The 72,089-nt window shown below is 35.4% G+C and overlaps 5 protein-coding genes across 6 annotated transcripts; 2 read left to right on the top strand and 3 right to left on the bottom strand.

The window, feature by feature from the left end:
• Positions 1-36,732: 36,732 nt before the first annotated feature.
• Positions 36,733-37,587, bottom strand: LOC141674207 (uncharacterized). Its single transcript, XM_074480930.1, has one exon. It carries the CDS (start codon positions 37,585-37,587, stop codon positions 36,733-36,735), a length of 855 nt encoding a protein of 284 aa, XP_074337031.1.
• LOC141672390 (uncharacterized) lies at positions 37,319-43,267 on the bottom strand. The gene is made up of 9 exons (XM_074478980.1): positions 43,111-43,267; positions 42,900-43,016; positions 42,712-42,813; positions 41,518-41,670; positions 41,363-41,443; positions 40,266-41,288; positions 39,734-40,192; positions 39,387-39,639; positions 37,319-39,296 (listed from the first exon to the last, which is right to left on the bottom strand). Exons 1-9 carry the CDS (start codon positions 43,265-43,267, stop codon positions 38,951-38,953), a joined length of 2,691 nt encoding a protein of 896 aa, XP_074335081.1. The 3' UTR covers positions 37,319-38,950.
• On the bottom strand, positions 37,663-38,698 carry LOC141674206 (uncharacterized). The gene is made up of 2 exons (XM_074480929.1): positions 38,453-38,698; positions 37,663-38,154 (listed from the first exon to the last, which is right to left on the bottom strand). The coding sequence occupies exons 1-2, from the start codon at positions 38,696-38,698 to the stop codon at positions 37,663-37,665; spliced, it is 738 nt and encodes a 245-aa protein (XP_074337030.1).
• Positions 43,268-43,990: 723 nt separating the features above from the next.
• On the top strand, positions 43,991-45,289 carry LOC141671745 (F-box protein PP2-B10-like). The gene has a single exon (XM_074478074.1). The coding sequence runs from the start codon at positions 44,273-44,275 to the stop codon at positions 45,128-45,130; it is 858 nt and encodes a 285-aa protein (XP_074334175.1). The 5' UTR covers positions 43,991-44,272; the 3' UTR covers positions 45,131-45,289.
• Positions 45,290-46,719: 1,430 nt separating this feature from the next.
• LOC141671744 (uncharacterized) lies at positions 46,720-50,562 on the top strand. 2 transcript variants are annotated; one of them, XM_074478073.1, is made up of 5 exons: positions 46,720-46,899; positions 47,026-47,099; positions 48,133-48,268; positions 48,374-48,688; positions 50,082-50,562. In XM_074478073.1, exons 1-5 carry the CDS (start codon positions 46,789-46,791, stop codon positions 50,352-50,354), a joined length of 909 nt encoding a protein of 302 aa, XP_074334174.1. In that variant the 5' UTR covers positions 46,720-46,788; the 3' UTR covers positions 50,355-50,562. The 2 variants fall into 2 exon arrangements, with proteins under 2 accessions (XP_074334174.1, XP_074334173.1); XM_074478072.1 differs by having other exon boundaries at positions 46,721-46,899; positions 48,124-48,268.
• The last annotated feature ends 21,527 nt before the right edge of the window (positions 50,563-72,089 follow it).

Genomic DNA, 72,089 nt, shown 5'->3' with positions numbered 1-72,089 from the left:
ACAATCTCCCCCTATTTATGTCTATAAGAATTGTCGACATAAATTCAAGGTTAACTTGATGATAACAAAACACTTAACAAATATATGAACTGAAACTAAGTAGAAATTTAAAAGTGCTGCAAAAGTGTATGTACTAGAAGGTAATTGAAGATTTACAGTATTTCCAAGGGTGCTCCTCTAGCCTGAGCAAATCATCTTTTTCTTCTTTGTTCCCTGGTTTTCTTTCCTAGCCCTTTGTCATTTTCCTCAATTTGGAGTTGGAGTTGTCTGAAGAATTCAGCTTCATCTTCATCACTGATATCCAACTTAGATTGCATTTCTTTGAGAGTTTCATTGCTGGCAATCTTGAGTTGGTCTTCAAGTCTGAAATATCTTCTGACTCCTTTATCATCTCTGAATTTCATCAACCAATGAGGTGATTTGTGAATTGTAGTTCCCCTTTCTTGAATGAGTAAGGTTCTGGGCAAAGCATTGGGCTCCCTCCAAGTTTTCCTTATGTTGGCAATCTTGTTGAGAATTTCAGTCTTGGCAGTTCTGGTAAAGCCAGAATCCTTTTGTATGGCTGAAAAGACTCTGATCAAGGTAGAGTATCCTTTATTCATAATCCTGTAGAGAGGCCATGTTCTTTCCCCAGCTCCTTTGTATCTGAACACCAATCTCTCTGGTAGCTGTCTGTAGGCAGCAATTCCCCTTACATCCTCCAGCTCATCCAGATAGAGTTCAATGTCTAAAATTTCTTTTATGTCACAGATGTGAACATAATCATCTTTAGAAATGGGTGGCTTAGGGTTAGGTTTATGTTTTTGAGTGAATTTCTTAGAGTTTAGGGGAGGTGTAGATTTGGATTTTCTTTTCTGTTTCTTTGGTAGTGGAAGAGTGGTTAAAAAAGTAGGCAACTTGATGGTGTCCCAATCAATAGGTTCCTCTTTTGGGATGATTGGTTCACCATGGATGTTTATAGTGGGATCAGCAACAAAGGGTTCAGGTATGGAAGGTAGAGATTTAGTTTCTTCAGTGTTGTCTTCACTCCTTCTATGTGCCTTGGCCTTTCTTCTGTTTCCCTTCTGCCATTCCTCTTTTTCCTCCATACTTTCACCAAATATACTCCCAAAAACCTCATCTAAGTTTGCAATCTTGTCTTCACCCCTGACTTCAATTCCTTTCTCATTTTCAACTAGACTTGACTTTAGCTTTTGTTCAAGCTTTGCTTGTGCTCTTTTGTCAGCCTTGAGTTTTTCAGCTTCTTTCTTTAACCTTTTGGTTTCTTCCCTCTTGGCTATTGAGAATTTGGGATGTCCTTGCATCACACATATGCTCTTTCCCTCTCTAAAGATAATAGCCATGTTTCTCCTTACTGCCTCATCCATGGTCTCCTTGTGTTTTATGATGCTAGCACCCAAAACTTTGTCTTCATCAGGCTTTGGAAGAGGAAAGTCCACTTCTTTCATCTGAGCAAAGTCTAGAGGGTTCTTTGTGGAGTCCTTGCTGGATCTAGTGTTGGGCTTGAGAACCATAGATTTTAGATTCTTGAAAGAAGTCTCTCCAACCTTATTTCTCCTTTCTGGCTTGTGCTCCATATTGATTGGTTCAACCTTTGTGCTATGTTTCACAGATATTGATTTATCTTGTGTAGAGCCAAACAACTGTTGCATCCTTTCATCAATTCTCCTCCTTTGCTCTTTCACTTGAATTTCAGCTGCTGCTAGCTGAATTAAATCAATTCCATCAAGCTTTCCTTTGATTTGAATGATTGGAGAAGTAGTGATGGCAGGAACTAGCACTTTAGATATTTGGATTTTTGTAGATGGCTCTCCTTCCCCTTCCCTTTTACTCTCCCCCTTTTTGTTAGCATCAAGGAGAGGGGTCAAGCCCTGTGCTTTTGCCAGCTGCATAAGTAGATTTGTTTGAGATTGTTGGTTGTGAAGAATGGTGGCCACAGAATCTTCAATAACTTGAACTCTATCTTCCAATTTGGCCAGCCTCTTTTCAGTATGGGATTCCTTTTTCAATCTCAACAAAATGTCCTGCAATGTACCATAGGGCATGACTGAATCCAATTTTTCAGAATTGTAGGATTTCAAGTCAGCAATATCCTTTCTGAGTTCATCCACACTCAGATTCTGTCTTACTTGCTGCAACTTCATGAGATGCAGTGAGTCCAAGTGAGCTGTAAGGATAGCCTTTGTACCTGCATGAGAAGTTTTCTGAATGGCCTGTTGGATAGTACTGATTTGTTTGACTAATGAGACATTAAATTGCCCTGTTGTAGACTCATTTGTTAAGGCCCATTCAGGTAGAATTGGAATAGAACTAGGGCCTTCATCTCCCCCTAAGTTCATGCTTCCATCAGAAGAAACAAAGTCATCATCATCAGAATTTACTCCAAATTCTTCAAATGACTCACCAGCTGTTGAAGGCATCTTGTTAATAGCAGCTTTGTCCCTTTAAAGAGATGCTGTTGTATGTACTAGATGTAGTGTCTTTTCTGCCTCCACATTGCCCTGTGCAGCCAATAATTGATAGGCTGAAACAGGATGAGTAAAAGTGTCAGCATCCAAGGAAATGTTATCAATTACAGCTTTGTAATGTTGCTGAAATTGTCTTTCCTTTTCAGCATCATTCACAATCATTGACTCACTAGCAATGGCTGGTTCCATCCTTATATCTGCTGTACCTGCCTTTCTCTCATTTTCTCTATGTTCTTGCATCAGGGGCTCCCCCTGGCTCACACAACTCACTCCCTCACCTTCACCTACTAAGGTGGTACTCCTCTCACTTACTTTTGCCATGCTGGAAAAAATAGCATGCATGTTTGAGCTCTCAATCTCTCCTTTTGCCTGGGAGCAACCCAGCCTCTCACTCAAATTGTCACTCCCTTCCCTCAGTCCTAGAAGTGATTGTACAGTAATCAAGTCTTCTACACTTGGAATTGTTTCAGTTGTGTGTGTAGAGACTATCAACGGATGAGGAATAGCCGTTGAAGGTGAAACTGATGGTATCAACGGATAACTGCTGTTAAGCTTATCCGTTGAAGAACAACCACTTGTCAATGGATGAGTGATATCCGTTGAAGAAGGAAAAGAAGTCGAAATTGAAAGTGATATAACTGTTGAATCTGTGTAGATTGATATGAGTTTTGGTGACACAGATCCTTCAATTACATCTGAAAGAATTTGCGGGTGATCCAACAAATCATCTAAAAGATGATGATCACCTGTATTTGAGTGGGGCTCCTCCCTGAGTTGTAAAGAGGGAGAATCAGGAATTGATGGGAATAACATATCCACATCTGGAGATGGTGATGAAGTGTGTGGTGATTGATGTGTGTTAATTGTGAGAGAATGGGGCTGTGACTCCACATTTGTTGGAGCCACATCAAACTGAGTTTGAGAAGGCATAGATACAGATGGATGTATCTGTGCAGTGTGTGCACCCTGTGTAGAAGATTGGGTTCTGGCTCTCTTTCTTCTAATAAAGGCTTTTGTTGGTGAGTGTTTGGCTTTATTGTCCCTCCCTCGTTTGTTCTGTGTTCCTGGTTGGGAACTATTTTCAATAGTTACATCCTTTTGGGAGGATGCAGCTAGGGATATGCTAGTAACCCTTTCAACCACCACAGCTTTTTGAGAAACTGTGGCTTGGCTAGCTTGGGAAGCACTTATCTCTCCTTCCTTATCCTGGGGGTTTCTTTGATGTTCACCCCTCCCCTCACCACTCACACCCTGTTCACTCCCCTCAGGGTTAATGGTAGATGTTACAACTGTTGTCTTTTGAGAAACAACAGAGGTAGTTTTCTTTGTCTTTAATTTTGAAAGTTTAGTTTTGGTGACCTTGGTAGGAATCTGTTGGGGCATTGTCACAGATTCCATGGCCACACTAGAAGATAAAGAAATAGAGGGGTTGGAAGAAGTAGGAGTTGTAGAAGCAATTACCTCACTTACCTGTGGTGCATTCATGATTGGTAAATATACCAATGGCACACTGCTGTTGAGATCCATTCTCAATAAATCTGCAAGAACTCTTTTCTCTTGTGCCCAGCACTTGAGTTTATTATTCTCATTGGTTATGACCAAACCTTCAGCAACATGGTTAGCCAATAACATAAAGAATCTAGCATAATAGATGTTATTAGATCTATTAGCTTTGTTACCTAATCTAGTACCCAATTCTAGCATAACATAGTTGCTAAAATTAAAATACCTATCAGAAATAAGCATATAGAGCATATTAACAAGAGATGAAGTTATGGCATCAAAAATGCTAATTTTCCCAGAGAAAACCTTGATAAAGGCATCCCCAAGAAAACTCCATTCTTTCCTAAGGCCTTTTCTTTTAATACTCCCTAAACTAGCAGAGTTAAGAGAATAACCTATGGAATCTAACATGCTGGATACATCATTATCAGTGTGTGGTGTCATGGCATTGTTCTCAGGTAATTTAAAACATGCTAGTAAATCATCACAGTTAACACAGTGATTTTTACCTTTGAGGGTGAAGGAGATAGTCATATCTATTGAGTTGAACTCAGCAGTTGTCCAAAGCTCCTCAACTACTTCACAGTAAATCGTTGGGGCTTCCAGCATTGCATAGCTAAGTTTACAGTTTTTGATGAAGTCCATCATTTTGTGATAATCGGAGTGGGCTTCATTCTTTTCTACCAAAGCTATGAAATTGTTCTTCTCATAGATGAACCCGGATTGAGACATAATCTTTACTACTGGTGCCATTGTTGTGAGTAGAATTTGCAGAGAATAACTTGAAGGTTTTGCAGAGAGAAAATGGTAAAAGCTTTGAAATTTCAAGAAAGCGTAAAGTAAAAATGAAAAATCAGAAGGGCTTATATACTTTCTCAAATTAAAAAGCATAAATAAAAGATTAAACAATAAATATATGTAAGTGAATTTCAGCCGTTTAAGAATAAACTGTAAGTATTCTAAAAACTACCTTTAAAACAAATACATACAGCTTTATGTATGAGTATCAACGGTTAAGACAATAGAATCAACGGCTGTGAAACACCTGAATCGACTGATGTGATATTTCAACGGATAAAGTAAACTGTCATCCGTTGAAGAGCACTTCAGTTTTATCCGTTGACGGATAAAAATTTCCAGAAATGTATATGTCTTTCAACGGATAATGAACATCCGTTGACAGAACAATTTTGACTTTCAACGGATAGGGAATATCCGTTGATGGAATAATCTGTGTTAAAAATAAAATTTGTTCTAGCAGCTAATACATTTCAGGCTTCAATTCAAATTACAATAAGGACATGAATTTTAAGAGTAATTAAGCATACCTAGCTCACTTACCAATCTTGTGAATGTTGATTCATCAAGTGGCTTGGTAAATATGTCTGCAATTTGTTGTTCACTTGGAACAAAATGAAGTTCCACTGTACCTTTCATCACATGTTCCCTAATGAAGTGGTACTTGATATCAATGTGCTTGGTTCTTGAGTGCTGCACTGGATTTTCAGTAATGGCAATGGCACTTGTGTTGTCACAAAATATTGGAATTTTGTCAACAGTCATACCATAGTCAAATAACTGGTTCCTCATCCATAGTATTTGTGCACAGCAACTACCAGCTGCAATGTACTCAGCTTCAGCTGTTGATGTGGAAACAGAATTCTGCTTCTTGCTGAACCATGATACAAGCTTGTTCCCTAGAAATTGACAGGTGCCTGTTGTGCTTTTCCTGTCTATTTTGCAACCTGCATAATCTGCATCTGAGTAGCCAATTAGATCAAAACCAGACTCTCTAGGGTACCAAATTCCTAGATTTGGAGTCCCCTTGAGATATCTGAAAATTCTTTTAATAGCCACTAAGTGAGATTCTTTAGGGTCAGCTTGAAATCTAGCACAGAGACATGTAGAAAACATTATATCAGGTCTACTAGCAGTTAAATATAAAAGTGAGCCAACCATGCCTCTATAACTTGTAATATCCACAGACTTTTCAGCCTTGTTTAATTCAAGCTTTGTGGCAGTGGCCATGGGAGTTTTTGCAGGTGAACAATCCATTAGGTCAAACTTCTTTAAAAGATCATAAATATATTTAGTTTGACTAATGAAAATTCCACCACTAACTTGTTTAACTTGTAACCCAAGAAAGTAAGTTAGCTCTCCCATCATGCTCATTTCATATTTACTTTGCATTAATTTAGCAAACTTTTTACAAAGCTTATCATCTGTAGATCCAAATATAATATCATCTACATAAATTTGTACAAGTATCTTAGAGCCATTAACATTTCTAAAGAAGAGAGTTTTGTCAACAGTACCTCTTTTGAAATGATTATCTAGAAGGAACTTTGACAAAGTCTCATACCAGGCTCTAGGTGCTTGCTTTAGTCCATAGAGTGTTTTCAACAGATAATACACATGGTCTGGAAAATTTTGATCTTCAAAACCTGGAGGTTGGCTTACATAAACTTCTTCCTCCAATTCCCCATTTAGAAATGCACTCTTGACATCCATCTGATAGACTTTGAAATTGGCATTAGCTGCATAGGCTAGAAAGATTCTGATGGCTTCAAGTCTTGCAACTGGAGCAAATGTTTCATCAAAATCTATTCCCTCTTGTTGAGAATAGCCTTTAGCAACCAATCTGGCTTTATTCCTTATAACAATGCCATTTTCATCCATCTTGTTTCTAAATACCCATTTTGTGTCAATGGAACTCTTATTCTTTGGCTTGGGTACCAGCTTCCAAACTTTGTTTCTCTCAAATTGGTTCAGCTCTTCCTACATAGCTAATATCCAATCTGGATCCATTAAGGCTTCTTCCACTTTCTTAGGTTCCTCCTGAGATAGAAAACTACTATACAGGCATTCATTTTGAGTAGTTTTTCTTGTTTGCACTTTAGATGATGTATCACCAATGATCAGTTCAAAGGGATGATTCTTGGTCCATTTCCTTTGAGGTGGAAGATGTGCTCTAGATGAGGTGGCCTCAGTATTGTCGTGATGTGAGACAGAGTGTTGATCAGTTGAAACTCCCCCTGAGTTGATGGTCCTTCGCAGGGAACTTGGAGTTCTATCAACTGATGATGTAAATCGATTATCCGTTGATGAACTATGATCAACGGATGCTTCATTATGTACTTCAACGGATGATGCACTATGTCTTTCAACGGATACTGCATTGCTAACGGATGCAGAATTCTGAGTTTCAACGGATGCAGTATTTTGTGCATTATCCAAGGGCATATCTTAAATTCCTTTTGAAGTGTCATCTTCATCAATCTCCTCTTCACTATCATCACAATATATCTCAATGTTGTCAAATTTGAGTCTTTCATGGCGTCCCTCATCTGTTAGTCCATCAATCTTTTTATCATCAAACACAACATGCACAGATTCCATAACAATGTTGGTTCTTAGATTGTAGACCCTATAAGATTTTCCAGCTGAGTAACCAACAAAAATCCCTTCATCAGCCTTTGCATCAAACTTCCCTTTATGGTCAGATTGATTTCTCAGTATAAAGCATTTACATCCAAAGACATGAAGAAAGTTTAGAGTTGGTTTTCTTCTCTTGAACAACTGATAAGGAGTCATGCCTTTAGCTTGATTGATCAAAGAAATATTCTGAGTGTAGCAGGCACAATTAACAGCTTCAGCCCAAAAATATGTTGGTAACTTTGATTCTTCAAGCATTGTTCAGGCAGCCTCAATTAAAGATCTGTTCTTTCTTTCAACTACCCCATTTTGCTGAGGTGTTCTTGGAGCTGAGAACTCATGCATGATTCCATTTTCTTCACAGAACAGCCTCATTGTCAAATTCTTGAACTCAGTTCCATTGTCACTCCTGATATTCCTAACCTTCAAGTCAGGATGATTATTGACTTGCCTGATGTGATTGATAATGATTTCACTTGCTTCATCCTTTGATCCAAGAAAATAGACCCATGAAAACTTTGAGAAATCATCTACAATCACCAAGCAATATCTTTTTCTTGCAATTGACAATACATTGACTGGTCCAAACAAATCCATATGTAGCAGCTGTAATGATTCATCAATTGTTGTTTCAAGCTTCTTTTTGAATGATGATTTCCTTTGTTTGCCTTTCTGACAAGCATCACACAAACCATCCCTTGAGAATTCAACAAGAGGAATTCCTCTGACTAAGTCCTTTTTGACTAGATCATTCATTGTCTTGAAATTCAAATGGGATAGCTTCTTGTGCCATAGCCAACTTTCAACTGAACTTGCTTTGCTGAAGAGACAAGTAATAGATTCTGCATCTGTAGAGTTGAAGTCAGCTAAGTACACATTTCCTTTTCTAACTCCAGTTAGAACCACTTTGTTGTCTTTCTTACTGGTGACAACACAGGCTTCTGAATTGAAGGAAATTGTATTCCCTCTATCACATAGTTGACTAATGCTCAGTAAGTTGTGCTTGAGACCAGCAACTAAAGCAACTCCATCAATTATGACATTCCTTGTTAAAATCAAGCCATATCCCATAGTAAACCCTTTGCTGTCATCTCCAAAGGTTATGCTAGGGCCAGCTCTCTCCTTAAACTCTGTGAGCAGGGAGAAATCTCCTGTCATGTGTCTTGAACAGCCACTGTCCAAGTACCATAGATTTCTTCTTTTTCCCTGCACACCATAAAATCAATCAAGTTGATTTTGGTACCCAAGTTTCCTTGGGTCCATTCTTGTTAGCCTTTCTCCTAGACTTCATTGCTCCTGCATCTTTAGACTTAGGTAACTTTGAGTCAACCTTGATCTTAGATGTAGTTGGTTGAGGTGTAGGGTTAGTCACAGAATCATTTAGCATATTTGGAATTTGATAAGGCATGGATTGTGCAAACATGTTATTCCACATAGACATATTGCATGGCATTTGAGGCATACCAAATGCAGCAAGATAAGGATTATTAAAATATGGCATGTTTGCAAAATGTGCATAAGGATTCCGTTGAGACATAACAGGCATAGCATGCAGAGGTGATGCAGACATATTAGGCATGGAAGAGGGTACAGGAATGGGAGTTTTCTTAATAGATTTGCAATTAGCAGATAGATGATTAACACTACTACAATGCACACAGCTTTTTCTAGGAGCATACTTATCAGGTGTGTAATTGTTATATTTGTTAACCCCTACCTTCCCATTTCTATTAGATTTCCTTTTAGTTTCCTTTTTATCCTCAACCACTTTGAGCCTATTCTTTAACTGTTCTAAGGTCATGTGCCCTATATTCACCTTACTGACATCTTTGGATGTGCTTGCTTCTCCTTTGACAAAGTTCTTGGAAGTTGAACCAAACTTTTTGTTGAGTTTCTTTAGATTTTCACTTTTAGAAACATCTGCCTGTTTTAATTGAGGAACCTTCAACGGATGCTCCTTTTCTTCCTTCAACGGATAACTTTCATCATCCGTTGATTCCACATCCGTTGACAGCCCATCAATTAATTCCAGTTTCTTTTTGTTTTTATTCCAGGCAGTCTCACAGAATGATTCAATTCCTTGGACCTTGGCAATTTGAGCACTAACATCCCTAGATGTCTTCCAGGCTTTAATCACCTCTTGCTCTCTCTCTAATTGATTAGAAAGTATTTCTACTTTCTTAACAGATTCAGCTAGTTCATTTTCAACAGATATACAATGTAGCTTAGTTTTCTCTAGGTCAATCAACTTATCTTCTAACACAGCATTTCTATCACTTAAAAACAAATTGTTCTCTTTAATCCTACTATTTTCTTTAGCAAGAGATTTAAGAGACACACGCAAATGATACAGTTCAGTAGACATGTCATTAAAAGCATCATTGCACTCTTCTTTAGTAAGCTGTGTTAAATCAGTAGTGATTACCTGGTTGCTTGATGAACTAACTTCATTTTCCTCAGAATCAGCCATGAGAGCCAAGTTGACATATTCCACATTTTCATCCTCTTCTTCTCCATCAGCTGCCCAATCTTTTTCTTGAGTAATGAAAGCCCTCTCCTTTTGCTTGAGCAGATCAAAATATTTCTTTTTATAATCTACTTGGTCAAATTTCTTCTTTTCAGAAGTTGGCTTTCTGCACTCACTTGCAAAGTGTCCACTTGTACCACAATTGTAACACTTGAACTTGGATTTGTCCACCATGTTCTTATAAGGTTTAGTGGCTCTAGTGTTTTTCCTAAATTTCATCTTTGCAAATCTCCTGGACAGAAATACAAGATGCTCATCAATACCATCAGAGTCATCTTGGCTGGAGTTGTCTTCATTCTCAGCAACTTGCTCCTTACCCTTGCTTGATTCTGATTTGCTTGTGCCATCTTTGGAGTTTGATGTAGATCTCACAGTTTCTTGTCTGCATTCTTTCTCATTTTCAGCTACCAAGGCAACTGAACCTCCTTTCTTTCTTCCCTTCTCCAATACCTCATCCTGTTCTAGCTCTAGTTCATAAGTCTTCAAGATTCCATATAATCTTTCAAGAGTGAAGTCCTTATAATCTTGAGAGTTTCTCAAGGAGACAGTCATGGGTTTCCATTCCTTTGGCAAGGATCTTAAAAATTTAAGATTTGAATCCTTCACCTGGTACACTCTACCATACAGCTTCAGTCCATTCAACAGCTTTTGGAATCTATTGAATGTGTCATTTAAAGATTCATTTTCTTCAAAATGAAAATACTCATACTGTTGAATGAGAAACTGCATTTTGTTTTCTTTTACTTGTTCTGTACCTTCACACAGTAGCTGAACTGTGTCCCAAACCTCTTTGGCAGTTGTGCAATTTATCACATTATCAAACATATCCTTGTCAAGACCATTAAACAAAATGTTCATAGCCTTCTTATCCTTGTGGACTTCTTCTGTGTCTTCCATTGTCCATTCTGCTCTAGGTTTTGGAATGGATTGACCAACAACAATTGTGGCCGTAGCAACTGTGGCTACTTTGTGGGGAATGTGAGGACCATTCTCAATGCAGTTTACATAACCTTCATCTCGGGAGAGTAGATGAAGGTGCATTTTCACCTTCCAATGGTGATAACTGTCTTTGTCAAGAACTGGGATTTTTACTCCAATATCCTTCTTACTCATCTTTGTTAGTTTCCAAGATCTTTAAACTCTTTGTGTGTCAAGAGCTTGCTCTGATACCAATTGTTATTCCTAGTGGACTAACAATGAGATTTACAGAAGGGGGGTTGAATGTAAATCTCAAAACTTTTTCTAGTTTTGAGCAGTTTCAAAGGCTATGTGTTTAAGACAAACAAGTGTATGAATTGCTTTAAGCTAATACAGACAGATATATATTCAAACACTAATGTAAAGAACACAACAGACCTTAAAAACTTTTCTGGTGGATTGTTGTTCCACCAGAGATGGTATTTCAGAAAATCTGTGATTCAAGAAGTTGATCACAGCTGCGTCCTAGTACAAACTAGATAATTTTTCTCTCAAGATTTTTCTAAACAGCTCTGGAAAAATTCATATCTAATTACTAGCTGCTACTTGGTTTATATATTACCAAGTTTACAAGTGAAGACAAAGATAAAAAGTACAATAATAAAATAAGTTCTCCACTTGTTTCTTCTCCATTTTACTCCAGTGTATTGTTGACTATTGCCTCTTTATACTAGAGTAGAACGGCTGCTTTTTCTGATGTTCCTGAAATAGGCTACCACATCTCAGTTGTCTCTGTCAACCCATGTGCCTCTGTTTGTAGGTACAACTACCACTTGTCAACTGCTATCTAACAGAACATCCGTTGAAGCCTTCATCCGTTGATGGCTTCATCCGTTGATGTGTTAGCAGTTGAAGCTCTATCCGTTGATGCACTCATCCGTTGAAGGATGTTATCCGTTGAAGCTTTAGAGACATCTGTTGAAGCTTTGTTTCTCATCCGTTGAAGGTCTTTAAGTTATCCGTTGACACCATTTCATTTATACAAAATTACAAGGCATAAAATATTTACAATTGGCCTTCCTATCTGCATATCCTCTAGTAGTCAACATGACTTATAATTTCCCTCAACATTTAAGAATTATATCTCAAATTCAGAGACTGAAATGTGCTACAACACTAGACTTATTTCTAAGTAAAGCTACACCATCAACGGATAGCCAAAATGGTCTTATCCGTTGAGGTTACAAACACTAGATTTCTACTTAAGTGTTTTGTTAAACATATCTTCAAACTAATGCACATATATTCCTAACAATTCTGTAAAATCCGCATTCGTATTCGAAATAAATCGGATATTATCCGTATTCGAAACAAAGCGGATATTATCCGTATTCGAAACAAAGCGGATATTATCCGTATTCGAATCTGACGATTACGGATACGGATACGGATATAGACATATTCGTATCCGATAATATCCGAATCTGAATAAATATATTTTATATTAAAATAATTTAAAAATATATTATATGAAACTTATAATGTGTTTATATGTCTATATATACATGTATAATATATATATATATATATTAAATATTATGTTTAAACAAATTTCATAGACATATAGAAAAAAATCATTTTTGTTAAACAATTTAAAGATAACGATTATATTGAATAAATAAATAATTTTTTGAAAAATTAAAATATGATTAAATCACTTTATCTCTTATTTTAATTTTTAAAAATTAAATTTTAATTTTTACTATATTTTTTCAATTTTTTTCAATAATTTTTAATTTTTAATATAAAATAAAAAATCTGATTGAAAATCGGATTCAGATCCGGATATTATCCCTATCCGCATAGTATCCGTCGGATCCGGATTCAGATATTATTCTTTAAATATTTCCGGATTCGGATACGGATACTGATATGGATTTTCGGATTTGGATCCGGATACGGATCCGGATACGGATATTGGTAGATCTGTATCCGAATTATCCGTTTGACAGCCCTATCGACATGTACACAATGATTTACCACCAAGTGCGTAGCCAAAGTATTGCGGCTTTGGGTTAACTACGAAAAAAAACTAAAAAACCCAATGTACATACGTTACATTAACCAAACTATATGATTACGGTGAGTTAATAATATTTATTCTGTAAATAAATTATGTTTTTTTAAATTATGACATTAAATAAATATGTTTTCATTTAGAATTATGTACATACTTAAATTAATAAAATAATATATTAGGTCGTATTTTTATCGTACTCGCATATAAAGTTTTCAATATTTGTACATTTGTATTTGAATAAGGGTACAACATTACGTGAAATAAAAATTACTATTATTTTAAACACTATTTTATTGACATTAATGTCGCATTTATTGTACTTTTAAAATAAGGTATTTTATGTTTTTAAAAAAAATTCAAAATCATTAAGTAATATTTGTAATTAGTCAAATACATTGATAAATTAATAAAGTTTATTATTCTTAATTAAAAATGTCCAAATTAAAATAACAACTACTATTAAGTATTTCATTATTTATTATATGAATTTGTAAGTTTTGTTTATTTCTGCATTTTTTAAAAACGTGGGTGTCAAATTTGGCCAACCAAAAAAACGTGTGTGTCCTGTCACCATTCATTGAATAGTCACAGGTGTTACATACGGTGTATTGGTGAACGAACAGACGGTACATTGCATGTATTAGAACTGGACTATTCATCTCCCTCAATACCTCTATTAAAGCCCACTGCATCAGACTCATAACGGTTCATTCATCATCTCCTCTCACTCAAATTTCTTCTTCTCTTCCGCCACATCAATCAACAGAGCAATCAGAGCAATGGCATCCGCTTCCAACAACAGGTGAATAACTTGACTTGTGCGTCTATACACATATATAAATAAACCTGTTTCTCTGAACTGTTAGTCCATTTTTATGATTATTTAGCGTTTGCAATATGTTTTGTGATTTGGTTTCCATGTCTTCTTCTACCTTCTTTGCCTGTGTTGTACACCATTTGCCATCCTCTTCACTTATGCATGTATATACATATATAAATTGTCCAATTCCTCTGAACTTTTAGTCCATTTGTATGGTTATTTAGCGTCTCATTCATGTTTTATGATTTGGTTGCCATGTCTTCTTCTCACTTACATGTCTCTCTTCTACACCGTTTCTCCTCATTTCATTTTCTTTTGGTATATTAACATGTCCACACCAATATTACTTGTCATAACTTTAGGCACTTTTGTACTTTAATGTTTCATAGTTTGTGTAACAGATAGATTAAGTTGCCGTTGTTATTACAATTTTGATTCATGTCTTGTAAGTGCTAAATCGAATGGTAAAAGTCCGTAATTTTACATTGTTCGGTTCATTTCCAATACATGTGTCATATGCTTCCTTGCCCTATTCTTTGAAATGACTTTTCGCTTTCTAATCGTTCCATTTCCCGGTGTGACATTATTGCTGCACTTTTTTTTTTACTTTTACTCCTATGATATTGCCTAACCTAATTTCTCCTCCAGTGGTAGCAGTTCGGATGAGTGCGAAAGTGCAAGATGTCAGAACCGCAGATTCCTGAGATCGGAGAATATGGAAAAGAGCATGACCAATCTCAATGTCGACCTGGCTGTTGTGTCGAGGATGGTTGAAGCGCTAGGGGAGAGCCACATGCAGTTCAGTGGGCATATGACAGTGCAGCAGGAAGAGTTCAACAAAAGCTTTAAGGCGCAGCAGCAGCTTCTGCTTGAGGAGATTAGGCTACTGAGGATTGAGTATGGTGAGATTCGCAGGAAGATGAATGAGGGGTTCTGAATGGCTGGCAGTTGGGATGATTTAAAGTCTGTTTATGTTTAATTATATTTTAATTATGTTTTAATATATTTATGAACAATGGGGTTTTCTTTGGATGTTAACAACGTTTGGCCTAATGTAAGGAAGTTTTATGGTTATTATGCTGCTTACATTTCTGTGTTTTGCATGTGAAAGTTGTTTTTTATTTTCAATTTATCTGCTAAGTAATTCAATCATCTATTACCTCCATAAAATTCATGCTTACTTAACTTTCATTACAGTTAACGAAACTATTAAAAACTGTAAATAGAAACATAGTTTGTACAACCGTGTGTATGTAACTATCAGTACGGGGAAGTCCAACAGACTGACGTAAGAAGTAATTGTACTTGGCAGGTAAAGATACTCAAGGATCTGTTCTCTGCATGATCTATTTATTCATTAAAACTTACTACTTGTGCTAAACATACATGTGTCAAGGCAATTAATATTCTGCAGCATCGAGCCACTCAAAGGAATGATGGCTGATGTACATCCAAAGGTGTTTGACGTCTGCAGTACTCTTCTGCAACTCCTATATCTGAAACAGCGGTTGCCTTCCACTCCGAACTGTAACCTTCAATATGATGTATATATTTATTGTGTTATACATGTCCTTGTATACAGATATTTGTTAAATACTTAGTTTGGGAGTTTAAAAATAAAATTATTTTGAAATGAAATAGTAAGGTCATATTACAACTAACATTTCAGTACTCTTATTCCTCTCTATTTAGTTTCCTTGAAATATTGTTTATCAAGTACAATTGTAACATTAAATTGTAACTTTTTAAAATAAAATTGAAAGTTGTGGCATAATTGGGCTAAATTTTTCTTTTCCTTTTAAATTTCATTCTAAATTGTATTTGATTTTCTTTTTTGGTTGAACTTTTAATATTTAGCAAACTTACACAATTTATTTAGTAAATAAAATTTTAAAAAATTGAGGAAGGAACATGTATTTTATAGTGCACTATATTTAAAAAGTGACCTACTTTTGACATCGTTATTAAAAAATAGACATTTCAGTTTTTCCATGATGAATATTACATGAACAAATTAGTGGTTCTGTCACTTTATATGACAATATACTACACCTATACTACACCCACAACAATTTATATGGTTCAATTTTTTAAAATTTTATATCTTAATGTATTTAAAATGAAAGGGGTGGGTTACCGAACTAAGTTGTAGGACCAAATGCACAATATCCTATTTCGATAACTTATTACATATATGTCATCATCATATATGTTATTTTTTATAAAAATTCAAATTTAGTTTTCACCTATATATGAAACAGTTCTTTAAGAAAATTATTTTATAAATTGAAATGAATAATATGTTTGGCTAAAGATTAACATATGATGACTTCTCAAGCTGAAGAGTTGGTCAATTGCTCAAATTCCAAATTTGATAAATTAATAGATATATTTAATCATAATAAAAAATTAACTTCTCAGTACATTTATATTCTTTACATATTCTTTAATCAGTCAAATTTAGTTTTCACCTCAATATTAAACAGTTTTTGAAAACAACTATTTTCTGAGTTCAAACGAATAACATGTTCGGTTCTTTTTTAACATATGTGAGTGCTTAAATTGAAGAGCTGGTCAAAATTCGAAATGCAATTTTTTTAAAAAAAAACTTAACTTTTACTATTTCTTAATGTATTTAAAATAAAAGGGGTGGGTTACTGAACTAGGTTGTATGACCAATTGACCAAAATTAAATTTGATAACTTATTAAATATTTGTAATCATCATCAATAATATCTTCTCTTTTAATAAATATTCTTTACATTTTTTGTTGAATGTTATTATATATATGACATATTTTCTAAGAAATGAAATTTAATTTTCACCTAAATATTAAACAGTTCTTTAAGAAAATTATTTGCTAAATCCAAATGAATAATATGTCTGCCTAAAGGTTAACATATGATCTGAGTGCTCAAGTGGAAGAGCTAGTAAAAAAATAGAAGGCAACAATGGAGACACTTGAAATTACACGCATAACAATTTCTATGGTTACATTTCCTTTTATTTATGATCTTGATGTATTTAAAATAAAAGAGTGGGTTACTGAAGTAAGTTGTATGACCAATTGCCCAAAATCCAAATTTGATAAGTTAATAGAAAAAATTTAATAATTGAAAATTTTTTATCGGCTTACAATTCCAGATTCTTATAATATTATATATTGTCAGGTTTTAATTTAATATGAATAGGTAAGTGAATTAGTATCAACAAATTAAAATAACTTTTTATTAATTATCAAAAAAATAAAATATTGATATATGATTTGGGAAGTAGATTTAGACCAAATGGTTGTGATAGGTAATCTTAGACAATGTATAGTGCCTCCCTTAATTATGGTCGTTAGTCTTCACCAACCTAAATCTTGTTTATAAACAAACTTCATATTTATATATATATATATATAATTTTTTTAATATATATATATTTATATATAAATTACTTTCGAAAATTAATATTTAACGTTTAAGAGAAAAATCTATTACAAACCGTGATTTGTTTTAATTATAATTAATAATATGGTTGGTTGAAGATGCATTTGATTTAAATGCTAAAATTCAAGAGACTATGGAAATTCATATATATTATATTAATAAAAATTATTTTTTTCCTTTTTTCCTATAATGGTGTACAATATTATAATAATAGAATTTTCGAATCTAGTATTTTGGTTTAAAAATTGTATACTCCTTCAAATCGATATGATAAAGAATTGAAATAATGTTTGACCGAATATATGGGTTAGTTAAATTCAATAAATGCATAACATAATTTATAGTTATAAAAGACCTCTACATTTTAATTAAAAAAAGTTAAACTGAACCACATACAACCCAATTGTAGTTGCAAGTTGCAGTTATTAAACAGGCAGGGGGAGAGCCGAGGAAAGGGGTTGTCCAGTAACTTCCACAAACTGAGAAAGGGGTTTCTTAGGTTCTGAGCGGCTCATTGCGCATTGTTAAAGGTAAGAAGTTCTTTTCTTTAATCTTCACTATTTGTTCATGTGTGCAATATATATGATCAATTAAACTATTAGACATATATGTACTGACGCATGAGGAGTGTGTTATTCAGAATGAAAGGAATGCAATTGCTATGTACTGTGTAATAACCCCAAAATTTTTGAACTTTTAGTAACCCTTATGAATAGTGTTTTGCTGATTATGCTGAATAAGAAAACTTTCCATGTCACACTATGTAGGGGTTCTTCTATTGTTATTCTGAGATCTTATTAGTACTTTATATGGGATATAAGTGTATGTAAAGATCGTCAGAATCCAAATTCGAACACTTTGATTTTTCCCGAAAATCCACCAGATACCGAAAGAATTGAGTATAAGGGAACAAGATAAAAAGGATTTAAATTCAAGGATTATAAAAAAGGATCATAAAAGGAATATAATGTATTGAGAAAGGTTAAGGGAACCCAAGTAATAAGATCCCGGGTATGATCCCTCAAACGATAAAAGAAAACGAAAGTTAAGCGAACCGTATAACAGATCATCGGTCATTAGCCAAGTAATTAGGAGCAAATCAAAGAGGTTAGTGAGGATGATGTCATCAAACCAATAAGAATAGGACAAGCATGGGAAGATGACATAAGAATGATGACCTAAGAATGACCAAAAAGGAAGAAAGGTTGGTTGATTATAAACCACACAAAATTCACCATGGTTAAAAGATAATAAATCAAAACAAAAGTGGATCAACCAAGCCAAATAAATCAAAAAACACAAAAACAAAGTTGACTCTCATTATTCAAGAGAAGCTCTCGGCTTTTCTTATTTTTCAAAGAGGAAAATTTCAAAATCCAAGATCCAACCATTGTTAAATTGCAAGGTAATTATCCAAGGTTCCTTATGATTAGTTATGGCTATCCTAGGAGTTTAAGCTCCAAATTCCTTCACAATCTCTTTCAATAAATCATTTAAGAAGAGAGTGAATAGTGTTTTCAAGAAATTTAAATTGTTTGATCATGTGTTTTTGGTTAGATTAAGCTTTGGTAAGGACTTTCAAGGGTGATTCCAAGCTCCTTAGTTACTATTACTCACCAAGGAAGGTATAATCTCTTAACCTAGCATTGTTATTGAATATTAAGAGCTTATTATGAGTAGGATAGTTCATGAGAATCATGGTGATTGAATATGTAGAGATTAGTTGGTTTTGTGATGTTTTTGGAGTTGTAAATCTTGGTTATTAGTTAATAAACTTAAGAATAGTTTTAGTTCATGTTTGAGAATAATATAAATTGGAAAACTTGAGGTGTTGGGGCTGTTGTAGTGAGGTATGGATGGAGTTTATTTGTATGGTTGAATTGTGATTGATTTGTGGTTGATTTGGAGTAGGATAAAATTTGGTAATCGCATAAACATAGTCGTCGTAATGCCCGATTTACTTTAGACTGTTTTTGTTCTTAACATCAGGACCCATGAACTCACTGTTAGGTTTTGACCATTGCAATGATTAGAAAGTTCATGTTACGAGCTTCATTTTGATATGTGGTTCGCTTGAATCCGATGTACGGTTTAGGAGAAACGACTGTTTTAAGTAACGGCGTTTCACGACCGAACCCTTACCCCTCGCCTTACTTTGAAACCTTGGTTAAGGACTTTAAATGACTAATTGGGGTATGAAACAATTATGTTAAGTGGATTAGGCAGTTGTTAGGGTACTCGCAAAAGAATTGCCTTAAAACCCTTAATGGTTAATTTATTAAAAATGGTGGAGTCGAGGGTACTCGAGCGACTTAAGTGAATCGTTAAGCACAAAAGCGAACGTTAGGGTCTAATTGGTTAAAGTATAGATTCATAAGCGACTTTGGTTTAATTCCAACTTATATGTTGTTTATAGGTTACCAGACTCGTCCCAAGCCATTTATCACCCCCAGTCGCTCAGGCAAGTTTTCTACCCGGTATACTGTTGTTGTGATGTATACATATGTATATGCATTATCTTGTGATAGATGCATGATGGTTAATTAGCAAATCTTGGGATATATTGGAGCATGTGATATGGTATATATGCATGTATGTTTCGTAATCTTGATATATATCTGTTGATTCAAATGCTTATTAGTTGCATAATACCTATGCTAGAGATAAGCAGTAATTGCGTATACCCTTAGTATAGGGGACCCAAAGGTGAACATTTTCTAAAACCGGGAGTCGATGTTCCCGAGTATATATATATATATTTATATATATATAGATATAGTTTTCAAAACTATGAATCGAATAAGGTTTATTCGATAACTTTATTTTTATTAATGAATATTATTTTGAATATTAATTCAAGGGCTTATGACTCCGTTTATTCATATTAATGAATATTATTTTGAATATTCATTCGAGGACATATGACTCCGTTTATTTTATTTAATGAATATTATTTTTGAATATTCATTCGAGGACTTATGACTCCGCTTATTTACTAAATAATATTCTTTATTTTATTAAAGAATAATGTTTCGATAATCAAACTTATTTTCGATTATTCAAATAAAGATCATACTTTCGTATAAGTATATCTTTGGTTATTGTATTCATTTCAAGTATGAGTTTTAAAACTCCTACCTCGATTATTTTTATAAGGATCATCCTTATGGGAATATTATTTAAATAATAATATTCAGATACTTTCTAACATATCGGGACTGATTTATTTTATTAAATCAGCGTTACTCTAAACATTCTTTAAAATGTTTTCGAGTCTTCAAAATGATTTTAAAAGTTAGGGCGGATCCCAAAACTCATTTTTATATTTAAGATCCTCCTTTCGAAGGGGATTTAAATACTCGCTCAAAACCTGAGGGATCCGGCTCTGTGGTGTGTTTTATATTCGCAACAAGGTTGCTATTTTGATAAAAGAGTTTTTGATTACTTACCCAACACTCGGGAAGTAAAATTCTTGGAACAAGTTAATCCATTAACAGGCATCGCCTGGGAAATATCGATGAGTTTTCCTTTCCAACTAGATACGACTTCTTGGTGGAGCCGTATCAACAAGTTTCTACTTGGGGAAAGGGGGGACGAGCTTTACGTTTCAGAGTCATGGATTTCATCTGAACTAGGAGTGGCGTAAGTGGTTGAGTGGCGCCGGCCAAGCCTAATTATATTGGCCCAAATGGCCTGGAAGTTCCGCTAAGACTGTCCATTTCTTAGGAGTCCAGTGTTCGGTTGACAAGTAAATCCGACAGGTTCTCCTCTGCATGTAGAAAATGGTGGGGTTGCACTACTACGACTGATCATCGTAAGTGGTCTTCCTGGCGCGGTAAACTCCCGTAATGAGTTCATCATCCAGTTGGATATTTCTGCAACACTACCCAAAGAACTTCGATAGAAAGGCTGAAAGGAATATGTCCTAAGTCCAATCAGGTATTAGGATTTAGGAATAACTCTTTATGTAATCTGTTTTGATTTCATTGATATTAATAAAGACTTATTTTGTTTTTATTACGGGCTCTATCTATTTAAGTGTTTAAATAAGATATTCCATAGTTTAGAGTAAAGCTTTTTATGGATTATGATGAGATCATAATAGTGAGACCTAAAAAGATGATAACTCTAAACTTAAATAGTTCCTGGTGATAGGATTACTAACTGGTAATTAATAATCCGCAAAGATCGGTACATACTATGCTTGCTTCATTATGAAGGATGTCTGTTCTCATAGACATTTGTGTGGTGACACTATAGCTAGTATGTAGGTGCTTATTATAGAATAAGTTCACTGAACATGACTCGCCTAGCTGAACAACTGATGGAGTTCACTCACGTGTCAGCAGTTGTTCGCTTAGTGATAGTTGTACAAGTATCCTTAGACTTGAGGTCATCATAGTCATCTTGTATACACTGAACTATGCTTTGGTTTAGTTCTTAGTCTCCAGGGACAATTATTAGGGCTCTTCTGGGTATAGGAATTTGTACACGAAGATAGTGTATGATCAATAAAGGATCTACCCCTTCCAGTGAAGGAAGCGAATGTTCAAGGCTGATCCACTTATGCTAGTTCAGGAATCTCTGGCCAGAGTAAATGAAATTAGAAAGGAGTTTCTAATTTGCATAGAACTACGCATAGTAAATGGTAAGCAAGTGATTAAATTAGATAGGCTTGACACGAGATCCATGCCTTATATTTAATCGGGACATTGTAGGGTAGAAGGAGTTTATTGTACGGTAACTATTCACTGACAGGTTCTTGGTATTCTAAGCAGTGAATTCATATTATCCGGATAGTCGCGATATGTTGAAAAGCATCACTCACGATGTAGAATAAATGTGATTAATTAATTAATCATATTTAATAAATTAGAGAATTTATATAAATAATGATAAAATAGTTTTATTATTATTTATTTCTACTACCGGCTTAATATTGAACCTACAGGGTCACACCATAAAAAGAGAATGATTTTATGGTGGAGGAATTAATTAATAATGGCTAATAATTATTTATTTGTGAAATAAATAATTAATTGGCAAATTTAATAATTGATTAAATGAGATTTAATTGATTATAAATTAATTAAGAAAAGTTCTTAATATTATTAATTAAGGATTTAATTTTTGGAAATTAAATCAAGAGAGAGAATTATTTCTAAAGTGTTTAGAAAAAGGATTAATAATTAAAAGATGTTTTAATTATTAATGAGAATAATAAATGGGATAATAATAATATTATTTATGGGAAAATTTCAGCTGAAAATTTTGCCTATAAATACACTATTATAGACCCTATTTTATTCTAACCCGAGAAACCCAAAAGTTTCAGAAAACCAAATTCTCTCCACCTCCTCCTCCTAAAAGTCATTTTCTTGGTGGATACCGGTGGAGTGCTTCACACTTGAGGAGCAACTGCTAAGGATCTCTGATCGTTGTCTCCGAATTATTTTAAAAGGTTAGATTCGATCCCTCGAATTTTTATTCACGATTTATATGCTTTTATTTGGATTTTGTGTGTGTAAAAGTGTTTTTCCACGCCTCGCTGCGTTTAAAAATCCAACAAAGGCTACGGCTGGGCGATTGTTGAGTGTTGGCAGGGTCGAGTTTTCAAAATGATGTTTCCATCAAATGAAGTATCGCGTAACTTCATTTCTTTTGAATGATATTTCAAAGATTGATTTTATACAAGTTATGCCTTGTAGCTCCATATATGTGATGAACTATTTATACCTTGAACGGTGGTAGTTCAAGTAGTATTCGGAAAGGATATAAGTATATTGGAGTATCTTGTAACTTCATCCTTTCAACTTATATCTAGTAAATGATTATCTTATGCATGACAAAGATTTTTAGAAAAACGTTGAGACAAGGTTAGATATATGAGATCACCTTGCAACGATATTTTTATACAGTTATAAACTGGAACTCTGTGTATATTATACATGGCAGAGGATTTCAAAGATTTTGAAAAGTATATAAGTATATATACTGAATATTTTGCGACTTCATCTCATTAAGAGGTCAAACTTGGTTCATTTCTTCTTGACCAAGACTTTCATTAGTACTATGAGAATGCTCATATATTGTTAATTATTATGCATATTATTTCGGTGGGCTTGTTGCTCACCCTTGCTTTCTTCTCTCATCACACAACATCAGATAGAAAAGATGAACAGGACCAAGCTTCCATTCGCAGGCGGTTAGGAAACATTCCGCAGTTTTCTGGAAGCATTGATGCCGCCGTAGCTGAGGTAGGAACTACCAATAGGCTAGGCTTCAATTATTGATGAACCAGACTTATGTATATTATGAATTGTAATAATGGCAAAGAATATGTAAATTATTCAGAAACCCTTTTGAGGTGAAATGGTTTATAATTGTGGAATAAATGACTTGTGTTATTTTTGGTTTTCATCTCTGAGACTATAACTTGTGGTGTGTGTGTGTATATTGTGGGGTCACAGTAAGCAGTAGTTGGTTGATTGTTAAGGTTAAGTATTATTAAGGGAAATGGAACTCGTGACAACCCGGATCCCTGAACCTGGATCTAGGGGTGTTACAAAAATGGTATCAGGGCTAAGCGTTATAAACCTTAGAGATGATGTGACGTTAAGATAATAAGTTCACTAAGATAATAAGATCTCTTGCCAAGTTCATAGTCGGGCTACCTAACGTAGTACTGACAGTCAAAACCCTTATAAATATTATGATAGTAACATAGTTCGTTCTCGTATAGGGCAGCGGGGCACCGAACCCTGAGGTTCAGGAGCATCATCATGAGGATGTTTTATTACATATTGGAGATCAAATTGTGAATCCAATAGAGTACCTTAACGAGGGACCAGATGAGACTCATATTGAAAATGTTGTGGTTGAGGATGTTATCCCAGAAGGGATTATTGCTGAGGAGGATCTCGTGGAGGATCCTGATGAGAATGAAGAAAGGACCGCTGAGGAATTGATGACCGTAGTCAGGGCGACTACCAGAGCTAGAATGGCCGCGAGGGCGGCACAAGAGGATGAAGAATTACCAAGGGCACAAAGGATATTGAGGGCAGAAGGAGTGGGGCCTTCCACGACACCAATTATACCAGTATCAGACCCTCTTCTAGAGGTTCCTGTAGACATCCATGAGGTTCCACCAATTCCTGTTCCCTCCCATGTACAGAGCCCAGCACCTACTGAGGAAATGCCATATTTATCTCCTGCACCATTGTCACCTCATACCGTGCTTGGTTATCCATTTGGATCCCCTGGGCCTGCACCACCTGCACCCCATGGACTGCTAGATGCTACCACTCAGGCTTCTCTTATCGCCGATTATTATATGACTTTGGGTGGCCTGTCTGAGGCCCGTAATGTTAGGAGTGATCTGTTGGATCGACTTACTGCACCGAGGATTGAGGGCGGGGTACTTCCGGCAGGATTAGCTTATAGCATGGAAAGGATTGAGGCTACCACCCGTGTTACAGCTAGAGGCCATCTTGAGGGTCAGATTGATCCAGCTCTACTTGCAACTATCATAGACCTCATCACCGCTTTAATGGAGCAGGTTAGGGATGTCGTGCGTGCCCGCATTTCTTGATCCATAATAGTGTGCAGAGTCTGAGCAATCTGACAAGAATTTCATGCAGCACCGCTTTTGGAGGATTAGCCTAAGTTATGAATGATTAGTTTTAATGACTAGATGATTATCTATGGTAGTACTTTTGGGATAGAAGCGATCAGATCAAATGATGTAATTCTCTTTAATGTGTTCAGTTGTTGTACCCTCGAACAAATGGTTATGTATATATTCGTTAATTTCAGTTCAGATCAGTTTGTTTGTGATAAGTTCATATTGTTAATTGCACTATTAACACTTAAGAGAGTGTCATGAAGTTTATAGAACTTGAGAATTCATAATTTGCAATCATGCAAGGACTGAACGAGGGAAAGACTTAAGCAAAGTAAGTAAGATAAATATCCAGAGATTCTCAAAACTTTTCCAAGCATTATGCCGCACGAGGAATAAGATTAGGGGCAAACCTTGAATGTGATAATCAGGGAGGTCGCAATTAAGATATAAGGAACCCAGAACATAATGAAGTGGAAAACAAGGATTTTAACGTATAAGATAACTCCAAGTATGGGAAGTAGGAAGAAATATTTAGACTGAGAAAACAGAAGTCGAGCAAGATAGGAAGAACCAGGATGGTACTCCTGTTGGGAAATCCATGGACCTACCTAAAACAAAACTTATACTTTTACCCCTAACCACCACCTTGAGGAAACAATGTGGTGTGAAATTCTTTCAGGACCTTTAAGTCGCTAAGCTCTCAGAGTTCCAAGAAAATAGCTGACGCAGTCGAGGCAAGAGCCTGGCTAAAGGAAATACAGGAATCATTTGAGATTCTAAATGATTGACGAATCACAAAAGACTATTTCTGTCACTTACCCTCCTAAGAGAGAGACCACCCGCTGGTGAAAGACCAAGAAAGGTACGGAGCCAGAGGTTATAATAAACTGATTAAAGTTCAGTCAATTGTTTTCGAGAAAGTAATTCCCAAGGTTATAGAGATAGTGTAAAAGCTTTAGAGCCAGAACAAAGGCGGACGAGTATGATGAATTATGAATCTAAATTGTAAAAGTTGTCAAGATTCGTTCTGAGGACACGAATCCAGAATGACGGGATGGTTGAAATCAATGTTTATGTTAGGTTGGTTCATGAAATAACGATAAGAGAAAGGATAATAAAAAGAAACTGAAGTGGAAAGGAAAATAAAGGCAATAGAGTTTGAGGAATGATAAGGAAGTTGGGTATGAGAAAATCCTAAAGACTCGTAGCAATAGAAATAGAAAAGTATCTAATTGTCAGGATGAGGGTGATTCACCATGAGTTAAAATTGATGGTTGAAGGCATAAGAGATACATATATTTTATCCCCTGTAAGTTGGGAGGATTCGAGGAAACCTGGTGATAGTTCGAAGGATAAATAATGAGACGCGGATAGACTGAGGAGACAAGAAAGTAGGAAATTAGGAGAATTGGATGAAGGAAGTGACCTTCAAGAATGTGAAGTGTAAGACCGGTGGCATGATACCCAGAAAGGGAGACGCCGGGTATGAAAGACATCCCAACATTGAGATGACTGTTGAGATAAACAACAAAGGTAAATGAGGAATTATTAAGAAGAAGTTCACGTTGAACACGACCAATATCTTCCAGGACATCACTGTTGTCATTACCAAATTAGGAAAGAAAAGCGGGTAACCATTGTTATCTTTTGAAGGCCATATGTGTTGACCTCAGTTTGAATAAGGATGCTATTGTGAAATCGGTATAGACTATCTGGGTGGGAATGATTGAATAAGACACCCTTATTAGGGATATATGACTTGATTTATCCATGGAAGGATGCATGTACTTTTTTAAAGGTGGAATTAAGGATAGAACATCTGTAACTTAGAATGAATCCTAGGGGAATGCATAAAGGTTGGCATTTCACCCTTAATAGGGATAGTATGAGTTTTGACAGTATAAATTGGAAAGGATTAAGGTAACAACAACCTTTAAGGATCAGTGTAGAAATTTTTCAGAAGTATATAGACAATGGTTCTAGTATTAGTAAATGGTATTTTGATATGCCCTGTACCTAGGGTGTACATGATGAAGGATTTAAGGATAACCTTAGAAGTTTTACAAGGAGAAAGGTAATATTCAAAATTCTCAAGAATAGAAATTTTGATAAAGGAAATATGACGTAATAAAAATAATGCCAAGTGGGGCACATGTTAAACCATTAGAAAGTATAGATTGAACCCAACGAAGGTCAAGAATGGTGAAAACAAGAAGGACCCAAGATAAGAGACGTCCTAAGTATGATCGAGAGTCAGTCGTGACAATGATTAACCTCTAAAGACTGAGGCAATAACTTATGGAAAAATGGTGGGTTTTTTTATTTTACTCATCAGATTTTAAGGAAAACATTTTCACACAAGAAGTGATTGGAAATGAGGTAGAAAATTTAGTTGGAGATCGTTCAAACGACATTGATTGTAAGGAAATTTTACTATCAAGAAAGGCCAAAGAGGTGGCCGACACTTTAAGTGTAAGAGAGCAATTATAGGCGCTCGTGCCAGAGGAATACAGTGATGATGGTTGAAGCCGTAAAGGTTGTATTATGGTTTGGAAGATTGACATTCCTTCTGATGACTGTGCAATACCCAACCGTAATAGTAGCTTGGTAAAGGTTTAATTCGTATAATCGCCATAAGCGGGCTATCTATCTTAGAAGGTACTATCTTGAGATAAGCCAGGACCATGTTACGAAATGACTAAATGAACCTTTGAGATGCATGTCTCCCAATAAAGACATATGATTAAGAATGGTATTAACCTGCTATCGTTGCCTTCATTGAAACTCTTCTGCAATTTTATCTGTTTCATGTCATATGTACATCAAGTTCAGGAGTGTTCTTCATGAATCATGAACGGTGATCATGTTACCTCCTTAGAAGAATTCGATACGATATGTATGGACTCCGTATGGTTAGCTATTAAGACTTCATGGAAAACGAATGACTACAGTAGGTCAACGGTGGACCACAGTAATACAGGAATGATTCTACGAGTAATGAGCCGATTACTTACAACCGTGAGAGTTGTCTTGGAATGGATGTTGAGATTGAGTACCACTAATCGGGTCGTGGTAGTGTATAAGTTATCATTGATAGACTAATTAAGTAGAGTATCTACCTATTGAATATTTATTCCCTCTTATGAAAAGAGAGTCGTATTACTATATGAGGAAGGTTGCGGTGCAAGCATAGAATTCTAGTAACGATGATGTCTAGAATGAAATCCCAGATTCGATTTTCGATGTCGAGGGAGTTTCAAAGGTGATTGTGTATAAGCTCGAGCAAGAGCATGGGTCCATAGAATGATTGACAGAATATCAAAAATATTTAGGCATGTGAAATACGATGTTATAATACCTGATGTTGATATATATACGTATATGTTTTGTCTCCTATGATAAACCTCTATAGTTCAGAGGTAGATTCCAAGCCAGATATTTTGTGGCAGCATATTTTATATATATACAATTCTCTTCAATTCGTTCTTTTCTCTCCTTTTCATTTCATATAAGCTGAGAAGAACAACCCTTCCAGAAGGGGAGGTATTGCCGAATGACTATCTATCTGTGTGATAGAAGCCTAGTAGGATACCACATGTTGTTTAATTGCTTGTCAAGTACTAAAGGCTGGCCACCTTCTGTACTAACTATGCGATATAACAAGTGTTCATGATCATAGTGATCTCTCAATAAATTCTTTTACTTCTATATGATGGATCAAGCTTTCAAAGATAGAAGCAGCTAGAAAGGAGTAGTATCAGTGCGGTGGTATTCCGAATCTAACACGTTCGTGATACTAAGGTTGACGCAATTATTAAAAGGTTATAGAATGCTAACGAGCAAAAGTGTAACCGGTATAGTATTATGTACGAAAGATAGTAATGACTACGAAGTGGAAAAGAATGGGTATTGAGAAGCAAAAGCTATAATGCTAGAAGCTATGATGAGAGTTTGTGCAATAGACTTGAAAGAATTTGAAATGGTCACTTAACACGGATTGGGTTTTCTTACGACAATAGATCAAATGTCAGTATTGAGATATCGCCTTATGAGATCCTTGAGGGAAGACAATGTCGATCTTCCTTATGATAGGATGATGTTACAGAGCGCAAGATGCTCAGACCAGTAGTGGTCCAAAGGACCAAGGATATAATAGATCTAATCAGAGGACGGCTGGTAGTAGCCCAAGGTGGACATAAAAAGTATGTTGATTTGACACGAAAGGACAAGGAATAGGAAATAGGGGACCTAGTAATGTTAAAGGTATCCCTTGGAAATGATGGATGAGGTTCGGAAAGAAAGGAAAACTAAGCCCATGAATTGTTGGACCCTTTGAGGTAATAAGACGTATTGGGAAGTTAGCATATGAGCTAGCCCTACCCCCGAACATGTAGCAAGTTCATAACGTGTTCCACGTATCAATATTAAGGAAGTATAATTCGGATGCCTGACAAATAGGGGCATATGAGCGCATAGACATGCAACCCGACGTACCCTATATGGAGCAACCCATAAAGGGTTATAGATTGAAAAGGAACAAGTGCTTAGGAGAAGGGCTATCAAACTAGTCAGAGTTTGATGGTAGAACCACAATGTGGGAAGATTGACTTGAGAGTTAGAAAGTGCAATGCTAAGAAAGTATCCCTATTCATTTTTTCCTGATTCCGGGACGGAATCCTTTTAAGGAGGGGAGACTGTAATAACCCCAAAATTTTTGAACTTTTAGTATCCCTTATGAATAGTGTTTTGCTGATTATGCTGAATAAGAAAACTTTCCATGCCACACTATGTAGGGGTTCTTCTATTGTTATTCTGAGATCTTATTAGTACTTTATATGGGATATAAGTGTATGTAAAGATCGTCAGAATCCAAATTTGAACACTTTGATTTTTCCCGAAAATCCACCAGATACCGAAAGAATTGAGTATAAGGGAACAGGATAAAAAGGATTTAAATTCAAGGATTATAAGAAAGGATCATAAAAGGAATATAATGTATTGAGAAAGGTTAAGGGAACCCAAGTAATAAGATCCCGGGTATGATCCCTCAAACGATAAACGAAAACGAAAGTTAAGCGAACCGTATAACAGATCAGCGGTCATTAACCAAGTAATTAGGAGCTAATCAAAGAGGTTAGTAAGGATGATGTCATCAAACCAATAAGAATAGGACAAGCATGGGAAGATGACATAAGAATGATGACCTAAGCATGACCAAAAAGGAAGAAAGGTTGGTTGATTATAAACCACACAAAATTCACCATGGTTAAAAGGTAATAAATCAAAACAAAAGTGGATCAACCAAGCCAAATAAATCAAAAAACACAAAAACAAAGTTGACTCTCATTATTCAAGAGAAGCTCTCGGCTTTCTTCTTTTTCAAAGAGGAAAATTTCAAAATCCAAGATCCAACCATTGTTAAATTGCAAGGTAATTATCCAAGGTTCCTTATGATTAGTTATGGATATCTTAGGAGTTTAAGCTCCAAATTCCTTCACAATCTCTTTCAATAAATCATTTAAAAAGAGAGTGAATAGTGTTTTCAAGAAATTTAAATTATTTGATCATGTGTTTTTGGTTAGACTAAGCTTTGGTAAGGACTTTCAAGGGTGATTCCAAGCTCCTTAGTTACTCTTACTCACCAAGGAAGGTATAATCTCTTAACCTAGCATTGTTATTTAATATTAAGAGCTTATTATGAGTAGGATAGTTCATGAGAATCATGGTGATTGAATATGTAGAGATTAGTTGGTTTTGTGATGTTTTTGGAGTTGTAAATCTTGGTTATTAGTTAATGAACTTAAGAATAGTTTTAGTTCATGTTTGAGAATAATATAAATTGGAAAACTTAAGGTGTTGGGGCTGTTGTAGTGAGGTATGGATGGATTTTGTTTGTATGGTTGAATTGTGATTGATTTGTGGTTGATTTGGAGTAGGATAAAATTTGGTAATCGCGTAAACATAGTCGTCGTAATGCCCGATTTACTTTAGACTGTTTTTGTTCTTAACATCAGGACCCATGAACTCACTGTTAGGTTTTGACCATTGCCATGATTATATAGTTCATGTTACGAGCTTCATTTTGATATGTGGTTCGCTTGAATCCGATGTACGGTTTAGGAGAAACGACCGTTTTAAGTAACGTCGTTTCGCGACCGAACCCTTACCCCTCGCCTTACTTTGAAACCTTGGTTAAGGACTTTAAATGACTAATTGGGGTATGAAACAATTATGTTAAGTGGATTAGGCAGTTGTTAGGGTACTCGCAAAAGAATCGCCTTAAAATCCTTAATGGTTAATTTATTAAAAATGGTGGAGCCGAGGGTACTCGAGCGACTTAAGTGAATTGTTAAGCACAAAAGCGAACGTTAGGGTCTAATTGGTTAAAGTATAGATTCATAAGCGACTTTGGTTTAATTCCAACTTATATGTTGTTTATAGGTTACCAGACTCGTCCCAAGCCATTTATCACCCCCAGTCGCTCAGGCAAGTTTTCTACCCGTTATACTGTTATTGTGATGTATACATATGTATATGCATGATGGTTAATTAGCAAATCTTGCGATATATTGGAGCATGTGATATGGTATATATGCATGTCTGTTTCATAATCTTGATATATATCTGTTGATTCAAATGCTTATTAGTTGCATAATACCTATGCTAGAGATAAGCAGTAATTACATATACCCTTAGTATAGGGGACCCAAAGGTGAACATTTTCTAAAACCGGGAGTTGATGTTCCCGAGTATATATATATATATATAAATATATATATAGATATAGTTTTCAAAACTATGAATTGAATAAGGTTTATTTGATAACTTTATTTTTATTAATGAATATTATTTTGAATATTCATTCAAGGGCTTATGACTCCGTTTATTCATATTAATGAATATTATTTTGAATATTCATTCGAGGACATATGACTCCGTTTATTTTATTTAATGAATATTATTTTTGAATATTCATTCGAGCACTTATGACTCCGCTTATTTACTAAATAATATTCTTTATTTTATTAAAGAATAATGTTTCGATAATCAAACTTATTTTCGATTATTCAAATAAAGATCATACTTTCGTATAAGTATATCTTTGGTTATTGTATTCATTTCAAGTATGAGTTTTAAAACTCCTACCTCGATTATTTTTATAAGGATCATCCTTATGGGAATATTATTTAAATAATAATATTCAGATACTTTCTAACATATCGGGACTGATTTATTTTATTAAATCAACGTTACTCTAAACATTCTTTAAAATATTTTCGAGTCTTCAAAATGATTTTAAAAGTTAGGGCGGATCCCAAAACTCATTTTTATATTTAAGATCCTCCTTTCGAAGGGGGTTTAAATACTCGCTCAAAACCTGAGGGATCCGGCTCTGTGGTGTGTTTTATATTCGCAACAAGGTTGCTATTTTGATAAAAGAGTTTTTGATTACTTACCCAACACCCGGGAAGTAAAATTCTTGGAACAAGTTAATCCATTAACAGGCATCGCCTGGGAAATATCGGTGAGTTTTCCTTTCCAACTAGATACGACTTCTTGGTGGAGCCGTATCAACAAGTTTCTACTTGGGGAAAGGGGGGACGAGCTTTACGTTTCAGAGTCATGGATTTCATCTGAACTAGGAGTGGCGTAAGTGGTCGAGTGGTGCCGGCCCAGCCTAATTATATTGGCCCAAATGGCCTGGAAATTCCGCTAAGATGGTCCATTCCTTAGGAGTCCAGTGTTCGGTTGATAAGTAAATCCGACAGTTCTCCTCTACATGTAGAAAATGGTGGGGTTGCACTACTACGACTGATCATCGTAAGTGGTCTTCCTGGCGCGGTAAACTCCCGTAATGAGTTCATCATCCAGTTGGATATTTCTGCAACACTACCCAGAGCACTTCGATAGAAAGGCTACGGCTGGGCGATTGTTGAGTGTTGGCAGAGTCGAGTTTTCAAAATGATGTTTCCATCAAATGAAGTATCTCGTAACTTCATTTCTTTTGAATGATATTTCAAAGATTGATTCTATACAAGTTATGCCTTGTAGCTCCATATATGTGATGAAGTATTTATACCTTGAACGGTGGTAGTTCAAGTAGTATTCGGAAGGGATATAAGTATATTGGAGTATCTTGTAACTTCATCCTTTCAACTTATATCTAGTAAATGATTATCTTATGCATGACAAAGATTTTCAGAAAAACGTTGAGACAAGGTTAGATATATGATATCACCTTGCAATGATATTTTTATACAGTTATAAACTGGAACTCTGTGTATATTATACATGGCAGAGGATTTCAAAGATTTTGAAAAGTATATAAGTATATATACTGAATATTTTGCGACTTCGTCGCATTAAGAGATCAAACTTGGTTCATTTCTTCTTGACCAAGACTTTCATGAGTACTATGAGAATGCTCATATATTGTTAATTATTATGCATATTATTTCGGTGGGCTTGTTGCTCACCCTTGCTTTCTTCTCTCATCACACAACATCAGATAGAAAAGATGAACAGGACCAAGCTTCCAATTCGCAAGCGGTTAGGAAACGTTCCACAGTTTTCTGGAAGCATTGATACCGCCGTAGCTGAGGTAGGAACTACCAATAGGCTAGACTTCAACTATTGATGAACCATACTTATGTATATTATGAATTGTAATAATGGCAAAGAATATGTAAATTATTCCGAAACCCTTTTGTGGTGAAATGGTTTATAATTTCGGAATAAATGACTTGTGTTATTTTTGGTTTTCATCTCTGAGACTATAACTTGTGGTGTGTGTGTGTGTATATTATGGGGTCACAGTACGCAGTAGTTGGTTAATTGTTAAGGTTAAGTATTATTAAGGGAAATGGAACTCGTGACAACCCGGATCCCTGATCCCGGATCTGGGGGTGTTACTTACTGTTTTTGTAGAAGCATATAAGAAAGGAGAGCTGGTATGTTGTTTCCTACTTTGTGATCACAAATCCTTGTATTAAGGCTTGTACTTGTACTTCAGTTCTATTTGAATTTGCTTAGTCAGTACAATTAATCTATTTATATTTTCCCGATTCAGCCTTTTCCTGAGGAGTTTGTAAAAACTGTGGGAAATTAATTGACCAGAACAGTGTATCTCCGGGTTAGAAATGGTGATGCATGGCAATGTTCGTTGGATATTGCCAATGCATGTATAGGAAATGTTGGAAAAATTATGGATTTATATGCAATCAAACCATACAGTGTCTTCCTTCTTGATTACAAAGATCATGGACGTTTTCATGTTCAAATATTTGATGGTAATATGGTGGAGATTGATTACCCACTAAGGCCTATTCAGTATCATAAAGTGTGCGGTATAGGACGTGATCGGAAAATTTTTAGTCCGGCCGAAATTGAGAAACTGGAAGCAAGGTTCTTCTACAATGCGATGGGTGATAACCGCTTAAGTGACAGAGTTTACATTGAGGGAGAACACCTTTAACAAAACTCTTACACCCAGGTTACATTTTTCTCAATCGAATGTCATTTTGCCTTGCTACCCTTACTATTAAGTTCAATTGTAATTCTATATTGGTTAGGTGCTGCCCAATGATGTCATCGCCCGATTAAATGTACATGAACAAATGACCTGGCTTCAGTTATGCCCTGAACAAAAGTACTTGGATTATAAAATTGAAATGGGAGAATGGGAATTTGCTTTTTAACAAAGAGTGGACAAAATTCTGTGAATATGTGAACTTGAAAGAAGGGGATGTTTGTGTGTTTTCGCATACAGAGCATTCGCAGAGGTTGAATATAAGTATCATTGACAATGATAATGACAGTGAATCAAAAACTGAAGGTATATTTGCAGATCTTTATCAGACATGACAAATATTAACTGTATATGAAAAAATTGTTAACCATGTTGTATTCTTCCTGGGCACTTCATGGAAGTGGAATTTCAGCCAAAAAATGTTTTAAAATGGTTAGTCATGACATGCTGCATGACAGGAATCTGGTAACGTAATTGCATAACTTACATTTGTTGCAACAATTTTAGGGTGTGGCTAATACATTTATGTTCTTCACATCTATATTTGTACTATATAGGAATTACCATCAAAGTTTATAGACACTTATGGTTCAATGTTGGGTAAGAAAGTTAGGCTATCGTTTGGTGACGGGTGTCAATACATTGCTAAGTTCTCTGAGCTCAATAAAAGTTTGTTCGATTTGGATGAAGTTTTCTTCGATTGTGTTGGTCCATCAAGTCTATACTTAACAATATTTAGCACAAACTGTATGGATATTCTTAATTCTGCACCCGGTAAAGTGTCTTTGAAAGAGCCGGGGAAAAGACTGTGTTTTGAGGTTACTGATATGTCTACGTCAGATTCAGATTCTTCAGGTACTTTTCATTTCAGTATGTAGTATATTAGCAAAGAACCATACAGAATAACCAATTTTGTTTGCTTTATAACAGATGCTCATTTGGAGAGATAGCCAAGCCAAACAACAGGTACAACAGTACTCTGTCCATTTAAGTAGGGATGCTTGTTGGCCTGTATGCATAATTAATACTAATTATTTTTATTCCAGGATTGGTTAATCACATTTCATCAGGAGGAAGTCAATTACCTGTGATTTTGCATGATACGGATGAGGCAAATGTCAAGGAAGGTACCTTTGAATTGATGCCTTAATGACTTGTTATAGTTTCATGCGTAAGTGTATATATTGTGCGGGTGATCGTTGGGCTATATGCAATATTATAACTAATTATTTCTATTCCAGGACTGGTTAATGAGACATCATCGGGAGGAAGTCAAATACCTGGAATTTTGCATGATGCGGCTCAGGCAAATGTGGACGAAGGTACATTTCAATTGATGGGTTAATGACTTGTTATAGTTTCATAAGTAACTGTAAAATTTCATACCGCTTCAGGAGCCAACCAAGCAAATCCAGAAGTATATTTTGGTGAAGAAGAAAATACCCTTTCCTTCACAGTAACTCTGTTGTCGTCACATGTTGATCAAAGAGGACACGGAGTGGTAAGATTACCTGTACCCAGTCCTTGTAAAAATTTGATTATGCTTAATCCGTACTTGTCCTCTTAACTTTTTTTTATCTTCCATATAGTATTTCCCAAGACACATGCTCCAAGTATTTCGACCATGGACCAAATCTACTCTCATCAGACTTCTATTTGGAGATGGTACTTGGTATGTCGATGTTCAGCGAAAGAGGAAAACGTGCCGATTTGGATTGTGCTGGACCGATTTCACCTACGACAACAACTTTGTTGCAGGCAACAGACTACGTTTCATGTACCAAAATAACTACACATTTAGAGTTATTTTCCTTACTTAATTGCACTTCCAATCTGGCAGGAAGGTTATTTGTACTTTAATTCGTTACTTATTTGTACTTTTGAAGTTTGTTACGTTTGATCAACTATTCATATTTTAATTATACCTTTTCTTCACCTATTTCTACGGTCATAGGCGTAATTCTTCTTTATTATGTTACATGTAAGATGAAACAATTCAGAAGACATTTGTAGAAGAATAAACTACTACCAATCCGTAACATAATTTACAATATATAATGGTTAAGAGCAAAGTATTTAATACAGTAAAACATTTTCCCACAATCAGATTTACATAATTACTTAATCACAATAATGTATTCCTACACATTTATAAATTCAAACAAACTAAGCTTCTGGAAGGCCGTACAAAACTTCTTTGTACACAACGTTCTGGGTGATATTTGTAGCTGCACCAGACTCATCATCAACAAATATAGTGAGGCCATTGGGTGAGGTTACTCGACTAATAGCAACATAATAGTTTCCATGAGTGAACACTGACTTAGGTAAGTATAGCCCAACTGTCTTCAGGGATTGACCTTCAGATTTGTTGATTGTCATGGCATATCATATCTATAAAGGCATTTGTTTCCGTACCAATTTGAATGGCATCTTTGTATCTGAGGGAGAAAGCTCCATACGTGGAATGAAATGCTTCGAACCAACAAACGTACCACATATTACTTCACACTCCATATAGAATCTCAGGCATTTGATCACAATCATCCTTGTACCATTACACAAACCTAGGGTTTGGTTCAAATTATGCATTAGCATAAAAACAGCCCCAACCTTCAGTTTCAGATCATGAGGTGGCATCCCAGCAACATTTAAGGAGTTCAAATACTCTATTGGGAAGGCTTCATTCAGATCCTCATCTATCCCACCAAATTCCTCTGCAGCATCAACACTAAAATAGTACACAGATTCTCCGGGGAGCTTGTCTACAATAAGCGAATTGAGGTGGCCCGCAGTCTGGTTGGTAGGGGTCAAAATAGCTCTCTCGCTCAAGTACTGTGTACTGTGCCCTTCGTGAGCAAAATTAGGATACATGCTACAAATCATGTTATCAACTGTGTTTTCAGTTTGTACATCACAGAACTGAGACGGAATCAAAATTTGATTTTCAGTGACTGGCAAATTGCAGACTCGAGGTGGACTGACCTGGCCATTACCAATGTCAAGTACCCATTTTGTAAACTTTTTAAGCTCTTCACTATCACTCTCACCTTGTTTCAAGCGCATGTTTTCTGTCAACAAGAATACTTGGCAAATGGACCACAGCCGTGACCTAGTGATACAGGCAGCTACAATATCAGCACGATCTCCGTACATAATTACTGGGAGGATTTGACGGAAATCACCACCCAGAACTACGGTAATACCGCCAAACGACATGGCGTAACGTTCTGGATCAACAGCTTTCATGATATCCTTCAACGATTGGTCTAGGAATTCAAATGCGTACTTGTGCTACATAGGTGCCTCGTCCCATATTATTAGTTATGTCTGCTTAATGAGTTGCGCAATATCTGAATTATGGGCAATATTACATGTTGAACATTCATCAAGAACTATTGGAATTTTAAATCTGGAGTGCGTAGTCCGACCACCGGGCATTAATGTGGTAGCAATCCCTGAAGAAGCAACTGGAAGCACAATTTTACCTTGTGAACGTAACTTACATATAAGAGTTCTCCATAAGAATGTCTTTCCACAACCACCACTACCATAAACGAAGAAAATCCCTCCAACATTACTGTCAATAGATTGTATTACTGCATCATATATTTTCCTCTGCTCCTCTGTACAGTCCTGTAGTAGCTTGGCAGTTTCATACTCCATCTTCCTGGTGTCATAGCTTGTCTCTTCAATTATCAAATTGTTTGTTCCATTGTTCAAATAGCTGCGAGGAGGTTGAGGCAACTGATCAAATTTCTTCAAGGATTTACCAACTGACAGGAGCAACTCATCTATTTCTGCAATATTTGATATCTAAAACTATTTAACAGCATTCACCCAATTATAGAAAAAATGACGAACAATTAATGGACTGCATTTCCAGCCCACAAAAATTTTAAAATTTTTCCTACACTATAATGTAAAAAGGTGTCATATCTCCTAAAGCATAGAACTGCAGTTGCGTGTCGTTAAGAGTGAATAAGGTATTTGGACAACTTTGACGTCGTCTGAGTAAAATGTCATCAACCATGCTCTTCCAATGTGTACTCCATAAAGTCTTCAAATCAGTGACTTTACAATTGACAATAATATGGACAAAAAGCTGTCGAACCTGGGGAGGTAATCCACCTGCAGAAGCTTGAGTCAACACTTCATGCCATTCTTTATCATCGTCAAGTAAACCATACTCTTTACATGCATCGTGAAATGTTCTGTAACATACTCCATTAACGGTACGTAAAGACTCAAAAGAAGTGGCACCACGTACCTTCATAAGCAATAAATGAAGAAACCAAGGCTCACCCGTACTGTGATGCGCATAACACAATCTACCTAATTGAAACCCACGCTTCCTCATGGTCCATTTCCTCTCACCATCATTCCACACATAAAACCGTGGAATTTCATCATACGTGTACTTTCCGGCATTAACATCAACAGAGTTTAAATAAAAAAAGGCTTCCAGTTTACTGAACTTGTTCTTTTCCCTGGCAGCAACTTTCCCTAGCGCTTCATTGGCACGGAAGGTGCAGTTTTTGTCACCTAGTAAGTGAAATTGAAGCCCCTCAACAGATATACTTCTATGATGGATAGGGAAGCCAAAAATCCTTTAGGCTAATTTAGCACCACATAAATATATGCCATCAAAATATGCAATTATCTCATTTATCCCCCCCTCATCAGTGTCATTCGCTTGCCTTTTTCTCTTTCTCTGGACATAAACCGTAGCACGATCATGGCCTTTCAAACAGTATTTAAATAAATACTTAAGACTGCGTGCGTGACAACATATTTCCACATTCATATGGCATTGATACTTGACTAAAAGATCCCGGTTGTATGGTACTACCCACTGGTTGTCCAGCTTAGCCTTCCTTATTTCAACAGTAATGTTTGTCCTGCGTCGCATATACATCGGGAAGCCACTGTCATCAAAAGTAGTTCGAGCACAGTACCTGAAACCATTCAATTATCACAAAGTTTAGGTATTAGGGTAACTTACTGGATTCTGAAATGACACAAAAAAGGGTATGCCTATATCTTACTTTTTCGTAAAATGACGTATGCAACATAAATCTTTCATGCATGGAGACTTTACATTTTGCAAACCACATGGACCGTGGATCATAAATTCCTTCACGGCTGCATAACCAACCGGATCTAATAAAGGATCTGGGATTTCTTTGGATACAAAATTATCCACATTCTGCTTGAGGTTTTTTTTTGAATCAGCATCAAGCCATATTAACATATGTATATGTGGAAGGCCTCTTTTCTGAAACTTGACGACATACGTAACTGCAAAACGGGAAAATATAGATTATATTGGCAATTTTCAAAACAAATATCTAATTAGAAATTAAACAAAGAAAGTCCTGGTAAACAATCTTACCTCCAATACAAACACCAAAGTGTTTTTGGTCCTTAATATCTACCATTAACTGATCAAGTTTTAGCCTAAACACCCTTGATATGATATCGGGACAGTTTGGAGCAATACAACCAGGCACATACTCCATCATCTTCTGAATTTCATCCCAAAGAGAATTACAGGTCATAGTCAGGAATATGTCAGGATTTCCGATGTAACGGCATACGGCCAGCGCATCTTGGAAATTTTGTTGCATGTATCGCTTCGAACCAACGTAGCCAGCTGGCAGAACTATACCTTTACCGGTATTTGAACTGTCAACATCATCTCTACTAAGAGATCTACAAATATTGCTGTATAATTCATTCCGTAAAGTAGTTTGGTGAGTACGGAACCACCATAGTCGTGTCTGTTCAATGGTAGAAAAAGCATCTACCATATACTGTTGAAATAGTCTTCCACCTAGCCGATGAGTCAAACCTACAATACAACTTTCATTATTTATTTCTGGGGAACATAAACAAACATATATTAATTTCTAAATATACCTTACCATCAGACTCTCTAATTTGGAAAGTATATGAGCAGTAATTCTTCAGAGACAAAAAACCACGTGGTTTACAAGAACTATCAGTAGTCTTTTGAAATTTTATCTTTGAGTGAAATCCATCTTCTCCACGTGGAAAGAGTAAAGGGTACTGTAAAGCCATCAACTTCGGATGAATATAAGAAACACAGACTAAACCTTTACCTTTTTCATTAACAACTATATCACGGCCGCCACATATTTCTTCAGTGTCACCAACCATAATGCCAGCAACTTCATCAGTGCTAGAAATATGACATTCTCTTCCACTCTCAGATCTGATAACTTTCAGTATAATCTGCAGCTCAACAATTTCATCGCTTTCATACAAATCACGATGCTGACTAAACTCACCAACCAATTGATTTGTTCCATCTAACATTGTTATAAGACCTCGTACAACCTCTTTATCAACACTTTCTCGGTCATGAACACTAACCCACCGAAGACGATTATCAACTTTGTTAATGGTGTCATAAATGTGAAGTTGACAAAATTTGGGGGTTTTATTGTCATTCGGTATTAAAGATCCAAAAATATGGTGGTTCTGACCATTTAATATGTATACATAAGGCACCCTTCCATTGTTAATTGAATGATCTATGTTACCACTGGTAGAAGTAAAGGCAAAAATTGCATTGTAGAGCCGTATCAATCTATGAAAAGCAGGACCTCTTTTCTTGTCGTTGTATAAATCCAGAAAATACTCAGGGGTAGGAGGGATTGGAGGAAATCTCACAGCACCTTTCATGCAACAAAGAGAAAATATAGGACAACCTTTAGTCACATTTTTATTTACCCTTTCTTCCTTCCACATCCGAGCATGGCATTTCGAACATATGACAGTAGGACCACCCAAAGAAGCATACTCCTCAGGAATGACACGTCGCGGTGCACGTCTGCTCTGCATCAAATTACAATCCGAATTCATCCCATCAACAATGTCTTCATCATCACCATCAAGCGACCAACTAAGACAATCTGCATCATCTGCAATTTTTTATTTTAGTTTGACAAAATTAAATGTGGATAATTTTTTAGGAGTACATCTTTGTTTTTCTTACCACTTGATTCACAATCACTTGCTTCATAATCTGATCCTTCAGAATCATCAAACAAAAGCGAAGGAGCAACTACATTCGGACCTGCAAGATTTCCTTAAATGGTAAATCATAATTACGTAAGACATAACAAAGACGAAATATCACATATATTTCACCTTCATTAAAGTCATTACTTTCTTCCTCATCATCACTAACAATCTCATCTGCGAATAATTCTCTACCAAATCCAAAATAATTTTCCTTCCCTTTCTGGTTCAAAGGTTCGCGTCCATTTAAGGAAACATCATTAATGTTTAATCGCGTTTCCTCTGTTTCATAATTAAAACAACTATTATTTAGTTATTCCTGTTATCATAAGGATAGACAGACAAAAGCTTAACAATGCTAAAATCTAATATTTACCTCTCAACATATTTCTAGAAAATGAGGCGCTACCTGAATTTGTTACATCTGATAAAGGAGTTCTATTCTGACTACCTTCAAGAGGATTCATGTAGTTTACTCTGCTATTTGATCGGGGAGTAACAATAGGACCACTACATTCTACCAACCAAATATTAAACGCATTATTGTTAGGGGTGAGCAGAAAACCACACAAACCTCAAAACCGCCCGCACCGCACCAAACCAAACCGCACCGCAAAACGCGGTTTTTAATTTTCGTGGTGCGGTTGCGGTTTGAATTTTTAATAAACCGCGCGGTGCGGTGCGGGTTGTGGTTTTAAATTTCTGAAATGCGGTTCAAACCGTACCGCACCGCAATATTTAATATATTATAAATATAAATATATATATATATATTTACACACTTATATTCCTATCGGGTAACATAAATTACCATTTTATGTTCTTAGTTAAACTGAATTTTACCAGATGGCTATAGCTTCCTTATTGAGTTATAATTATATGTTAAATTCATTAAGGAATTCAAATGTACCACACGATCTTCTGACAAATAAAAAAGAGAATACACAATCTCTTGTTTGTATTTCTTCACTAGGAAAACCAAAATCCAAGTATTTATACTAGTGAACTAAGTTGTTGCATTCTGATTAACTAAAACTATTTTCGGAAATTTGATTAAATTTAAGTTTTGAATTTATTTAATTTTTTTGAACTTGTAAAGTATAAACCGCCGCATTTTCGTGGTGTGGTTTATGCGATTTTCGAGGGTACGCGGTGCAGTTGCGGTTTGGAATTTGAGCAAACCGCATGTGCGGTTTGGTTTGCGGTTTGAGGAAAAAACCGCACCGCCCGCACTGCTCTCACCCCTAATTATTGCTTCATAAACATAAAATAGCAGTTGCTTTGCAAGAAAAACACAGAGTAAATTAAGAAAACAAACAGTACTTGCAGCTGTTTCATTCAAGTGGCCTGACCTAGGCAAGTCACCAGGTTTCCTCCTCTTTCCCACCAACCTAACAATATTTTGCGTGGATTCCGTCAACATACCTGTATTACAGACAAAACAATGGGTAGTCAGAACATAAGCCTAAGTATGTTTGCGGTTTAAATTTTGTAAGAATTAGAATATGTACTTGTAGGTGTTTTGTTTTGGCTCCCACTACTAACTATTGTTGGGGTGAACAGAGGTGATCGGTTCGTCTTGGGGGACGGAGTATGAATGTTGGCCATTGATCCTGTTAACACGGGTGCTGAACAAACAAAAACAGAAGTCTTACTTATATTCACACATACGAAGAAAAGGTATTCAATAACAACTAACTTACCTGTGGTCGTACTCCTTACCTGTGGAAAAAGATAAAGCACAACGATCAGCAACAACAGAGTCGACAATCACATTCTCTTTGTTACGATTCAATTGTTTCGTTCTTCTGTACTTCCGATCATAATCTTCATTCAAATCTTCCAGGTTAAAGAACTTGTCACCTTTTTCACCACCCATACCTTGCACGATGAATCAACCCGTAGTCAAATTAACAACAGGAATTTGTATACACAATCTTCAAGTGGGTGAAGACACTATTCAAAAGAGGGGAAGAAGTCACTAATTAACCTAAAGAAACTAATTAGAATTTGAATTTCAAATTCAAAAGTGTATATGACACATTCTTACCTTACAAGAGAAGTTTAAGAAACTTTCAACATAAGCTTTCTTTTCATCCAATATAATCTTTATTCTTATCAATTTTAAAAAACTAATCAGTGGCAACTTCAGTAATTTTTTACAACTTGGTGGGTACAATGCTAAAAAGGGGTTGAAATTACTATTCAAAAGGGACAGTAGTAACTATTATATACATAGAAGTATATGATAATACAGTAGGCACTCTAGGAAAAGTATTACAACATTTGGATATCTATTTGCATTTGTCAACTTTTCTGTGGTTAGAGTTTTCCAATACAGTAGGTAAATGATTGGATAATTTGTTTGCTCATCACTATCGATAGTCTTAGTTTTTTGTAGCAATACATAAAAAAAAACAGAGTAAAGATTCCAGAATTTGGTTAAATTATAGAGGAGTTCTTATTACTAATGTTTCAAGGCCTAACAACCTGGTTATTAAGCCCCAAAAGTCCTAGGCACTTTTTCTTTTCAAAAAATAATACTCCCACTACTAAATAACAGCAAAAACAAAGCATGAGAGACCTGTAAAGTAAAAGGAAGTCTTGAAAAATTCTTCACTCGGTTTCTGCTAATAACCAGAAGTTCAACTTAAAACTATAAATTTATTGATTACAATATTGAAATTACCAATGGTTTCAATTGGGAAGTTGCCTGGTGATGTTCCAGAAGATGTTGAATTGTTGATGTCCTAACTACTGATATGAACAACCTTAACACTTAAGACTTGTTTTCCTTATTTCTATATAAATACCTCTTCCTCTGAACTCTAATCAACAAATACAAAGAACAAACACATTGACCTCTTTATATATCCGAAGAGAAATGAGTAACCAACTCCCAGAAGTTAGTCAGAATAGTATTGATCATTTCACCGGGTTACCTGAAGAATGTTTAGTAGATACAGTGTCTCTTACAACACCTGCTGATGCTTGTCGGTTGGCACTAGTGGCTTCAAGTTTGCGGTTAATTGTTGATTCTGATGCTGTTTGGGAACGATTTCTACCATCTGACTATCAACAATTCGTTATCAACGCTATGACACAGCGTGGACACAACCGTGATCTTTTGTCTAATTCTTCTAAGAAGGAACTCTATCAATATATGTGTGATCATCCTTTACTTACTAATGATGGTGGTATGAGCACTTCTTTGGACAAGTGGACAGGAAACTGGTGTTTTATGATTGCTGCCAGGAAGCTGAGGATACCAGGGGCGGACAACGAACAAAACTGGAGGTGGGCTCCCGATTCCAATTCAAGATTTTCAAAGGCGATTGTGCTAATCAACACCACTCGGCTTGACATACATGGTAAGATAAATACACGTTTATTGTCTCCTGGTATAACCTACATGACATACCTTGTGTACAAGTCAACATTCACAATCTTGGGATTCGAGGATCAATCCATAAGAGTTTCTGTTGGGATCATTGGCGAAGAATGTATACACGGACTTGTTTGTTTAGACCCCAGAAAGATGGTGCAACTCACAAATGTCAGCGTACCACCGAGGACTAGAAAAGATGGATGGTTGGAAATTGAGTTGGCTGAATATCATAACAAGGAGGGGGAGTATAGAGAACTAGGGATTGGTTTGAAGGAAGTAACACGTAATAAGTTGCTGCAATGTGGTCTCATCATTCAAGGCCTTGAGATCCGACCTAAGGTACTAGTGATGTAACAGTTGATTATAGGTTGCCTCATTATTCACGTAAACTTCACATTTTCCTTTTCTCTCTTTTTTCTGTCTTGTAAAAAATTCAAGCTTTATATTGTATGTGGATTAACAAACAAGGAGAAAGTATCAATACTATATCTCACATTTTCATAGTTGTCCAAACCCAAATAGTCCTTACAGAAAATAAAGCCTCATTTTCCTAATTATTACATAAAAAAGTATATATTATAGCAATCGCGCTTGAAGTGTATTGCTATACGTTACTTTTCAAAACGTTTTTCAATACTAATTTAAAACATAACTCCATAATTTTTTTTTTAATTTTTTTTTCTGAATAAAAGTTTCATCTTTAAATTTTTATTCAAAAAAAAAATTTGAAAAAAACATTATCAAACTATACTTTATAAAAGTCTCGAAATACGTGCAAATAGTAAACATATAGAATGGAACGAGATGGAGGGAGTAAGACATAACTACTCTCTGAACAACGTACTCATAATCAAACCAAAATGATTATATTACTTCTTGTAGTTTAAATTAATATTTTTATATATTTATTGAAATTTCAATCTTTGATCCATTACTTTTTTGATTGAGCTAAAACTTAGAACATATGCACCCATTATGAATATCAATTCATCAATTTATCAATTAAATCAATGAAATTTGTTAATATTCACACTAAACCAATTTTTTTCTTAATTTTTATACAACCATAAGATTCTTTGAATTCTTCAAATATACTATTTATCAAATACATAAGTACACAATATTACTCTTAAAAATAAAAAAGATAGTAGGTTGCGCAAAATAAAAATGAAACAGGTGCAAAGAAGGTAAACAGGTGACTGTGAGGCCTCAGAATTGCCAGCCATCGCCAACTCCTTTGATTATTAAAGGCCGTGTTAATGAATTAAAGGATATCAATTTTTGATGTCGTAGATTACAACCCTGCGTGTCATTTTTTTATGCCTCAATTAAAAAAACTGCTAAATCACTTCAAATAGAGCCCATGTGCATATGCTTTTACCAGTAAGAGCACCCACGATGGGGAGTGCCTCTTTTTAAATTTAGTGGACCCCTTTTAATATCCATCTAAATTAATATGTTCCTGAGAATCAAGTGGACTAATTTATTTAATAGAGGGTTAGTTTTGCCTCCTTTTAAAATCATTTTTATAATATTTTATACATCTACTTATATATATAAATGTATTAGTTCTCTTAAATTAAATTTGATCGTACTAATTTAATTATACATTCTCATTAACTTATTTATTTAATTTGCAAATATAACTCGATTGTACAAGCTTAAAAATTTTAATTAAGTAATAATTTGAAAATTATAATAATCAAATAAAAGTGATTAAAATTTTAAATATGCTAATTAAATAAGATAAAAAAACGTAATTAAAGATGCTGTGTGTGAAAAATATTATTAAAAGGATTAGGAGAGAAAGAAAAATTGGTTATTTTCAATTTTTTTTTCTTTTCGGGAAGACGGCTTAAAGATGCTGTGTGTGAAAAATATTATTTGAGTAAGGTCTTTAATTATTACTTTATAGATGTTTAAATCTACTTCTATTGGCAGTAAATAAAGTCGGTACTTTACTCAAAAGAGTGAAGTAAAGAGTAGATTAACATTCGAATCTAGAGAGAGAAATGGAAAGAACAGTGCAGAAGCCACACCAATCCACCGCCGATCTTCTCACCTGGTCGGAAACTCCTCCTCCGGCGACTAATACTCCTCGCTCCGCCGCTCGTTCTCATCAGGTTCGCTTCATTTCACACATTTTTTCTTATTATTACTCGATCTATTTTTTCAATTAAGTCTCAACATTTTAGCTCACTGAAGCTTGTTTTGTATATAAATCTACATTTAAATATATATGTGCTTAGCCGTCGGAAGGAATCACGAAGATACTGTCCGGTGTTCAGGTCACAAATGAAGAGACTGAGAGTCTTAATCGGAGGTATTAACAAATGACTTTTTGTTCATTTTCATTTTTTTTTTTAATTCAAATGTTCATTGTTGATAATTTGTTTGTGTGTTTGTGTGTGTGAGAGAGAGGGAGAGAGGGAGAGAGAGAGAGAGGGAGGGAGGGAGGGAGGGAGGGAGAGAGAGAGAGAGAGAGAGAGAGAGAGAGAGAGAGAGAGAATGAGAGTTTTAGGTGATTGCAGATCTATGATTATACGATTTAGGTAGAATCTAGTTAATATTCAATGTGAAATGATACTTTGTTTTGTGGCTATTCAAAACATTACGAGACTGCCGGAGTTGTTAAATGATATTTTATGTTAATTTTGATTTCGACACTTTTGTGGAGAGTTATATTTAAGGTATATCTTTGATGTATTTATTTATTTCCATATTATATGTAAATATATTTTTTGTTGGATTATCGAAACTTAGAGCTAAAACGCTGACTAGGTTTAGCTCCTCAGTGTTTACTGCTTATGGAAGTAACTATTGTTCTTTTAAACTTTTGAAAACTAAATTATGGATTTGAAGGATTGTTGTTTACACATATGTCAATTAGGGAATTTAACATGGTAGAAAGTTGTTTAGCTATCATTGATTTAAATTCTTTAATAAATGCTCTGTTGAATTGAAAAAACACAAGGATATTGTTTCTTCTTGACTTGTTGATTTATCGATAATGGTTGATTAGTATGTTGTGAATCTGGTATTAATTGTAACGTTATCAAGTTAGAGTTTGAGGAATTGTTAAAAGAGTATAATAGTATATGTTACTGTGTTAGTGGTTAGATAAGAAAAAGAGCAATTCTTTTGAAATGTACTTGACAAATTTCACCAGAAAAAAACTTATATATTATTTGTGCTTTTTTCTTTTTTGAATATTTAGAGTTGCCTCCTATTAAGTTGTGACTTGTGAAATTAGTTTGTAATTCTGCATTCATGTATCTATATCTGTCCAAGTTTAATTTCGCACACAAATTTTTTTGTTTGACATTTATATATTTGCTTTCTTATAGCACTTGCAGGAAGCCTTGTTCAGGCCATAAGTTAAAAGAGGTTACTGGAAATAAGATATTTGCTGAGGATGGGGAGGATGGAGAACTAGAATCAGGCAGTATGAACTTCAATTCTAACAACAAAACATCAGTGCGGATTGTTCAGGTAATATTATGTATTTATGTTGTTGATGAAGCCATTATTTGTTTGAACCATCTTATCAAATTGTTCTGATGACATTTTATGTTCACTTGGTAATTTGATTATCAGCAAGCAGCACATGGTATAAGTCAGATTTCCTTCAGTACTGAGGGGGATGTTTCTCCAAAGAAGCCTACTACTCTCCCAGAGGTAGCCAAGCAGCGTGAGTTGAGTGGTACGCTAGGCGAGTTGGAAAGTAAAATTAAGAAGCAGTCATCTGATGCTAAATGCAAGGAACTTAGCGGACATGACATATTTGGTCCTCCTCCTGAGATCCCTGCTCGAAAATTGACTTCTGCACGCAACTTGGAAGTGAAGGCAAACAGAGACATGGAAGAACCTGTGCCGCCACGAAATCTTCGCACTTCTGTCAAAGTTTCCAATGTAAGTTTAGTGTCTTTAAACTTGTTATGTCGCGGAAGAGCTTCCATCTTATATGTCGTCATAATATCCTTTAGTGTTCGTATATACGAGAATAACACTTACACCTACACCCTTCCAAAGATATTTTTACTAAAAAATGTAAACTGGTTTTATTTTAAAGCTACAATTTGATGGGTATCAGTAGACAATAATATATGCCATTTGTCAAACTTACAATCAAATTTCATTAGGTTGACTTGTCTAGTCATACAGGACTTGCATATTCCGGAACAGAGTATATAATTGAATTGTAATTATAAATGAAAATCATCACCTCACCTAATGATTCCATATGGTCAATACAAAATCTTCGTAACTCTAACTTGAGAAATGAAGTTGTGATTATTCAACCTAGCTGCCAAGCCAAGATGTTAAACAGACGATATGGGATAATTATGTCTAAAAAGAGTTAAGCAAGTTAACTGACGTGTATCTGTAGTTTCCGGTATTTCCCTTTTTCACGCCACAGATCACCCCCCCTTCCTAAAAAAAATCTGGATTGATGCCCCCTTGAGGTATTTTACTGATTTACTCTATTCCTTTTCTCTAATATTTACATTTTTTTGTTGTTGCTATAAGCAAGTCCAACTCAGTTACTATAAAAAAAAAAGGTCCAACTCAGTTTCCAAGTAATCTACACGCTGTACACTCTTGCATTTGTTTATGCTCTATTAGATAATCATCTGAACGGACAGGTGGTAGTTGTTTAGTCAATAGTACTTAATTTTATGTATTATGTTTATGTATCTATGATTTTAAGGGAATGGTACATTTATGTTTGAGAATCATACACAACTTTGAACACCAGCTAGGCAATTTGCTTATTGGATACTGGATAGCATACACAGTTACACACAATAGCTTCTGGAAAATTCTCGAAAGGAGTTATCAGTTATTTCATCATTATGATGCCGTTAGTAACTTCTGTAACATTCGAACCCTCACCTGCTTAAGTTCTATAGTGCATTCACATTTTACATACTAGTGATTTAGTGAAATAATATGCATGCTGATCTATGTGATGCCATCAAGGTAGGACTATGTAACCTGTTCTCCTTCTAGATTGTTTTTTTTACCATTTGACCTCAATATTGTCATATGCACTTTATGATAGCTTGCATCAGATGGCACATAATATCTCAAAACTGATTGTTCGTGTTTTAGGATCTAGCAGGAAGTCACTAATAGCTTGCAATTTTTTTTTCAGTTACTGTGTCTGTCAATAGCTTATGTAGTAAACATACTTTGATTACCTGTAACAGTTCTGGCTTAGATTTAGTTATCTAAAGTGTTTTTTTGATTAATTACAAAACATGTAGCATGTGCTGAACTAAAACTTGATTACCTTTTGTAGCCTGCGGGAGGTCATAGTAACATTCTCTTTGGGGATGAGGCCGAGACGAAGACAACAAAGAAAATACACAACCAGAAGTTTGCTGAGCTTACAGGCAATGATATCTTCAAGGGAGAGGTTCCTCCAGGATCTTCTGAGAAGTCTCATAGTGTTGCCAAGTTGAAAGAAATGAGTGGTAGTGATATATTCTCTGATGGAAAGGCGGAACCTAGAGAGTGTCTGGGTGGTGTACGCCAGGCCCCAGGCGGTGACAGCAGCATAGCCTTGGTTTAGTTAGTTGTCCAACGAATATAAGTTTTATCACCACTACTAGCTTACTAATCTCGTCTAATTATCATTTCAGTTGATTTTGAAGCCCCTTTCACCTTCAAAGGCGGCAATTATGCCCTTTGTGCTGTTGCGGATTTTGAAATAGTGAAACTTTTTAAACTTTAAAAGATTTAGTTCATAGCATAATATAGTTTGTTGAGTTGAATAATTATGCATTCATCCATCGTAGAGCAGACAATAATACGGTAGAGTAGCTTATTATGTTTTTGATGTTTTTGCCTTGTTTAGTTTGATTTAGAATACAGTTTTTCGACCATTGGAGCATCAATTTTCCCCCATGCATGCCCCTGCCATATATTGGTTTTACGAGTGGCCGAGTGGGCGATGCTACTATGTTAATTGGTTTCCTCGTCCAGAATTGGTGCAGATTATTAGGTGTTGCTTAGCAGAGTTCTTTGGTAACTTACAGTAACTGATTAGTAATTTCATATGGAATTAAGGACCATATTTTCCCTCGACAGCAACATATACAACTTGACAAGTAAAAACGAGTCGGCAAAGGATGATATGCAGATTTGCTGCACTTAAAATAGAAATATACAAAAGGACTTTAGAAAATTTGTTAGTCTATTTTAGTGCAACATCTGTAAACTGTACATGTTGCTCTATAAAACAAGTCACGGGTCCTTAGTTCAGCATTAACAAAACATATCTAGAAATTTTGTATTCTCTCAAGAAGTATGTGTGTTCTAAAATATTTAAGAACACGGATTTGTAGCACAACTGATTTGATTTTTAATATAAAGATCAAGTAAGTTTTGATAATTATTTTTCTGTGTTTTCTACAGTCTATTAATTATCACTACAAATTTTATATATCATGTTGAGTTCCAAACCTTAAAATATAAAAATTGATTTTCTTACAAGAAATTCACAAAGTCCAAAAGAAACCAAAAAACACACATTCACCCCAGTGTGCATTTCATACCTAATAAGTGGTATTAGAGCAAAATCTGAAAGTAAATAGATTAGATCTTAGAAGTATGAGTGCATAAAAACTTGGCAGTATCAAGGTCCCTGTCTTTGATAAAGAAAATTATACTCTATGGAAAAAGAAGATGATGACGTTTATGAGGATGACTCATCCACTATATCTTGAGATTCTCAAACATGGACCCTTCATTCCTATGGTGAGGGTACCTAGAGCATCTGAAGGTGATGCAGTTATTCCTGGTCACTATGCTCCAAAAGATTCATCTACATACACTGAACCAGAGAATGAGAAAGTCTCACTTGATAGTGGCTTGTAACTCAAATAAATTGAGTTTCTTGATAATGTCATGTACAACAACATTATCAATTGTGAGTCAGCCAAGTAAATCTGGGAAAAGATAGAGATCTTGTGTGAAGGTACTGAGGAAGTGAGATCAAACCAGAGAAGAATTTTGATCTCACAATATGAGAGTTTCATGTCTAAACCTAAAGAAGGAATTATTGAGGTTTTTGAGAGACTAATAAATAACTTGCAGCTGCATGACAAGTTCTATGATGTTGAGGAGTTCAACCTGAAGTTCTTACTCACTCTTCCTGACCATTTGGAACAAAATATATATGCAATAAAAGAAGGGAGCGATTTAGGCAGAATAACTTTGGAGGTTTTACATGGTATTCTTAAAACTGTGAACTGGAGATGATGCAGAGAAAATCATTAAAACTAAGTCAATGACATGTTGTGGATGTGTCAAGTGCCTTGTTAGCTAATGAGCAGAAAATAATTGAAAATGAAACTGAATCTCATATTCAAGTTGTGCAGCTTGTTGAGCAAAAGAACAAGAAACCTAAAAAATAAGTCATTCTGGAGTTGGAAGAGGATGAATATTACACTCTTGATGAGTTGGATGAAATGGATCAATCTATGGCCTAGCTGGAAAGAAAGTTTTCAAACATAAGAGTCAAGAAGCCCAGGTACTTCAAGGGTAAAGGTCAAACCTCCTACAATAACAACTGAAAAGGAAAATCTCAGACAAACACAACTGGCAAAGGTGGCTACAAGTCAGGATCCGTGAACAGATTTAAGATTAGATGCTATAACTATGATGAGCTTGGTCACTTTACCACAAAATGTAGAAAACCAAAGAAGGTGAAGAAAGATAAAGCATACTTGGAGCTTGAGGCTAAGTATGAAGCGCTTATGAAGAAACAACAGAGAAAAGTTTATATTGTTGAAGGAAAGAGTTGGAATGACACAGATGATGAAGATGACAATGAATAATTATATGAAAATTTTGCTCTCATGGCCTTGGAGGAAGGAGAATCATCTGCATCAAATTCCGAGGTTCCCATCCTAACTACCATTGAATTAAATGCCTTACAATATAAGGAAACTGTTGAAAAGATGATTATGGAAATGTTTCACATTCACACAAGTATGGTGGCAGCCACTGAGAAAATGAATAGATTGTCAAAAGTGAATGAGAAACTGGAAATTGAGAAACAAGATCTAGAACTGCTGATTGTGAGTCTAGAGTCTGGTAGGCAAGAAAATGAATATCTTAAAAATAAGCTCAAATGTGCAGAGGAGATAGAGGTTGTCTTAAGAGAAAAGATTGATAAAAATGAACTTAAACTTAAGTCATTAAAAATGCTTCAGAATTAGTTGGCCAATATCATGAAAAGAACAAACCTTGTGCTAACATAACAATTGGGCTAGACTATGAGGCTAGTTCATCTCAAAAGAAAAATCAAGTTGATAAAGGAAAAGAAAGTGTGAACAGGGAAGTTCATATGGTGGTTTAAAAGGTGAATGAACCCTTGTTCAAAGCCTGTGCGGTGAATTTTAGTGAAGAAGAGCTCATGATTAATCAAGAAATTGCAGATGAGGATGAAAGCAAGAAAAATGTAAAATCAATTATCAACACTGAAAGTGAAAAAAGCCAGAGACTATTCTAGTCATCAAGACACCTAAAACTGAAGCAAATAATGAAAGCATGGGGAAAAAAAAAGAAAAACAGTAATGGGAAATTGGAGTCAACAAAAGTAACAATTATGCTTGTTGCAGATGCCCCTAGAAAACAGTGTCTGAAATGTGGTTCAAAAAATCACCTAACTCACCTTTGTAAAAAGACTGTTAGCGAGCCAAAATATATGGCATGCAAATACAAAGAAGCACAAAATAATGATCCTTATTCTTTTTGTGATAAGTTTGAATGCATGCCCTATAACATGAAGGTTATGGCTAGCTGTCATAAACTAAGAAAAGATCTAAAAGAAATCAATCTTGGATCTGAGGTAAGAAAATGAAAATGCTAATCAACCTAAGAAAACTATTTCTTTTGAAGTCTCAAGTTCTACTCTTACTAACTTTGCAAAGAAGAAAAATGTGCCCAACGCTGCTTGGGTAGCTAAAAACACTTAAAACTCATTGTGTGCAGGGCAAGAAAAATAAGGGCATGTAGATCATTGATAGTGGATGTTCCAGGAACATGACAGATGATAAAACCCTGCTATCATAATTTGAGAAGATGGCTGACCCTTTGGTGACCTTTGGAGATAACATTAAGGGATTCACAATTGGATATGGAAATTTGGTTTATGGTAATGTTGTCATTCAAGATGTAGCACTAGTTGGTGGACTTGAGGTTAATCTTTTAAGTGTCAGTTAATTGACAGACAAAGGATTCAAAGTTGAATTTGACAGAGAAAATTGTACAATCTCAAAGAAGAAGACTAGTGAAGTTGCTCTCAAGGAATTAAAAAAAGGAAGTATATTTGTTGCAGATATGAACTCGGCAAGCAAGGACAAAGTACGTTGCTTCTATACTAAGGCATCAAGTGAACAATGCAGACTTTGGCACACAAATCTCTCTCTCCTAAAATTCAAAGAAATTAAAACTCTTGTGAAAAGAGGATTAGTAAGAGACATGCCAGCGTTGGAGTTTGTCCAAGATGAAGTTTGTGAAGTTTGTCAGAAAGGAAAATTGAAAAGATCAAGTCACAAAAGCAAAACTATGAATTCAATTAGTGGTCCTCTGTAACGTATCCATATAGATTTGTTTCGTCTTGTGAATATTATGTCCATGTCTAAGAAGAGATATCACTGATAATGGTGGATGACTACTCAAGATACACTTGGGCGGAATTTATGCATTCTAAATATGAAACTCCACACATTATCATTGAGCACATAAAGAAGATTGAGAAATAAGATGAAGATGATAATTATGTGAAAGAAGTGATAATGGTACTGAGTTCGGAAATTATATTCTAAATGATTTATGTATAGACAGGGATATCATTCAGGAGTTCTCAGCTTCAAGAACACCTCAACAAAATGGTATGGTTGAAAGAAAAGAACTCTAGTTGAAACTGCAAGACCAATGTTGCAGGATGTCAAGTTACCAACAAACTTTTGAGAAGAAGTTTTTAATATAGCATGTTATACACAGAACAGATATTTGGTGAACAAAAGCATTGGAAAGTCATCTTACTCAATCATGTCTAAGAAAAAGCCTATAGTTAAACATCTGCATGTGTTTGGAAGCAAATATTTTGTGTTAAAAGTCAACTCTGAATATGTTGGCAAATTTGATTCTAAAATATTTGAAGCTATCTTTCTTGGTTATTTATTGGAGAGAACTGCTTACAAGGTCTATGTACTAGAGCAAAGAAAGATCATAGAGAGCACTGATGTGACTTTTAATGATGACAAGTATCCTGGTTTGGAATGTCTTGATAAAAGTGAACCTGATTCTTTGAATTTTGAAAATCTCAACCTTGAAAATGATTCGGAAGATGATGATGGAAAGAATGCATAAATTAGAGAAAAAGAAGCTATTGATTCAATAATTTATGTGCAAGAGGATTCATCTCAAGACATAAACTCACCTGAATTTAATAGCATAAACTCAGGCCAAGAAAGAAGTGATAGTTCTGCAAGTCATGCCAATAATGAATAATATGAGGACACCTCTAGTCATCAAAATCAACATACCAGAAAATGAGATAGGAGTAACACTAGTGACACTATTATTGGTGATCCAAGTGCTGGTGTGAGAGTGACACTGTAAATGAATGTCTACATGCCTACTTCCTATCTAAAATTGAGCTTAAGAAAACTGAAAAAGCTCTACTTGATCCTGATTGGATAACAGTTATGCAAGAATAGCTAAATCAATTTGAAAGAAATAAAGTTTGGGAGTTAGTTCATGTACCAAGAAACAGAAGCATTATTGGAACAAATTGAGTGTACTGGAACAAAATGGATGAAATGGTGTTGTTACCAGAAACAAAGCAAGACTTTTTACCAAAGGCTACTCACAAGAAGAAGAAATTGATTATGATGAGACTTTTGCTCTAGTTGGAAGACTTGAAATAATAAGAATTTTCCTTACATTTGTTGCACACTCAAATTTTAAAGTGTATCAAATGGATGTGGAAAGTGCTTTCCTTAATGGTGAATTGGAAGAAAAATTCTACGTGCAACAGCCCCTTGACTTTAATGATCTAGAATTTCCAGATTTTGTTTACAGCATTTTAAAGGCTCTCTATGGTTTGAAGCAAACACCAAGAGTATGGTATGACACCTTGTCAAAATTCTTGATCAATAATGGATTCACTAGAGGCACAACTGATAAAACTCTATTTTCAAGCAATATGATGATGACATTATCCTAGTTCAGATCTATGTGGATGATATCATCTTTGGTTCTACTAATGAGAAACTTTGTTAAAGTTTCTCAAATCTCATGCAAAGTGAATATGATATGAGCATGATGGGAGAATTAAGTTATTGTCTTGTCCTTCAAGTTAGTCAAAAAAGTGATGGAATTTTCATTAGTCAAACTAAGTATGTCAAAGATCTTCTAAAAAAATTTGGAATGGTAAATTGATTACTTGCATCTACTCCTATGTCTACAACTACCAAATTGGATGAAGATATGAAAGGAAAAAGTTTATACATCTCAAGTTGTAGGGGAATGATTGGATCTCTACTTTATTTGACTACAAGTAGACCAGGCATCATGTTTGCTACATTGTTGGTAAGACTGCGTAACTGTTTGAACAATATACTCGATAACTCAACACGAGAACAACACTAGAAAGTTTAAGTACAAGAATTTTACCAGTGGTTGCCAGTTTCCATTTTTGTTTTAGTACAAGTATATGTACTAGCATGGTCGCAGGTTAGCTTTTGTTTAAAAGATTTTAAGGCAATGTACTCCCTCCCCCTCCTGGTAGCAGGTTACAAGAATACACTCTGGTCGCAGCTTACTCCTCAGCCACAACTTTGTTGAACATTCAATTAATTTGTGTGGTTAATTTTTAGCCACACATTTTAATTGATATAAAGCCTACACTCAAGCAGCAGATCAGCTCAGCAATTAGACCTGTTTTGTTCATCATCTTCTCCCACGCGAGCTGGTGAAAAAATCAGCAAAGAAAATATAGAGAAGCTCAAACTCCTTGAATATCCGTTTAACTTTTTACCAGAGTAACATTATAATGCCCGGTTTAACTCTTGTATATTCTTAGGGGTATTATAAATGTTACCCGGTAATTAAATCCTTAGACAAACAAAAGCTAGATTATTGTATAGGATTTAATTTGTTGATCTTTGTAGAAGCTATGAACTTTGTTGTTCATAGATTGTAGCCGGTTAATTTATTTACCGGAGTGTAGCAACACCTCTCGAGGATTTATATATGAATATATACTTCCCCGAATATCTTGTGTTCCTCGTTTTATTATTCTAAACACTATTCACCTTAGGAACACGGAACCACCAACGGGATACTAAATTTTATATCCGCAAAAGATTCGAAATAATTTTTAATTTAGTTAGTATCGTATTCAAACCCCCCTTCTACGATACTTTGGGGGCCTAATAATTGGTATCAGGGCTGACTGATTGATACACAAATCAGGATTCTTAAATGAATTTATTTTATTAATATTCCATTTACATAAATTTATTTTGTAAATTTGATTTAGAAAATTTATTTTATAAATTTAATTTAAATAAGTTTATTGTATGAACTTAATTTAAAATAGATTTATTTTATAAATTCAACTAAATTAATTTACTACTTAAATTTTTGTAAATAATTTTTTTAATTTAAATTTCATTTCTCGGTTCATTTTTGGCTGCCAATTTCTGCATCTCAGACATAGAAAGGATAAAAAATAAAATGCCTGACATTTTATTGATTTGGCACCATTTTATTACCTACCAAATGAGTGCATTCGTGGATGTTAAAACAAAAGAAACACTTAGGTTGTCAAAGAAAACAAAGCTTTGCTAATTAAAAGAAATTGTCAACTTCATTTTTTTTGGTATGTACAAGCCGCGAGACCCACCTTCTCTTAACTAAACAAAAGAAATCAACCCAGTTTGTACAAAGAAGCCAAGGAATTGGCAGGAAGATCAAAAGAAAAACAGCTGACTGCCTGACTTTGTGAACAAAAGAATTAAGGCTTGTACTATGTTTAAAGGAGTCACAAGTTGTGACTTAAATAGAAGTACACGTCTTTGTACTCCACAAACAGAGGTCGCAGGTTAGGACTTTGGAAAAAACAGAAATCAACTACAACATGCAAGTCGCAGCCTAGTACTTAGGAAAAATTGGCATGCTTTTGTTCTGCTGTATTCACCTCTAGTCACAAGTTAGCAAAATATTAAGGTCGCAGGTTACAGTCGCCAGTTATTAATCAATTTTGTAGTCCAGAATTTTTAAATCTGATTTATTTATTTTCTCATAAAATTTAAAATTCTTAAATTTAAATTTTTCTTAGATAATAATTTAAGTTTTATTTAATTTTTAAGAAAATTCAAAATTCTTGAAAATTAGATTTTACGTAAATATTTATTTTTGATTAATTTATTTTCTAAGAAAATTAAAAATATTTGGAATTTAAATTTCTCTTAAATATTGAATTAAGGGTACTCAAAGTATAGGTAGACTCGAGATTCCTCCGGACTTTTAAAGATGATTTTAATCTTTCGAAGAAAACGAAGATCATGTGTTATTCAGACGGAAAATTCCCGAACACAGAAATTGAAGATAATGGTTTTCTAATTCCAATGAAGTTGATTTCAAGACCTACAGACGAGAATTGTGGAACTTCCTCAAAGGCTTACTCCATAGGATATCATTGGGTTTTCAAATGCACGAATTAGAACAAGTACAATTTTTCTTGAAGATTCTAAGACAACTCTTCTGATTCCAGATTATACAGTCACACAGTGGATTGTACCAATGCTACATTTATCCGGGAATCACAGAGATAAAATAGAAAGGAATTGTTGTGTATATGTTGTGTACTTGATGATTTCATTAACAAAACACCTCGGTAGATTTTACCTAGTGAAAATTGTAGCACTCGACGGATAAAGATTATAGTCCCGACGGATAACTCAATATAGTCCCGACGGATGATGATCTATTATCCATCGAGTGAGTAGCTTATGTAATAATAAGACTGTAGCACATTTCTGCATACACATTGTTTAGATTATGTAAGTAGCACTCAAGTCATGTTGACTTTAACTAGATATGCAGAATAGGTTGATTAATTGTACATAGATGATGTCTTGTAATTCTGCATAAATGAAATGAAGTCATGTGCCAAATAGCTACCAACGGATGATTAACAAAGCTATCGACGGATGATCAATATAGCTGTCGACGGATGATCAACAAAGCTGTCGACGGATGATCAACAAAGCCATCGACGGATGATCATGTAATCAACGAATAATCAATTCAAATATCTGTTGACAGTGACAACACAGTCACATGCGTCAAGTGTATGCAAATGGAATGTGGTAGCCTATTCAACTGGGTTTTCGAGAACAAAAAAGCATTGCCATTTTCATGCTAATATGAAGATATTCAAAGATGCTGGAATAGAGTAATGAAGTAGCATAGTATTAGACTTGATAGTTTTTGTTTTATTATCCTGTCTTATTACTTTGTAATCTTGGTGTTATATAAACCAAGAATTAGCAAATAGAATAGCAATTGAGAAAGAAGGAGAGAAATATCTGAAAGCTGTATTCTTAGCATTTCTCTGTATTCTTAGTTGTTCAACACTTGTAAGCAGCTGTGAGCTTTTTGCTACACAGAGTTCTCTCGATTTATATTATATATCTATGGTGGATACATTCAAATCCACCAGAAAGTTTTTAAAGACCTGTGTTTTTAGTTTCTTGTGTTTTGATTCATTTTAAGTTATTATTCCGCACTCTGCAAATCAATTCACACTTATATATATATATTTAAGTTAGAACAATTTTATTTAAGAAAAAGTTTCAAGAATTCCATTCAACCCCCCTTCTGTAATTCTTGTTGAATTGTTAAGGGACTAACAATTGGTATATGTTAGGTCACACACACTGTAGAAGGGGGGTTGAATACAGTGTATAACACAATCAAATCGAATTCAAAGAACACAAGTAACAGAAAACAAACTTTATTAAACTCTGTTATAATGTAGAACTGTCCTCTCTCAGTGATGAACAAAATATCACGAGAGCTGCTAGGGTTACAATGAATATTATTCTCGATAATGATAACACTTATAGTGTAAACCCTATGTCTGTGTTTATATACTACACAGTTACAAGATAATCACTAATTGATATGGAATATTATTCTGCTTCCTAAAATATATCAATCAGATATCTTTTCTTCCAAGTATTCTATTCTTCATAGAATTCCTTCTTCATACATATCTCTTCTTGCGTTTGTCTTGATCTTCTTTCCTTTCAATCAGCCGCCTTCCTTATCTGAAAGTCTCCTTAAGTCCTGATATTATCTCCTGATAAATATCTCCTGATAACTTAAGTTCTAACAACTTAAGTTCTGACTTCAGTATAAGTACTGATTTCCAGTTAAGTACTGATTTGTCCTGTTTAAGTAAGATCTGAAAACTAAACACAAATCATATTAGACATGACATTATCAAATATATCTAACAATCTCCCCCAACTTGTAAATTAGCATAATATACAAGTTTAACAGATATTTGATGATTTCAAAAACATTAAGTACAAATGCATGAGAATTTGACTAGATAACTACAACTTACAGTCCTTAAAGCTTTACCAACTTTAACTTCTGATAACAACTTTAGTCTGTATACACATCAGAATTTGAGCAGTTGTAGATCTTGACTTGGCTTCAATTACTGATCTCTTCAATGTCAGGAGTTGTTCTGAGATAGTTTTTTAACAAACATCTCTCAACATATTTGAGTTCATCAATCATTCTCCTTTTAACATTCTTCAATTCAACTGTATCTTCACCAATTTGAAAGATAGCAGCCCTGAGATCATTTATTTTAGCTTTCCTTATCTCCTGATCCAGTCTGATCAAATATGCCTTGTCAGACTCAAGATTGAATTCTACAACCTTATAACCCAAAAAGGTAGTTATAATCTTAGCAGAGTTAGGCTTCATCTTAACAATATCACCCTTGTGATCTCTGTACTTGGGACAATATGTGTTGTCAGACTTTACAGAATAAAGCTTCTTCTGTCTCTGAATTTGAGTCTTCAAATAATTTGCAGCACTTTCTGTTATTCTGTTTTTCACTTGAAGTAAGAATAGAACATGTTCCAGTTCCTCAAAATACTTCAGTGGTATAGCATTTTCCCTTATATGGTAAACCCTTCCATCTGTCATGAAATATAACAAGATGTGTTCTTTTAAGAAGGTATGGTAAACCATATGTACAGATTCAAGCTGATTTAATCTTTCAGGATTTGCTCCAACACCTGGTTCACTTAAGGAAGTTGGATCATTGGTTGTGTTCTGTACTCTTCTTTCATCAGCACTACCCAATCCAGATTTATCTCCTACTTCCTTTCCAGTAACCACTCTTGCTTCAAAACCACTTGCTGCAGTCTTCAAAGATTGAGTCTGCTTGGCTTTAGTGAATCCTGGTAGGAGTAGCTTTGAGGATTTAATATGAGCAATGTTAGAGGTTTCCTTTAACTTATCTTCTGATATCAAGCCAACTTGAGCAATGTCAGAGGTTGCTTGCTTCAGTGTCATATCAGAACTTACTATATCTTGACTCTGAACAACTTGAGCCATGTCAGAGGTTGTTTGAGAAATCTTCCTTGAAACCAGAGTAAGATTAGCATCTTCATCAGATATTTCTTCATCCATAGGAGGCACATAAACCTTTACAGGTTCTCCAACTTTTTCTTTGCCCTTGGACCTTGGATTTATCTGCAATTGTGATTTGGCCTTGGTTTCCATAGGATTTGTGCTTTCTTTTATCACAATGCCTTTAGCCGTAGGAAGTTTCTTTTCAACAGAAGCTTCAGATTTGGAGATGACTTTTTCTAACTTAAGTCTAGCTTCTTCTTCCTTTAGACTCTCAAAGTCCATTCCTGGATTTTCTTTCAGAAATAACTGTCTTGAAATTTCTTCATCAAGTTCCAAAAGTTCATCAGAACTTATCCTTTTACCAGTATCAGAAGTTATTCTTCTCCCAGTATCAGAACTTGTTCTATGACTTGTAGTTCCAGCTTTAATTGATGAATAATCTTTACCTTGACCATGCCCTCCACCCATTCCAGAGTTTCCCGGGTCATTACCATCATCCTTTCCCTTCAGTGTCTTAACAGGTTTGCATTTGGACTTAACTACTTTCTCCCCCTTTTTGGCATCAGCAGGTAAAAGAAGAGAGACAAGCAATTCCACTGAGGATTGGATCTCATTGAGTTGATTTTGCTGAGAAACTTGATTTTTCAAAATTTCATCAATCTGAAACTGTTGCTTCTCTTGGGTTTTCTCAATGTTGGTAATTTTGTCAAAGGTAGCTTTGAAAAACATCTTCTTGTCCATCTTGACAAATGTATCTTGCTGATTCAAGGATTCTTGAATCTTGTCCACCTTGTCCTGAGTTACAGATTGTTGACCTTGAAGGTGCCTTGTACTAAGTGCAGTAACTCTTAGCTGTGTCTTGAAATCATCATTGACTAGCATCTCATCAGCTTTTGCCAAGTACTGAGCAAGAATTTTTTCAGAAGGAACAAAACTGACTGAGTTCCATTCTTTAGTCCACTCCTGTCCTCTAGAAGTTTCAATCCAAGGTACTGGTGCTTCCCCTGTAACAAACTTCTTGACTATCTCAACTTTTGAAGGAGCTTGTAGAGGTGCATGTCCAGAAGGACCAGCTGCATCATCATCTATATCTGTAGCAGCATTACCAGTTACATCAACATTTGCAGCATCAGAACTTACAGAGTCAACATCTTCAGCATCCTCTGATAAAAGAACAGTATGAGAGGCTATGGAGGCTTCAACATCATCCTCTAAGTGCTGATCTCCAACTAAGTTCTGATCAACAGCCATATTCTGATGCTCGCCTAAAATCTGATCTTCAGTATCTAGATGCAGAGAAGGTGTTGTAGGCAATTCTGGATTAAAATCAGCATCAGGAATTAGTGTTGTTGGTGGAGTGACTTTAGTTGGTGGAGCTTCTAGATTCAAAACCTGAGGCACTTCCAAGTTATGAATGTCAATTTCATCACTTGGCCCCTGGTTATCAGCATGTACTGGAGATACTGGAGGTGTGGGAATATGAGTAGTTTCTGGCTCATGTAATGGAGAGAGATGAGTTGCATGAAGGTCTGGATCAGCACTAGGAGAAGTGTGAGCTTCAACAGGGTCTTGTGAGATCAGAGATTCCTGACCCCCTTCCTTAGTTGCTGCTTCCATTCCTTTACCAGAATTTTCAGGCCTTTTTGCCAATGATTTGAATCTTTTAGCTTTTGAGGAGGCTGTTGGAGCTGTATCATCAGAATTACGCTTTCTAAGCCTTTTTAGGGGCCTAGAACTCCCAATATCAACATCCTTCTGAGAAAAGACCTTCTCAGCTTCTATAACAACAGGTTCTGAGACTGGAACCTGTTCCTCAGCATCTGATTCATCTCGCGGAATGAATCTCCTTCTCTTCTGTTGTATCTGAGGTACTTTCTTAGTCCTCTTAGGTTTGGAAGATGAAGGCTGCACTGTAGGATCTGAAGGTTGAGGTTGAGAAGTTTGAGGTGGTTGAGTAGAGGTGGTAGGTGCTGATGGATGAGGTTCAGATGGTTGAACATCAGGATATAGTGCAGTGTATTTAACTGGATCGTAGGTTATTAAGGCTTGTTTGACATGTAAAGGAATTAAGAGGGGTCTTAACACAGCCTTCTTATTATCAGTAGATAATAAGTCATTAAAAGCTCTTTTAGCTAGTCTGAATGATGAAATTAATTCACTAGCAGATTGGGGCTTATTATCACAACAGAAACTATAGATAAGCTGACAGAATCTAGCAAAATAAACAGTAGTTCTATCTTCTGTCATTCTATCCCCAATAAAACCTAAGACAACACTTGCATAGTCAAAATCGGTTTGATTTATGGGAGCATACCCGATTTGTTGGCTGAATATGGGAATTGCATCAAAATTGGAACATTTGTTTGCAAAAGCCTTGGTTATGCAATCAAAGAAGAAATTCCATTCCGTCCTTATGAAAGATCTCTTCAACTGGCCCAGCTTTGCCAATGTCTTCTCATATCCCAGACTGGCCATCATGTTTTGAAGAACTGGCTCATCAACAGTAGAATAGACACAGTTCTCAGGTAGCTGCAGTGCTTGTCGAACTGTAGACAATGTCACAACATACTCATCCTCCCCTGATGAAAAAATAATACTCGGGGACCCTTGAGCACCACCATCATCATATACACCGTTTCTCTAGAACTCTAGTACTTTAGTACCAGAGACTGCTTCAGGTTCGGTCAGAGCATACCCAATATCAGAACTAGCAAGAAAGTCCTGAATGAAGTGAAGTTCAGATGGGGCTTCTGACTTGCTAAGAATAGCAGAGAAGTTATTAGGAACAAATGTAGCGCCATCAAAAATTATGTCCTTGGGTGCCATGAGAATTAGGTGAGAAAGAAAATTGCCTGTAAGTTGTTTGATAAAACGTCTGTATGAAAAATCGTCAGTAGATGAGAGAGAATAAAAGTAAAAAGTGAGAGATAAAATATGAAAGTAAATAAAAGATTTTACAATCTTTTCTCTCTTTTACTTATACACGGTAAAAAAATAGCCGTTGAGACACCTGTCAGACATGCAGCAGTAAAAGATAATTAATGGGCACGGGTATTCAGTAATCATTACTTATCACATGCAGTTTTTCAAGGAAAAAAACCGTTCCACTTACCAAGTAATCCCATTAATCAAGGACGTTCAGTTTTATTTTAAATTTTATAATTGTTCCCACTTAATAAATTATTATTACTGCTTTACCAATATTCTGTAAAAATATGACCAATGAGAGAATGACCATAAATAAACCAAGTAAACAAATACTACCAAGTCAGAATCAGAACTTGATTTGTATCAGAATTTATAAGGTCATCAGAATATGGTTAGTATCAGGATTTAAAAGATCATCAGAATATGAAACGACTCAGAGACAAAATCTTGCACAAAAGATAAAATTTTATTAATATATTAAGCAAATACATTTCATGAAACTTAAATTACATGCATAACATTACAAGATTGTCCTAAGCTACAATCCCTAACATCAACAGCTTTAGTCCTAAGCTAAGAAGCCTGACAAAGCTGACGGTGAAGAGAAACGGATGAATAACAATTAATTCTTTTTTCTACTTTCAACAAAGAGAACAGCAAGACGAATGATCCGTTCTTGCTGACGGAGAGCTTCTCTCCTTTCCTCTTCCAGACGCTCACAATGGCGATGATAGTCCATATAGAAGAATAAGAGGTCTGTGAGGACCTCTTGGGGAACTGAGTCCCAGATTTCATCAGGAATGACAGTTACATGCCACTCCTGCCGCCAATCAGCACAGCTCAACTCGATAGTAAAAGTGTCATAGTTCAAGAGCAAGTTGAAACGAACCATGTTTTTGATGAGTATGAAAAAAATGAGTTTGAGAGAAAATGAGAGATGTGTTGGCTGGAATGAGGCGTTGGTTTATATAACCAATAGAATACCAAGAGACGCAGGGAAAATTGAATGGTTACAGGTAAAAGTAATTATACCTCATCTCCCTAGACTGATGAGTAATAATAACAGTCATTGGAAGTTTAAAACAGGAGTTAATGAGCACACTGAACCAGTAAAAATTACTATCAATTTACGAGTACCACTAACCCAAATTATGTTGCCTGTTAATATCTCACCCGAACATATTCTGATTTTAGGAATGGCTGTTTCAGATTTTAACCACAAATAAGTCAAGTAAAGAATCGGGATTTAATATCAGAACTTAGACTTATATCAGAACTTAACAATCATCAGAACATGACTCCTTAACTCGAAAAGTGAATGCCTATTTTTGTAATTCTTCACATAAATTCTGATTTCATTTCTTCAGAACTTAATCATCAGAATTTCCATCATAACTTGTCCTCAGAATTTATGCAGCTGATACTTAAACTGTTCATCTAAAATAACATTTATCACCACAGTAATTTTCATCAGTCATATGGAGTGTATGTGTGTGCAGTAAGCTAAATATCAGATAAAGATGAAAGTCTGATTCACTTCAGTACATCTTAGAAATAAGGCATAACTAAGAACTTTACTCAAAATCTGTCATGATTCTGAAGTCTACTTTTAGAATGCGTTCATGCATGAGTCCACCTCAACTGTTTTGTGCTCATTTTATGCATCTTTTACAATTCCATTTTATAGTGGCTTCTCAGTGTAAGTGAGTCACGACTGCTTATCAGAATTTATGCTATTATCAGAGTATTTTTCCAGTAACCATAGAGTGTGAAAAGTCACCAAGAAAATATTTATTTTGCGTTTCTGATGCATATCCACATTTTGACTCTAGATCTCAAAGGAGTACCTAATTTTTATTACTATTTTTTTCTTTTTCTTTTGATAAGTGAGGCTTATCAGCACTTAGTACATCCACCAGATTTACTAACATCAGAACTTAACAGATAAGAAGCACTATTCTAGTTTTTGACTTAGTAATAAGATACACAAAGTAAACTTCAACTAAGCTCAATATCAGAAGTTGATTGTGTTAAAAGATTTCCACATAAACAATTACTTCAAACATGGGACTTTAGTATATTAAAGACTACTAGGTCAGCATCTAGCACAGTTATCCTCATTGGATTGAATAGTCAAAGAAGCATGCATATCACTTTCAGAGTTTAGAAATTCACATCAGACAACAATCAGCACTTAAGCAATTTTCAATTTAAGCACAGAATACACAAAGATAGTAATATCTGTAAATAATGATCATAAAATCTGATGCATCAAAACAAAATCTAAGCAGATTTAGAGAAAGAACCTGAAACCATTCCAAGTTCATTTACCAATCTTGTAAAATTAGTTTCACACAGTGGTTTTGTGAAGATATCTGCTAGTTGTTGATCTGTTGGAACAAAGTGCAATTCCACTGTAGCTTCATCCACATGTTCCCTTATGAAGTGCTACCTAATGCTGATGTGCTTTGTCGTTGAGTGTTGAACTGGATTACCTGTCATATCAATAGCACTTTGATTATCATAGTAAATAGGGATTTTAAAGTATGTTAACCCATAATCCAGTAACTGATTCTTCATCCAAAGAATTTGTGCACAACAGCTTCCTGCAGCAATGTACTCTGCTTCTGCAGTTGATGTGGAAATTGACTTTTGTTTCTTACTAAACCAAGAAACCAATCTGCCTCCAAGAAATTGGCAGCTTCCACTTGTGCTTTTCCTGTCAATTTTGCATCCTGCAAAATCTGCATCTGAGTAACCTATTAGCTTAAAGTCTGATTCTCCAAGATACCACAATCCTAGATCAACTGTACCCTTAAGGTACTTGAAAATTCTTTTCACAGCTGTTAAGTGAGGTTCTCTTGGACAATCATGATATCAGGTCTACTAGCAGTTAGATAGAGTAGTGAGCCAATCATACCCCTGTAATCAGTAATATCTACTGATATACCAGTATCCTTATCCAATTTTGTTGCAGTGGCCATGGGAGTGGATGCACTTGAACAATCTTGCATTCCAAATTTCTTCAGCAAATTTTTGGTGTACTTGGATTGACAAATAAAAGTGCCTTCTTCATTCTGCTTGACTTGAAGGCCCAGAAAATAGATAAGTTCCCCCATCATACTCATTTGATATCTTGACTGCATCAGTTTGGAAAACTTTTTGCAAAGTCTGTCATTTGTAGAACCAAAAATGATATCATCAACATATATCTGCACCAAAAGTAAGTCCTTTCCATGGTTGAGGTAGAACAGTGTTTTGTCAATAGTTCCTCTGTTAAATCCACTTTCCAGAAGAAACTGAGCTAAAGTCTCATACCATGCTCTTGGAGCTTGCTTAAGGCCACAAACTTAACAGGTTTTACCTTTGGCTTTTGTTTAAAAACTATAGGCTTAATTTCTACAGTTCCTTTATCATTCTTATCATCTCCATAACCTAAGCCCTTTTTCCAGTTTCCACTACTTAACAAATTCTGATTTGTTCTGCCAGAGTTAGTCCAAGTCCTGATAATCTCTCTTTCCTTTTATAACTCAGTTTTAAGAGATTCATTCATTTTAAGTACTTCATCCCTAACATTGAGAGCATCATCTCTATCTTTCTGAGTTTGATGGAACATGACTAACTCTTTTTCTAAATAATCATTCCTCTTTTTACAAGCAAGATTTTCAGAAGTTAATCTTTCACATGTTAAAGTTTGATCCCTATAACTAATGAACATGATTTTAAGATATCTTCTCAACTCATTAATATCATCAGTATGAAAGGCATAAGTAGTTTGAGGTACCTTTAACTCAGCAGCTTCAGAACTGCTATCAGCATTTACCATCAAGGCATAGTTCTCCTCACTTTCAGAATCTGAAGTGTCTGTCCAGCTTTTCTTCTTTATGACAAGAGCCTTGCCTTTGTCACTCTTCACTTTCTTGCAATCAGGAGATATGTGGCCTTTCTCACCACAGTTGTAGCATTTGACATTTGTGTAATCTCCTATGTCAGACTTCCCTCCTTTGCCTTCAGATTTTCTGAAACTCTTCTTATCAGAACTTGCACCTTTCTTGGAAAACTTCTTTCCTTTCCTGAATTTTCTGTATGCAATCCTTATGATTCCTTTCACCATAAGAGCACACAGCTTCATCATCTCTTCAACAGCATCCATCTCAGGCAAGCTTTCAGTTTCTGAGTCATCATCACTATCAGAACTTGATGACTCAGTATCAGACTTTGTGATGAGCACTTTTCCCTTGCCTTTCCTTGATGTAGCTGCTTTGGGGGATTCTTCCTCAGCCTTAAGAGCAACTGTCCTTGACTTTCCTCCTTTCCTCTTACTTCTTTGTTCCATCTCAAGTTCATGAGTCTTGAGCATCCCATAAATTTCATCAAGAGTGGTTTCTTCAAGATTATAGTTGTCTCTTATAATTGTGGCCTTCAAATCCCAACTTTCAGGAAGAGCTAACAGGAATTTAAGGTTTGAATCTTCAAGATCATACTCCTTATCAACTAGTGATAAATCATTCAAGAGTTTGATGAATCTGTCATATAAATCAGTCAATGACTCATTAGGCTTTGAGTCAAAGTGTTCATACTCTTGAGTGAGTATAGTCTTCCTGTTCTTCTTAATCGAATCAGTTCCCTGGCATCTTGTCTCCAAGGCATCCCATATCTTCTTTGCAGTCTTGCAGTTAATTACCTTGTTTGACATTACATTATCAATGGCACTATGCAGTAAGTGTCGTACCTTAGCATCCTTAGCAATTGATGCAATATCTTCAGCAGTGTAGTCACTCTTCTCCTTTGGTACAGACTTTGTTGCTTCACCTGCAACTGCAATAGCGAGTTTGGTTGGCTTGTGAGGTCCTTCATTGATTCTGTCAAGATATTCTGGATCTGTAGCTTCCAGAATCATAGTCATCTTCACCTTTCAAATGGGATATTCAGATGGTTTCAGTATGGGAACTCTAATAGCCTCATATCGACTATGGATTTGAGTCTTTGGAGGTTCTTCAGTTTTGGTGGGCTTGGTTGGAGTTTCTGCTTCAGACATGATTCTTTTTGGATCTTAAACTGTTTGTGTGTTAACAGATAGGCTCTGATACCACTTGTTAGGTCACACACACTGTAGAAGGGGGGTTGAATACAGTGTATAGCACAATCAAATTGAATTCAAAGAACAAAAGTAACAGAAAACAAACTTTATTAAACTCTGTTACAATGTAGAACTCTCCTCTCTCAGTGATGAACAAAATATCACGAGAGCTGCTAGGGTTACAATGAATATTATTCTCGATAATGATAACACTTATAGTGTAAACCCTATGTCTATGTTTATATACTACACAGTTACAAGATAATCACTAATTGATATGGAATATAATTATGCTTCCTAAAATATATCAATCAGATATCTTTTCTTCCAAGTATTCTATTATTCATAGAATTCCTTCTTCATGCATATCTCTTCTTGCGTTTGTCTTGATCTTCTTTCCTTTCAATCAGCCGTCTTCCTTATCTGAAAGTCTCCTTAAGTCCTGATATTATCTCCTGATAAATATCTCCTGATAACTTAAGTTCTGACAACTTAAGTTATAACTTCAGTATAAGTGCTGATTTCCAGTTAAGTACTGATTTGTCTTGTTTAAGTAAGATCTGAAAACTAAACACAAATCATATTAGACATGACATTATCAAATATATATAACAGTATCAGAGCAAGCTCTTGATAAACAAAGAGTTTTAAAGATCAACAAAATAGCAAGATGAACAAGAAGGATGTTGGAGTCAAGATTCCTTTTCTGGATAAAGATAATTACCATCACTGGAAGGTAAAGATGCATCTTCATTTACTTTCTCAAGATGAGGCCTATGTAGATTGCATAGAAAGAGGTCCTCGTGTACCAATGAGAGCTGCAACTGGAAATGAGCCATTTGTCCCCAAGCCAAGACATGAATGGTCTGATCCTGATATTGAACAAGTCAGGAAAGATAAGAAGGCCATGAATATCCTGTTCAATGGAGTTGATGGTGATATGTTTGACAACATCATCAATTGCAAAACTGCCAAGGATGTTTGGGACACTATACAGATTATCTGTGATGGCACTGAGCAAGTTAGAGAAAATAAGATGCAGCTACTGATTCAGCAATATGAGCATTTTCATAGTGAAGAAAGTGAGTCTCTCACTGACATCTTTAGTAGGTTTCAAAAACTACTAAATGCTCTGAAGCTGCATGGAAGGGTCTATCAGATAAAAGACTCCAATCTGAAATTCCTTAGATCTCTTCCAAAGGAATGGAAACCAATGACAGTCTCATTAAGAAACTCTCAAGATTATAAGGAGTTTACTTTGGAGAGACTGTATGGCATCCTGAAGACTTATGATCTTAAAATAGAGAAAGATGAGAGGATGGAGAGAGGAAAGAAGAAAGGAGGATCCATTGCACTAGTTGCTGAGTTAGAAAAAGAGAAGGAGATGGAAGATGTTGAATCAACTTCAATGGTCTGTGAAAACAAGGGCAAGGGGCTGGTAGCAGAAAATGAAGATTCTTTGAGCCAAGATGACATGGAAGATATTGATGAACATCTAGCATTTCTTTCCAGAAGATTTTCCAAGCTCAAGTTCAAGAAGAACTTTGGAGCAGCCAAGCCAAATAGAAACATGGTGGATAAATCAAAATTTAAATGTTTTAAATATGGCTTGGCAGGGCACTTTGCCAGTGAGTGTAGAAAGTCAGATTCCAACAAAAAAAAGTTTGAGCCTGTGGATTATAAACAGAAATACTTTGAGTTGCTCAAACAAAAGGAAAGGGCTTTCATTACACAAGAAAACGATTGGGTTGCAGATGGTCTGGATGAAGATGAAGATGTCAGCTATGTCAATCTAGCCCTAATGGCCAAGTCTGATGAAACAGAGACAAGTTCTTCAAGTAATCAGGTAATTACTACAAACCTTGCATATTTATCTAAAGCTAAGTGTAATGATGCTATAAATGACATGTCTATAGAGTTACATCATTTGCGTGTTACACTTAAGTCTCTTACTAAAGAAAATGCTAAAATCAAAGAAAACAATTTATTTTTAAGTGAGAGGAATAATGTGCTAGAGTCTCAGTTCATTGATTTTGAAAAATTAAGAATTGAGTGTAAGATTGCCAAGGAGGAATTAACTGAGTCTTTGAAGAAAGAAGAAATTTTGAAGAAGTAGCTTGAACGTGAACAGGAGGTGATTAAGGCATGGAAAACATCTAGAGATGTTCATGCTCAAATCACCAAAGTTCAAGGGATCGAGTCCTTTTGTGATACAGCCTGGAAGAAGAACAAGGAGAAGCTAGAACCAAATTTGGTGGAAGGAGTGCTAACAGATGTAGACTCGATGGATGATGAGGGTCATCCGTCAGATAACAAAAAGGGTTATCCGTCGAGTGATGTAAATCCTCATCCGTCGATTGTGAGAAAGCCTATCAGTAAAGCCAAACTTGTTAAGTTAAATGAGAGATATGGATCAGTTTCCAAGAATTTTGTTCCAGGAGAATCTAGTCAAGTGAAGAAGGAAAAGAAGGCTAATGTTGGCCATATGACTGTTAAATAATTGAGTGACAGACTTGAAAATATTGAGGTTAAAATAGAGGCTAAAAAGAAAAACAATAGAAATGGTAAAGTAGGGATTAACAAACACAACAACTACACACCTGATAAATATGC

This window comes from Apium graveolens, chromosome 7, assembly GCF_009905375.1.
Source record: "Apium graveolens cultivar Ventura chromosome 7, ASM990537v1, whole genome shotgun sequence".
NCBI lineage: Eukaryota > Viridiplantae > Streptophyta > Magnoliopsida > Apiales > Apiaceae > Apium > Apium graveolens.
This window is presented reverse-complemented; position numbering and strand designations above follow the sequence as displayed.

Coding starts and splice junctions, on each gene's coding strand:
- LOC141672390 (XM_074478980.1), bottom strand. CDS start 43,267: ATGGGTGGTGAAAAAGGTGACAAGTTCTTTAACCTGGAAGATTTGAAT. Junction 43,017..43,110: donor TGCTTTATCTTTTTCCACAG/GTAAGGAGTACG, acceptor TTGTTTGTTCAG/CACCCGTGTTAACAGGATCA. Junction 39,297..39,386: donor ATACGTCATTTTACGAAAAA/GTAAGATATAGG, acceptor GAATGGTTTCAG/GTACTGTGCTCGAACTACTT.
- LOC141674207 (XM_074480930.1), bottom strand. CDS start 37,587: ATGAAAGCTGTTGATCCAGAACGTTACGCCATGTCGTTTGGCGGTATT.
- LOC141671745 (XM_074478074.1), top strand. CDS start 44,273: ATGAGTAACCAACTCCCAGAAGTTAGTCAGAATAGTATTGATCATTTC.
- LOC141674206 (XM_074480929.1), bottom strand. CDS start 38,698: ATGAGGAAGCGTGGGTTTCAATTAGGTAGATTGTGTTATGCGCATCAC. Junction 38,155..38,452: donor CAGGTGGATTACCTCCCCAG/GTTCGACAGCTT, acceptor AAATAGTTTTAG/ATATCAAATATTGCAGAAAT.
- LOC141671744 (XM_074478072.1), top strand. CDS start 46,789: ATGGAAAGAACAGTGCAGAAGCCACACCAATCCACCGCCGATCTTCTC. Junction 47,100..48,123: donor ACTGAGAGTCTTAATCGGAG/GTATTAACAAAT, acceptor GCTTTCTTATAG/CACTTGCAGGAAGCCTTGTT. Junction 48,689..50,081: donor CTTCTGTCAAAGTTTCCAAT/GTAAGTTTAGTG, acceptor TACCTTTTGTAG/CCTGCGGGAGGTCATAGTAA.